General features: G+C 42.4%; 2 protein-coding genes across 3 annotated transcripts; both read left to right on the forward strand.

Moving 5' to 3' along the window:
* Positions 1-814: 814 nt before the first annotated feature.
* On the forward strand, positions 815-17461 carry MEDAG (mesenteric estrogen dependent adipogenesis). Its single transcript, XM_032880004.1, has 5 exons — positions 815-1397; positions 11200-11309; positions 14053-14165; positions 14598-14883; positions 16245-17461. The coding sequence occupies exons 1-5, from the start codon at positions 1120-1122 to the stop codon at positions 16367-16369; spliced, it is 912 nt and encodes a 303-aa protein (XP_032735895.1). The 5' UTR covers positions 815-1119; the 3' UTR covers positions 16370-17461.
* Positions 17462-23116: 5655 nt separating this feature from the next.
* On the forward strand, positions 23117-53742 carry TEX26 (testis expressed 26). Of its 2 annotated transcripts, XM_032879940.1 has the most exons (7): positions 23117-23177; positions 28447-28528; positions 32984-33149; positions 38745-38901; positions 46616-46792; positions 48525-48686; positions 53643-53742. In XM_032879940.1, the coding sequence occupies exons 1-7, from the start codon at positions 23117-23119 to the stop codon at positions 53732-53734; spliced, it is 897 nt and encodes a 298-aa protein (XP_032735831.1). In that variant the 3' UTR covers positions 53735-53742. The 2 variants fall into 2 exon arrangements, with proteins under 2 accessions (XP_032735831.1, XP_032735832.1); XM_032879941.1 differs by lacking the exons at positions 23117-23177; positions 28447-28528 and adding an exon at positions 28953-29036.
* Positions 53743-71758: the final 18016 nt, after the last annotated feature.

The raw sequence follows: 71758 nt of genomic DNA on the forward strand, positions 1-71758 counted from the left end.
TCAGCAGAGTTTTTTTTCACTCAGTGCATGGCAATTGCTGAAATGTGGTGTACCCTCTAGTAACCACACTTAAAGGTAGCCAAGCACAGGGGCTGTAACTTATCCATCCTAGTCCGCTTCTAGAAGGTTATTTGGGAAACAGCTGTTTAACTACATTGAATGAAATAGTCCTTTCATACCTCAGGCGACGGAGCACATTCAGTATGTCCACGGAATGAGCACACAGCTGGCGCTCCAGCATCTATAGACTGACTCAACAAACAAACCGACCCCGGGGCCTCTGGGGCGTCCGGAGCTCAGCCTACTGCGGAGGCGGAGGCGGGGGAAGAGGCAGGACTGTCAGGTCCTTTCCGTGGTCCCCAGGACTCTGTGCCCTGAGGCCGGTGGTCCACGTGCAGGAGGAGCAAGCCGAAGCAAGGAGATGAAATCCACGGCGGATTCATGAAGGCTTTATGCAAAAGGTCCATGAAGATCGGTGGAATTTCCACATGGAAAGGGATCCAGGGAGAGGAGCGAAAATGCAGAGTATGGTGTGGAGGGGGAAAAAAGGAAGAAAAGTTAAAAAAACAAGTCGGGAGGCCGTGGTGGGCAACTGACTCCACATCGGGGCCGGCTTGGGAGAAGTCAGTGCTGGTCAGAAGTCAGCACCCGACCCGCCCGCAGACCCCGGCCCCTCTCCCCGCCCCCAGCGGGGAGAGGCGGGAGAGGGAGGCGCGGGGTCTCGCGCGCGGCTGTTTGGTCCCCTCTCCCCCGAGGCCAGGCCCAGCACCCCCGGGCCGTCCGTCCCCACCCCGGCCCCCGCGGTGTCGGCCAGGCCGGGGGCGGGCCTGGCCCCGGGTGTGGAGCAGCGGACCCGAGGGGGATGAGTAACTCTCCGCGGCAAGCAGGCGCGGCCGGCCGGGAGCGTGCCAAGTTCCAGCCCGACGCGAGCTCGGTCCGCAGCGTCCGGGGTCGTGCCCGAGGCCCCGGAGGGGCGGGCGGCCTCACCCAGGGCGGATAAAAGGGCGGCGCGCCGCGGGCCCTGCTTTCTCCACGCCGGGCCTGCGTCGCGCTGTTCGCGGGCGGGCACCTGACGCCGGAGCCGGGCGCGCGAGGCGTGTGGGCACCGCAGGCAGGGCCATGGCTGAGGTGGCGCGCGCGCCGGCCACTAGGCCAAGCCTGACCTCCATCTCGTCGGGGGAGCTGCGCAGCCTATGGACGTGCGACTGCGAGCTGGCCCTGCTGCCGCTGGCCCAGCTGCTGCGCCTGCAGCCCAGCGCCTTCCAGCTGCGCGGCGACCAGCTTGTGGTGCCCGGCCCCGGGGGACCCGCGGCGGCGCGCGGGGGCTTCAACGTCTTCGGCGACGGCCGCGTGCGCCTCGACGGGCAGCTCTACCGCCTCAGCAGCTACATCAAGAGGTGGGTGGCCTCGCCGGGTCCCCGCAGAGGCCTCCACCCTGCTGTCGTCCCCGGGAGCGCAGGGACCCCTCACTCCCTCTGAGTACCCCTTCCCGGACTCCTCTTCCCCTCTTTCGTGACACTTGTAGGTTTGCCTCATTGCTAACGTCACCTGGAGGTGCACAGCTCCCCCAGCCCTGGCCTTTTCTGCCCTTTGCCTTGGCATCTCTCAGCTGCCGCTTGAAGCCGCCCAAGAGGGCATCAGGGCAGGCGCGTGGTGTAGGGCTGGGTGGGGAGCTCGTAACTGGCGAGTGATTCTCCCTTTCTGGCTCCTTAACTGGGTCAGATGAGCGCAGATGGAGACACACCCTTGTAGGGGTATTTGCAGAGGAGACTCATGCCCTGGTTTTGGATTTGTGGGGAGGGGAGAGGCTGCTCAATTCTGTTTTCTCCTGGCTTCATTCAGGGAGGAGACCCCCTGGAAAAGCCGGCAAAAGTTCAAAGTCTCCCATCTTTGGCCTGCCTTAGTTTTCAAAAAGAAAGAAACTATGGCTGAGAAAGGAACAAAGCCCGGTATGAAGTCTAACCCAGGGCCGTGTGGGCTGTGATGTGGGTAGGCGAATTCTGGGAAAATCGGTGCAATGAGTGTAGCTTCCAGGATCCTGGCGCAGAGCTGGGCCCAAACTTAATTTGATGGCGAGTGCCCAGGATGCTTAGCTGTTGTGGCCAAAGTGTCTGAAGCATTTCTTAGCAAACTTGCAGCCAGCAGGCTGCAGTCCATCTGAAACAGGCTTTGATCGTCATGGGATAGAGGAGGGAGCTTCATGCTTGATTCTACGTGGTCTCATGCCTTCCAGAGGTCATCCTGTACTTGCGCTTGTATGTGTGGGGGTGGGGGCTGGGGGCGGTGTCTTCCACTTGCGCTGCAGAACTGAGTTTCGGGAAACAGGCAACGCAGTCTAGATTTTGAATCAGAGATGCGTAAGCTGGCCAGCTATGAAGATATAAAGACTTTGCTACTGGGAACGACAGCAGCACTGTGGCACCTGGTGGGTGGGATGGAACCAAGAAGGGCAAGCAAACAAAGTGAGATATTTAAAATGCCTTCATCAAAGCTGCTGGGGAAAACGTTGCTTTTCCACGCAAAGATAGTGAGGGCTTCGAATGCCTGAAAACAGTTCTGCAGCAAGAATTTCTCCCTTTCTTAGTGAATTGAATATTCTGACCCATAAGCAGGGGATGATGGGAGGAACTGAGTTAGAAATCATACTTGCAAAGATGGAAAAAAAAAAAAGGTAACCATTGTATTTGAGCACAGAGTATGAAGATTAAAATGTCCAAAATTAATTGAAACCATAGGTTAGACTTTTGACAGAGCCAGTTCCCTCAATCTTACCAAGCAGTGTGACAAAATTTAAAACAATGTTGAAGTCTGGTTATTAAACCCTTGCTTTGAACACCTCCTACACAAAAGACTATTAAGCAGCAGTGGTCTCCTGGCAGTTTAGAGTTCAAAATAAATAATGACCAGACCGGAATGCAGAGAGGTTGCAACAACAAGGTTCTCATTGTCCAAGCAGTTGAGGGAGGGCCTGTGGACCCGGGGACAGAGCAAGGAGCGTCTGAGAATAATTTGGGTGATCGAAGGAACTATCTGTGTTTCTCTCAGGGGACATGCTATGGCAGGGGAAGTAGATTTTTAGAGGTGGGTGTGCAGTCCTGAAAGACAAACCTGATCTAGATGGAGAGAGCCTTCTAGAAAGGGAGGGAAGACTGGGTTGTGGGCAGCAGTGAGAGGTTTTGTTTTCATAGAGCAGAAAGTGGGCGCACAGTCAGAATGCAGACATCGAAGTTGCCTCCTCAGATCTGCCAAATTTACCCAGTTGTCTTTGGCTTTGGGGATAGCATACAGCTTCCTCTCTCAGAACATTACTCCAAAGCAGTGATTCATTCCCTCCGTCCCTCCCCCCTTCTCTTCCCTTCTCCCTTCCTTCCTTCCTTCCTTCGTTCCTTCTTTCCTTCTATAAGCTTTGACAGTTTTACTAAAGAAAAACTGCATGGTTTACTTCTTACTCATCTGTTCTGGCACAATTCTAAAGATCACAGAATCACCTGGATCAATGATAGCTAGCGTGCGCCTTTTCTTTTCTGCATGCTATGCTTCATTCAGCACTATTGCCACTCCACGCTGGACGGCAGTTTTGGCCGACAGGACATAGTACTCTCTTCCCGACTTCCTCGAGGTCGGGCAGTGTTGTTCAGGATGATCCGTTTCAATCAGTTTTGCCTCGCCAACCATCACAGTCGGCTTGTACCCCAGCACGTATGTCCCACTTTTCATGTCCAGTCAGGACCTAGAGTTGATGGACTCCAGAAATGTAATTTTTCATCTTTTCTGGGGCTGCCCTATTCCTACCTTAGGTGTGGGATGGCCTCCAACCAAGAAGAGTTGCCAAGATGGCCAGGGAATGAGAAAGGCAAGCAATGATTCTTAATCATTTTAGACTAATAGAGCTCCTGAGAATTTCTGTAGATCATCTCCCCAGAGGTGTGTGTGTGTGTGTGTGTGTGTGTGTGTAAGCTTGGATTTCCTTTCTGAGGCCTTGGAACCCTGCGCTGTGTCTTTCATGAGGTCCTTTCCTCAGGAAAAGGTTTAGGGCTACTGAGCCTGACATTCCTCTGATTGACTCATTCAGACAATAGGAGGATGATAACAAGAGGATGGCTCAACTTACTTGGGTGTGTCTTCTGATACCTGAACCTTTTTGAAATTCGTGCCCACTAAATATACCTGAGGGAAGCTGTGGTGGAGGGGGGAGGCTTAAGGATGGTCACTGGGGCTGTAGAGCTCCTGAGAGCCTTCTTGAAAAATCTATTCTAAATTAGGGGGCATGAATGGTAAAATCTTCCTTGTTATTATTATTATTTTTTTTCTTTCAAGCTCAGAATTTCCATTTGTGTTGCGAACAAAACCTCCTTGGGCTACCAGGTGTAAATAACCACTAACACAAACACTTTTTTTTTCCTCTTCTATAACGTGATGCAGTGTCTTAGTGAGATTTAGTGGCATGTGTTTGGCAAAGAGGAAGGCCATCCTTCTTTTCAGAGGTCCCTGAGCACGAGTGAGGTATGTTGTAATAATGGCGGCTGCCGATGGTCACTTGGGCACCAGGAACAGCACAAAGTATTTCACAACTCTTACCTCACAAAAGCTTGCACAGTTGGCACCATTGGTGTCTCCCTTCTTTTTCCAGGTGAGGAAATTAGAACTCGGGGAGATCAAACAATTTACCTAATCCAGGGGCTGATGGGTCCTAGAACCAGGCCTTCCATGTCGCGTCGGCCCACTGTAAGCCTCTGCACTCAGCCAGCTCCCGAGAAGCTGAAAGGATTCTGGCTTCCAGGAGACAGCAACGGCTTTCTCCAGAGTCTCCTGAACTGGCAAATAAATAACTGGGATTACAGCAGACAGTACATCTCTTTTATATAATCAGGCAAAAAGGGGAAGTAAATCTGGTGGCCTTGAGGAGGCCACTGGAAGCAGAGATGTGAGCTGCTCCTGCCCATAGGTGACCAGCTGTTAGATGGTGATGGGGACACCCGTCTGGAGGTCAGCCACCTGGGGCAGGGGCTGCTGGGGGCAGTGGGGAGATGCATGGGCCCAGGTGGGGAGGAGTCAGGGCTGGAGCCTGGGGAGGTCTTGCCCCTACCTGCTCCAGGAAGTAGCGGGCTGTGTCTGTGGGCCCAGGCTAACGTCTCTGAGTCAACCCTGACTGGAAGCAGGAGGCTTAGATGCAATTGAGACCCCATTTGCTGTGTGCAGCCCTCAGGGGCTCCGTTGTATCCTTGTGTCTGCTCCTTTGCCTTGATCTCCATGTCTGAGTCTCAGATTTGGTGACCTGCCCGGGATAACAGCCCCTCACTAGGACGTATAATGCTAGTGATGAAATCATCGTGTGTTGAGCTATGATTTGTATGAGATGACATCTAGAATCGGTGTGGATGAGCACAGGGGTCAGGACCAGATTGCCTTAGTTTGAATCCTGTTTCTGCAGCTTAGCAGCTGGGGGACTTGGGAGATGTCTTAATCTCTGTGACTCCATCTCCTCACTGTATGATGGTAATAATAGTACCAACGGTCTTATAGTGTTGTTCAGAATTTAAATTCATAAGGTCCTTTAAGCAGTTACTGGCACGTACTGATCGCTGGACACCTGTAATATTATTAAGCAGTCCCAAAGCAAGCACCTCACACACATGATCAAATCTGTTAGCTTCCTAATGGAGAGCCTTTTGTTAGCCAGATTTTACAGGTGAGGAAACTAATCTCAGCAAAGCTAAAAAAAACTTGCTGGAGTCACAGAGATAGAACTTGAACCCAGATCTGATGATTCAAAAGCCACGGGCCTTTACTGCCTTCTTTCCTCATGAGTCTTGCTCTGGACCTCCAGCCACATGCTGGTCCCCTTCTGACTCTCAGCTCACCTGGTCCTTGACAGATGGCCATCTGCAGGCCCAAGTGAGGCCACCCCACAGTCCCCAAGGCTTGACTAACCCGGGACTCTTCCTGGGGACGCCTTCTTCCTGCTTTGGTCCAGCCGGTGGTGGGACCTTTTGCATGACAGAACCATCCCTCTTGTCTGTCTCACTCAGCTCAGGAAATGGTTCTCAACTCCAAAGTCCTCCTGCTTTGCTTTTTCTTATTTAAATAACCAGAACATAAGCCAGTGTCTCTGGGATCCCTGAATGCAGAGAGCTGTGCATTTCTCTGGCATTTGTACGTTTGAGTCATTAACTTGTTTGCGAGCCTCTTAATGGCAGGGACCACATCTTCCATCAGTGCTTCTCAAACTTGAAACAAGCACACAGTTCTCCTGGGGAGCTTATTAAAACACAGTTTGTAGGTTGAATAAGACGGGAGGGAGGGGCCCAGGACTCTGCAGTCTCCCCAGCTCCTCCGTGATGCCACTGCTAATGGCCCAGTGATCATGCTTTCAGCAACAAGGTTTTACCAGTCTGTCATCTTATATTTAAATGGTGCATTTTCTTATGTCTTTCTAATAGACTAGAGGCTCCTTGGAAGCCAGGCTATTTCCTTTTTTGTGTGTGTGTGTGTGTCCCCAGTGCCCAGCACACGTGCTTCATGTTTATTGCTTGAATAAATGGAAGCATGAATACATCATTTCTGCCCCAGGACGGGGGGCATGTACTGCACATCAATAATGAATGAATGAATGAATGAGTAGATGAACGTGTGTGTCTTTGATTCAAATCAAAGAGTGATAAATCAGAAAATTTTGCTTCTGTAATGTAGAGCTGGGGCTTAAGGAGGGGAGGAAGTGAGAGAAAAGGAGCCGTCAGACAGCTCAGGCTGAGGCCCCACATAAAGCTGTCATGTTAACACTGGAAACACAGCAGGTTCATCCTGCTTGCTCCCAAGGGCAGAGTGCTTTTGCTTAGTGTCACAGCAAAGGATTAGGAAAGCTCTAAGCTATTTCTGGGCCTTCTACACAAGGACTGTTCCACATGCGTTCCTCCTTTCCTGGGCTCTACTCTCCATATTTTTTTAAGTGAACACACACCCGGAGACACGCATGCGCATACACATACACCCCCTCAGACAGAAGCCACGGGTTTGAATTCTCATTGGCCTCTGCACACTAAATTGCCAGAGCCAAGGGAAATTTGGAGCAGCTTTGCAGATTGTGCCAGAAATGATGTGGAACCTGGAGGAGCCTCCAGAGAAAGTAGGCATCTCAGAGGGGAATGATCTGATCTCTCAGACACTCTGGATTTGCTAGAAGCAAAAATACAGCGTTCTTTCTTGGTCTCACCTTCCAGACATTGCCTTCGTTAAGCTTTGTGTTGGCCTTCCGAACTGAAAAGGGGAGGAGGAAATTGGAGCAAGGAAGGAAAATTCTTGCTCATGTATTTTTCAGATGCTCCTGTTGTCCTTTCTCCTGGTCACTCAGATGAACACAGTCCTGTGTGTGTGTCACAAGTCTGTAGAACTTCACCCTACGGCCAGCAGAGTTGGCCAGGATTAAAGACACTAACCATGTTTGTTGAGCAGCTACTATGGACTCAAGTACCAATGTCTTTATTACTTGTGCTGCCTTGAATCCTCTCTAGAAGGAGATCCTGTTATAGCACTTCTACAGATGAAGGCACAGGTTCAGGTGGGTGAAGTAATACATTCAAGGTCACAGTGAGTTGTGGTTCTGTAGCTGAGTTCATACAGTCAGTTGGGGCATGAATTAGATCTTCTTATTTCAAATCACTAAACATTGCATCCCATTGGTCTGCCTTTCAATCTCTGGATTGAAGCTGGGCATAAGAAGTTTCAGCCTAGAAGCATTTTGGGGCCAGGGTAAAAGCAATGAAGACATGAGAGTTTCAAGGAGCTGCCTTAAACCCTTTGCTTTTCATCCTCAATAACTTCAGCAAATATAATAAACATCCAGCACCCAAGAAGCAGTATTTGCATCAGTAATTCAGAAATCCACATGATTAAAGATGAAATAACTAGTCCCTAAAGTAGTCTGGTAAGGCTTATCTTAAAACAAAGCCAGTGATCGAATGTCAGATATTTAAATACCTAGGAGACTTCACAACCAGGTCCTCAGTCTTTTTGTATTTTAGTGACTTACGTATCCAAATTTTGTAATAGTGAATTCCAAACGAATGCTTACATTTGTTAATTTCACTGGACTTTGAAGGGGTTTAACAATTGTACCATCACTGGGAGGCTGGGAATGATGAATTAAGAAGGTATTTCTTATTTCTGACCGGGTTTAAATAGAGAGTTCATTAAGTAGGGATCTAGCTACAATCTCTTGTCTGTAAATTCTGTTACAGAGCTCTCACATAAATAGCAGCATTTTCACACATCTGTGGCGTCGTGATAACTGACATGCTCTGTGGTGATGTTTACAGCCCCGTTAAGATCCTAAAATGCCTCTAAATCATCAAAGGGAGATTAAATTATGTTGAGCATAGTTTTATTATTCAGGGCATCTTATTAAATTCAGACTCCAGAAAGGATGACTCATGTATAGGTTATGCATTAAACTCTGTGCGGCTGTCTGGAAGGCCCTCCCCCACACCTCCCCTGGCCTGGTCCCCCTTCTCTGATCATGAGAAACAACAGCTCTTGGAGCCCCAAAGCATTCCACAAAACTTCCACAGTATTCTAGGGAAAACTGATTATTTTCCCAATCAGTGGTCATTCTAAATTGAGATTTTCATCCTTTTCATGTAAGCTGTGGGTTCGTCAGTATAAAATCGATGGTCCCTCCAACTGGATGTTGACTGCTCTTGAGGGCGGAGGCAAGTACTACGCTGCCATTTGCCCCATCAGAATAGTAACTGGGATGGCGGATTTTCCAGACACACTGTATGTCCGTGCCATGTACATGCCCTAGAGAATGACACTCAGACCGCGACTATTGAGAGAGCAGAGGAGTCACCCCGAGGAAAATAAGAAATGTTTAAATGGCTAAAAATTAACTCTGTGGTCTACAATTTAGGAGAATATGCACATCGGCCTTGGATGGCTCAGGGGCTGCCCGACTCTGCCCCAGCACCAGGCATAGATCTTGTGGGGGTTTACTTCAGTTGGACTTGTCCTTTTCTTCTTCTGTGGTTCCAAGGGTTGTCTTCCTCTTCTCCTCCTTGGTGCCTCTCCCTACACCCCTGCAACCACAGACCTCACTGACTCCGCAGCCTCTGCCAGGCCACGCTTGCCTGCCCGTGGCAGGTCCTGGGCAGTTGAAGAGATGATGGCAGAAGGCCTGGGAGGACACAGGGAACCCCTGTCCTCCCACCTGCTATCCCAGCCCCACCTCACAGGCCCTGAGCCCCTCTGGTGTGATGAAGCCCGTGCGATGCTTGTCTGGTGCCCAGCATATTATCGGTGCCTGGCGAATGCTGTTGAATGAATGAATGAATGAGAGCAAATGAACTCCTCAAATGGTAATCCCCCTTTCTTCCTGCTTCTCTTTTGCTTCCTTTCTTTAGTGCCTTTTGGCTGTCAGCCAATTAGGACAAAAGAATGGGAACATTCTCTCCCTGCTGATAAGGAACACTAGGGCCTCTCTCTCTTTCGGGTGCCCCATCTCTCCCATTCTCGCTGGGTACTGTGGTAAGGTGCCTCAGGTGAGGATGAGGGTAGGAGATGAACCACAGAAGGACCATAGAAGATCCCTGGTCTGCATTATCTTCTGCAGTCTGTTACCTTGTCATTTCCGCTGGTCCCCACCGCTTACCCCAGACTCCAGCCCTCCTCACCCTACTCCTGAGTGTTAACACCTGCACACCCCTCCCTCCCCTGGGAACACAGCCGCCCTGCATCCCCTTCTCCACCCCAGGACGAGCCCCCTGGCCACCCCCAGTGCCTCCGGCGTGGGAAACGGAGACTACATTAAAAGCCTGGCGAAATACAAGGCAGGAAGCGTTTCAGAGACTCCGTCAGGGGTCAGGTTTTAAAAGCTCTCGAAATCAGGTCTGACAATCCCAGGAAAAAAGATAATGATAGAGATTTCTAAGAAACCAAGCTGGGAGACAGACAAGCCGAAGCTGTGTTTTTCTGCCTTGGGGGTAGGTATCCTCCCACGTGCTCGCAAACCATGCCCCACCGGGTCTCGTGGGCCAGCCCCTCCGAGCTGGTTGTGGGAAGTGGGATGGGGCGGGAGGCTGAGAGGACTGCCCGGTCGCAGCTCCCTGCAGTGGAGATCCCTCCAAGGCTGTGATTTTCTTGTCAGGCACTGGACAGACAACAAGCCAGAGAGAAACACCAGAGCTGTCTCTCCCCGTGACTAGATGCAAGGAGCTAACAGACGGCAGCACGGCAAAGGCGGCCCGTGCTGTCAGCCGGGGCAGCCATTCACTTCGTGCAGATGCACACAGCTGTGCCTGTCAACGGGGAACCGGGTCTGTGTCGAAGAGGGATTGTGTGTGGCAGGCGTACCCTCCTGCCTGCTGGAGGCCACTCCACCTGCCGCGTCCACGTGCTCTGTGAGCTTGGGTGTGGATGGGAAATTAGCCATCTTCTTGAGGGAAGCCGATGTATGTCTTCTTATCAGCAAGGCAGGTAGAAACACTACTTGGAAAATTCGTAGAATAGGGGGAGGAAGCTGGCATGCTGGATGACAGAGTCAAAACGCGAAGAAGTACTCCCCAGGCTGGAATAATGTATGAAAACCAAGGAGGCTAAATTGAATAGGGTCATGGGCAGAAGTTCAACATTAGTGTGGTCTTTTTTTTTTTTTTTTCCTTCATTGCGCAAAGCTCAGGATTACAGAGATATGAATTAGTTCATAGGAATATTGGTTGATTGCGTAATCTCTGGAGGGGCTGGAATCTTGTCTTGGAATTAAAGAAGGGAAGAGGCAGGAGAAGAAAAGGAAAATGTCAGACCCACCAGGTTGGCAGGATGACTGAAGACCCAGTTTATCTCACTCAAGTGTAATTCTTCTTCAATCTGGAGAGATACAGAGCTCTTATTGCTTCGAATTAACTCTTCTAGCCCAAAAGATAGATGGTACCGGCCATCATCTCGTGAGGACTTCCCCTGAGAGCCAAGCATTGCGGCCAGGCCACCCCAAAGACCACAGCCACCTTCGGGTTGTGTCTTGATCTCTCATCTGACTAGGGAGGGGATTTATTTATATGGCACAAAATATGACTGCCTCCATAGGACACATTTTAGGGGACTTCCCTCATGAGATCTGTGAATGTGACATGCTCCTGTCCAGGACATCCTCTTCTTGACCTAGACAGAGGGGGTATATTACATTTGCAATTATCTCTGCTTTTTTCATAGATATGTGGAACTGACCAACTACTGCGATTATAAAGATTACAGGGAAACTATACTGAGCAAACCAATGATGTTCTTTGTTAATGTACTGACCAAAAAAGACACCTCAAAAGGTAGGTATATAAATATTTTTGGTTGGGTTCTGCCTCTTGGGGCTGTGGGCTGTGTCACGCTAATGATGTAGAAGTTGTGCATGGACTAAGCAGGTGAGTGTCAGCTGTGACAAGGGTTGGAGCGAGAAGCAGTCTGGAGTGTTAGACTGTCTAAAGCAGGGCACTAGACTGCAGAACCTCTAAGTGATCTGAGGGCAGAAGCCATCTGTCTAGGAATTTGTCTTAACTTCCTGTCTAGGCAGGAAGTGCTATCGGTTCCGAGACTGCAGGGTTTGAAAAAATGGCTGGGATGATAGTGATGATCTGTAATATTGTGCATCACATACCAAATGCTTACACATGTGAGGCATGCTCTCGTGTCACTAATTGACACAACCCTGTAGGGCTTTCATCCAAATGGGAACATTTTTGAGCATGAAAGTAGGTAGTCTTAATTATGCTGGGACTGAGGTATAAACAGGCACTGACCAAGGGGAACTAGGATGCTTAGTCATCCTACCTATGAGGTGCTTATACCCATTTTATAGATAAGGAAACTAAGGTAAAGAAATAAATGGCAATTGTAGATGCTTTTATGTTTTATGCTATGGCCTTCAAATTTCAATTTTAGGGGTATCTCTTTATTGTTTCTTCTAAGAAATCAGATTAACTGCCAACAACTCTATTAACTCTAGCTCCAATATGAAAATATCTCTGTTTTCCCTTCTTCCTGCTCAGTGTTATGTGGAGAAAGTCACCGGCATCGTGCTCTGTGATAGAGGCAGAATTTCTTAATTCTCCTTCTAAATAGCATTCTTAAACGGAGTCCAAGGTAATAAGAAATGATCTACAAATTCCAAATAGACTTTCTCAAACATTCATTCTCATTCAGATTCGTGGAGCTGGTTCTCTGTTCATTTCATTCAGAATCATTCAGATTCTCTGCTCACTTGATGATTCAGTCACAATGCTCTCTCAGCAGGAGGGGCTGGGAACAGAACACAAGGTAACAAGCCGCGCTTGTTAGAGCATCTGAGCCCCTGATGTTCTTTGGCTTGATGATGACCGGAAACCCCGAGAGTTCTCTAGGAATGTAATTCACAGACATATCAAGTACACCTCCTGCCTGGATTTCGCAGGAGGAATCTTAAGAAAGATTAAGAGACCTCTCCATTTTAGCATTTTAATGAAAATGCAGGGAATGGTACAGGAGGTATTTGTGGATATGCGAGTGGCCTACAAAAGATACAGAGTTGTCTTACAGCTCTTGTGGAAGGAGGTACAGAAACCCAGTGCTGCGTAATTGTGAGGAAAGCCATGAACTAAAGAGCTTCTACGATACAGAAGCTTAAGATGGTCAAATTTAAATTATGAAAATTACAAGTAAGGTAACATGTCTAACCTTGCTGCTAAACTGCACTTTTATGCAAAGTAGAAAAAAGCCACCAGTGGCTCAACACAATTTACTAATACTTTGCAGAAGTTTGTCCTAACAACTATACAAATAGACAATATCTAAGAACGTCGATGGCATCCTCTCGAGTTGTGCAGTGCACAGCCTGACAACCAGTACAATTGTGAACTGTGGTAGCCCTTAGTATCTAATGAACCTAAAGATCTTAGTTTGGTTTGTGTGAAAGTTAATTCGAGGTATCAAATAGCTTGCTTGCTTTGTTTATCTCTGATCTCAAAGAGGACATATTTAAAGTGCCCCCCCCCCCAAAATGGTAATTTGAGAGAAAGGAAATAGGGGTAGAAAAATAAGATGAATAGTGCAAAAGTTAGCTCAAAATATATTCCTCAGGAGTGTAAGACTCATTATTGGTGGACCACAGGTCTGGTTCTCAAAGCCAAGGCAAAATATTCAGTTCTCAAAGTCACATAATAGCTGGTCCACGGCCTTTAGACAGAGAGTGACCATCTATGTTACATTTCTGTCTAGAAAAAAACGCTTGACTAATAAAGGCCATTAAACTTGATTCTGGGGACTGGAAAAGTTAAGAAACCAATGGTTTGTAATACTTCAAGTTTTCCTCATGAGCAAGCAACCTTCCCTTTTCTTAAATTGTATAGAATCAGAATTAGAAATAAGGAATTAAAAAAAAGAAAGAAAAAAAATCAAAACACAACCATCAACAACAAAACAGCTGTCTGCTAGGGCAGTGATGTGGTATTATTTAAACAATACAAAGGACTTCTGCTGGGGACTGTGTTGGGGTGGGGCATGGAGGGGACTCAAGTCTCAGATTGTCTTGATCCTTTAATCCCTAGACTAGCCCTTTGCATGCCAGGTCTTTGGGGAAGGATGGGGAGAGATGGGTGATGGGAGGAGAAGGCCTGGAGCAGCCTCCTTCTTTGGACTTGGCTGATGTTCTGCTTTGCACATGAGGAAATGTTGGTGAGAGCCAAGTCTGTTTAACTGTCCAGCAAAGCTGTTATGACTTTAGCCCTCCACGCTGGATACAGGCCCTGGGACTCCATTCTCATCTGTGATCATTCAGGAGACAAAGTGCAGTTAGGGGAGCTGATTTTCTAACTGGCTGTTACAGTTTCCCAAAGCTTCCTTCACGTCTACAGAATTCTCAGGAACATTTGTAGAAATCTGGTTAGGTTTTTTCAGTGAGGGTCTGAGGGAGCTTCGAGGGAAGTTACAAATGAATAAAATCTCCCAATAAGATGGAAATCACTGCTGCATCGAATGCTAAGAAGTATGTTTATATCACCCATGCACACTTCTATTTGAATTCTGCTTCCTGATTTCTAGAAAGAACATATGCATTTCTTGTGAACACAAGGCACCCCAAAATAAGAAGACAGATAGAGCAAGGGATGGACATGGTAATCTCCTCAGTGATTGGAGAAAGCTACCGACTTCAGGTAAGCCTTGGTCAGTCTGAACCCAGGGCTGCTAACCACATAGAAAGGGGTCTGTGCAGTTCATATAAGGCCTAGTCCCTAGAGCTTAATTATAACCAGACTCATAGGTTTTCTATTGTTTCATTATCACTACCAGTAAAATGAGCTTGGTTTCTAGCAACTGATCTAGATATAATAAATGTCAATTTGACCACGTAGTTCATGGGCTCCGGATAGCTGGGATGCAAATGCCAAGGTCTGTTTTAAAAAATGAAAGTCAGCCGTTTAAATATATCTGTCATAATGAAAAAGAAAAAGAAAAAAGGGGTGTGGTATCTTGGCTATTTGGGCCGTTGTTAATTCAACGGTATAATTCTATAGTAATATAAAATTCTGTAATATAACATTATAGTTATATCCATGACATTAATTAAATGCTTCTCTCTCTTTCAGTTTGACTTTCAAGAGGTGGTAAAAAAATTTTTCCCTCCAGGAAATGAGGTGGTTAACGGAGAAAATTTGAGCTTTGTATATGAATTCAAAGCTGACGCATTATTTGATTTCTTCTATTGGTTTGGTCTCAGCAATTCCACTGTAAAGGTGAAAGGAAAAGTTCTGAATCTGTCAAGTACAAGTCCAGAAAAGAAGGAGACAATTAAATTATTTCTGGAAAAAATGAGCGAGCCTTTAATCCGAAGGAGCAGTTTCTCTGACCGAAAATTCAGTGTAACTTCCAGAGGTATGTTAACAATTCTCAAGTACCTGAGGAAGGTAGTTAAATAAAAGGGTAGAATAATACCATGGGAGTGGAGAGTCAATTAGCTGAAAAAGAAAGGCCTCTTGATAAAGGGGTAACAGAATATCTCATCATTCAGAAAGTAAGAAGCGAAAAATATTTACTACCAAGAAGAAATACGATGACTTTTCTTTTTAGCCTCCTTAAAGTTTTCTGAAATAGCAGTTAGAGTGTGCAGTATACCCAGAATGTAATTTTAAAATATTCTATTCATTGGAATACATAGTACTGCTCATTTAAATATGAACAATAATTTAAATATTAGGAAAAATGATGCTTTCCTGATGTGCACATTCAAGGCAACACATGGTGTCAGCTGGGGGAGATCTGTACCTGATCAAGATATCTATCTTTAAAATATTTGAAAGGGTTCTCCAGAATTTACAAGACCACAGAAGAACAAATCTTGAGAATGCTTAACCTAACAGACCTTAATCTGTATTTGAAAATCCAGTGCCTCCTCCCTAGGAGCTGGTGAGACTTTTCAGTCTGCTTTCGGCTAAGGCAGATGACATCCATCAAGTCTTGTCTGGATGTGTCTTCTGCTGAGCCCATTCTCCTGTCCCACACTAGTCTGGGCTGGAAAGCAATGTTCTTGAACCATGACTCTTGCGGCTAAATGCAAGAAGAAAAGACACAAAGACAAGCAAAATCATACCTATCACTATGAGGCTGCAGTTTAAAAAATGTTCAGATGTAAAAAACAGAGTCTTTATTAATTACATTTAATGAAAGTTGCTTTCTTCCAATGTTTATAGCAAAAATGCTTTCTTCTAAGTATTTCTTGTTTTGGAAGGAGCCCCACCCCCCCACTCGGGCGCTTGCGCATGCTCTCCCTCACCCTCCTACTCCTTCCTCTTTCTTCTCTTCCCCCTGTTCCCTCTGTATCTCTCTCCCTCTTCCTCCTTCATTGTTCACCGCGGGTGGCCCAGCCCAGATGCATCTGCGGCCCTGGCCTCTACTGGCTCTCTGCCCTGGTGAATCAGCCCAGCTCTGTCCACTTGGTCAAAACGGACCTTGGTCCTAGGTGACTAGGCCCCAGCTGTGGGCCTTTTGTCACAAGTGAGCAAACTCTCTGCATGTCTACTCCGGCCTGCGGAAAAGCACGTGGACCATATCCAGCTGGTAGACAAACAGCCAGAAAAAACTGTTCATCTTTCTGAGTTTTTCCAAGGAAGTCAGGAGTCTCCACTAACCACTGAAATGCTGACGTTATATGCTGTGTGAGTTTTAAGGCACTGTTGTTTTCTTAATGTTGCTGTTTTTCCAGTGATGATAGTCCTGTGCCTTGTTACTCTTCTCAGGTTCAATAGATGAAGTTTTCAACTGCAATCTGTCACCTAGATCATCGCTGACGGAGGCCCTTTTGGCAGAATTGCCATTTCCGAGCGTTTTGGAATCAGAAGAGACACCCGACCAGTTTATCTGATTGGACTGAATGTGTTGTGGTCGCTGCTACCCGCCGGGCCCGTGCAAGGACAGAAGGCTGAGGAGAGGCCAGAGGCAATGGGAGGCGGACGCTTCCACCTGCTTTTCCACCCCTCTGCTCCCACAGAAGGCCTCTGCCTTCCATTTCCTGGGTGATGCCTTGGCAGGCCCGATGCAGCTGACTTCAGAAAAGGAGGGCTTTGGCCCCATGGCCTGAAAGGGTGTCCTCTCCTTTTAACATTTCTCCAAAAGGACAGAGGAGCAGCAGAGTCCTACCACCCTGAATGCTTTGCTTAGTGTCCCGGCTTCCTGGGAGCTCCCCTGGCAGACTTTGAGTGTTAACTCTCCACACTGCGTTAATCAGTCCCTCTGCTTGGGACCTCCTTGTCTGAACCCAAACCCAGCAAGCAGGTGGTTAGCAGTGCTATTATCTTGCAAACGTGGCTGGCCAAAAGCCTAGGACATCTTTCACTGGAAGACAAAGAGGTTTCTCATCCTTAGGAGGAACATTCTAGGTAAGGGGTACCCAAGGATTGGCCAGGTTGAGAGGACAGTAACCTTGCCACCCACTGCCTGAAATTTGAGCTTCCTTGCCGGTCTCTCTCATCAAAGTGGCCTGTGTAGAAAGAGGCCAGGTGATGTGGTATCAAACAGTGTTAGGGGAAGGATAATGTACAGGGTGGCGTCCTCTATTGGAAGTTCATTAAGTCAGTTGGGTCCTTTAAATAAGCTTTCGGCTATCCTAACACTAAAAGCAAAATACAAGAAAGCTGTATGTAGCATTACCATAATACATTGTTACATCAATACAGTTTTCATCTCATAGCTACAATGGAGTTCTTCAAAAAGAAAAAAAAATTCTATTTACATATAAAAACCTGCATGAAAGAATCACTACATATGCTTATAATGAGGAAGATTTATGGGTCCTGAGTATAATTTTTCTATCCTTTTTAAACTTCCTGTATTATCCATCTTGATAGCACTACTGATTGTCCCTTCATTTATATTGATATGTTGGGTACTCTATTTGTGCAATTAAAACTTTTCTTAACATTCAACATGGAATCAATTAAATTTGTGACCAAGTGTGTATGAATGTGTGATTTTTCCATTGTGCTTTGCAGGTGGTATATTTGCCTTGTAACTTACTAAATGACAATAAGAATTGTGGTTTTCACAGCTCCTTGCTCAAGAAGAGCTTTTTGAAGAACAGGTCTCTGAAGCATTTGGAGAAAAGAAAAAGACTTTGATACTGATCTTTAACAAAAGGGAAAAAGTTCCTTAATAACAGAAGAGGCTAAACATTTGTTATTCAACTCAGTGCAAAATGAAGAATGTTCACAATAAAATAAGTTTTATACCAGTGCAAACAAACCTTAAGTGGATATCAAATATTAAATACTTCCCAAAGGAAATAGGGAATCTGTTCACAAAAGTTGAAAACGGAGATTTTTTAAAAGTAGCTTAACTGAGAAAAACCATCAGTAATCACTCCAAGAATGGACTAAAGATCTGGAAGTTTTCTTTTATAATTAAAGCCTTTTCTTTTCATCGAACTAAAACCAATTTTCATTGAATACATTTGCTTATTCAATATTCACTCAGCAAAGTTTTGCGAGCCGCTTCTAAGCCAAGATACCCTGTGCTAATTTGTACGTTAACGCGTGTCACAAAGAAGTGCTATTGGGGATTCTTTAAAATTGGTGAAAAGTATATTGGGACAGATCTTTCTGCGTAAACGAGGCTTCCTATAAATGCAGCCTAACTCGAATATTTCAACAGTTCGAGGTCAATGGAAATCTGTAGGACAGCAATGATCTAAGCAATTCATCTATTCATTCAAACCATTCATTCATTCTACAGTCGGACTGAGCCCCTACTCTAAGCAGTGCACGCAGGTGGGTGCTGGTGTGTAAACATGTCTAAAGCCCGGACCTTGCTTTCAAGGAGCTTCCAGTCTTAGAAGACAGGTGTGCAAGCTGAGAAGAACAATTAAAATGAGTGCTACGAGAGAAGTTCAAAAAAGAGAACCTCTGAAACACTTGGGGATCCAGTTTTGGAGGTAAAATTAATGACGTAAAGCTGTAAAACTTGGTTGTAAAACAAATATGTGAGGACGGACTTATCCAAGGGCTTGACTTGTTGAAGCTCTCAGTCCAAGAGTCACCTTGGAGCTATTAATTTATTCCAACAAGAATGCAAATCCAGACATTATCTACAGAGTAAGGGAGGTTTTTTCTCATTACCTCATGGTTATAGTTTGATTTTTGGCTAAAGGATAACATTGCCCCACTTGATTGCCTACCTTAATTATCAGCTCGAATGTGAATGTCTTTTTACTGTTTCAAATCCCCAATCTATCTTCAAAGAGCCAAGTTATGCCCCTATTTAAGAAATTCAAAAGAAAATGCATCCAGTTCTGAAGGGAATTTCTAAAGAATTTCAAAAATGCTTTAAGCAATGGCAGTGTCATTAGAATAAATTATTACTTTGAAGAAGAGAACATTCATTTGGACGGGTAAATGCTGGTATAACAGATTTGAAAGGAGTGTTCACACTTGATATTCACTACTTGAATACACTTGAAAGGACCAGCAGTGTAAAGCATTAGTAATTACCCTGTGGCTGGCCTGGCCCACTTAACCTCTCAAGAGTTCAGAGAAGAGGAACACACAAGAACCAGGGAGGGCATAGCTGGCCCAGGAGGGAGGAGCCGTTTATATTGGATTGACAAGATTTTGACAAAATCAACGGTCTGGACTTTCTGCTATGCCTTTATTTGGATAAAACGGAAATAAGCTTGGCAAGTAGCATTTAGAAGCAGGGCTTAGAATCTGCCCCATTAGATTGGATCGTCCTAACAAAATAGAGAACATTATAGAATTTTCTTTTCTGGACCTTTCAGTAAAAGGATAGCCATTATTCTTGACTGCTTAACAACAGCCCCTCCGAGTGGCAGATAGGAATTCAATGATTTCAGAAAGATCTGGACCTGTGATGGCTAATTTTATGTGTCAGTCTGGCTGGGCAATGGTGCTCAAACATTATTCTTGATATTTCTAGGAGAGTATTTTTGGATGAGATTAATATTTAAATTGGCAGGCTTTAGGTAAAGCAGAATTGCCCCCTACAATGTTAGTGCCCGTCTCCCATCAACTGAAGGCCTGAACAGAACAAAAGACTGACCTCCCCTGAGCAAGAGAAGATTCTGCACAGGTGGCCTTCAAACTTGAACTGCAATGTCCACTCCACCTGGGGCTCCCTACCTGCTGCCCTCCTTTGCAGCTTTTGGGCTTATCAGACTGCACAACTGTGTGAGCCAATTAGTTAAAATGAAATAAGTCTCTCTCTCTCTCTCTTTTTCTACACACACACACACACACAAACACACCCCATTGGTTTGTTTCTCTAGAATACCCTGAATAATACAGACTCCATCACAGAAATTGAGAAAATGTTTTACAAATTAATGAATCAGCTAAAACAAAGGAGAAAAAGCAATATATATATATATATATATATATATATATATATATATTTTAACATGAAGACACTTGAATAAAAGCATTGCCTATTACTGAGTAATAGAAAGACTTTTGCCGAAATGTGCTAAGCTGGAGAAACTTCACTCAGTATATCCATATCCAAAGTACTTGGGTAAACCTGAAGATCATCTGTGACCTCTCCCAGGCTTTTGGAAGCAGTCCCTGAATCTTTTACACATCCTTTGTTGGCTTGCTCTTTGAATTCTCCTATCAACTAATTTCCCATTCTCCTTCTCATTTGGGAGACATCCTTGCCTGTTGTAGTTCCTGGAGCAGAGCCTCTCCAACTTGAATGTGCCTAGGAAACCTTTGGAAGTCTTGCTAAGCTGCACACTCTAATTCAGTAGGTCTGCATTCTAACAAGTTCCTGGGTGATGCAGAGGTTCGTCCTAGCACCCGGCTAGGTCCATCTCAAACTTTATGAGTCATCTGGGGATCTTGTCAGAAAAACAGAATCTCAGGCCCCGCCTGACTTACTGAGTCAGAATCCGTGCTCCCAAGATGCGCAGGTGTTGTGGGCATGCCTGTTTTGAGGAGGAGCACATCTGTCTTTTCCAGATCTGGGCCCCACCTGCTCTTTCCACAACTGCAGACAAGCTCCCATCTCTCTCCATTTCTTACCTACCGCCTACACACTTGGCTTCTCCTCTCTCGTTTGGGTACTAACTCCCTACCTGACCTCTCCCTCTCCTCCAGCTGGAGACACCTTCTTCACAGCAAAAGCTGGGTGTTTCTATCCATGCTGTCCCTTTCCTTTGCCACCCACCTGTCGCTACTCCTTCACGTCATGTTCCCTCTGTGTGTATATGTATGTGTGTATATACCCGGGAATTGGAAACAACCATTTAACATTTAGCCCATTCAATACAACTAATAATACAAATTATTATACAATACATATTTGTATTATAATATACAAATATACATATAATACATATGTATTATTACAACTATACATATATGTATCATGTAATATACATATATGTAATATACAAATATACTCATAATACATAGAATACAAATATACATATCTGTATTGTAATAATACAATTATAGAAATTATACAAATAATTCTCAAATTATTTGTTGATCAATTCGTAACTCTGTAAAAGGCATATTAGTAACCTGCATGTCTTAATTTCTCAATGGTTACCTTTTTCTGGTAGGTGTTATCTTGCTTCTCTTTCCCCTGGAAAAAGAGGCTGGGATTTATGTAAGCTTCTGACCTGGTCCCTTTGCTCTGTTGCTGTAACCCACTCCAGTGCATAATCCTCCTGAGTGGGGGAAGCCCAACTTCCCAGCATGGCCAGCAAGGCCTTTGGCTCAGTGTTGAGCCCATGATGTCCCCTGCCCCCCAGGCCTTCGCTCTGCCTAGTGGCAGCTCTCCCTCTTCGCTTGGTTGCCTCCTAGGCATCCTTGAGAACTCAGATCAGGCATTTCCTGTTCTAGCACGAACTCCCCAAGCTCCCATAATATCCAGGGCATTTCCCTTAATATCATCCTACAGCTCGTTTTCCATGCACAGGCAGTGTTTGTTGAGGGAAAGAAGGAAGGGAAAAAAAAATCATCTTAATCATTGAAAGGGGTTGCCTCAAGCAACCCAAATTCAGAGGCAGGAAGAGCGCTATAACGGTCGTGATAAAATGGACTTGTACCAAAAATCCATTTTGAAGCAGGAATGAAAGACTATAAAAAGAATGAGGCTCAGAATAGGAATAAGACAAAAGAGCAATACCTTAGGTTTATGTGGCTTTATAATTTACAAATTATTGTTAGAATTATTCATCTTTACCGCCCGGCAAGGCAGGCACTGCTATACTCATTTTACAGATAAATTGGGGCTCAGGGATAAGTATCTGCTGGATGCCAAAGGCCCCAGGTAGAAAGTACAAAGAGATCTCCCAGTTCCTGATTTGGTGTGTGGGCCACAATTTCACAGCTTGCCTAAGAGGAGACAAATGGAAGATATTAATAATTCACTTTTGAAATTCTATAGACTCCCTGCTCTGTTTAAAAAAACATATATTTTTCTTAAATTATGCTATGCCAATTAGCTCAGCCATTTTCAGACAGTAATCTGTTATTGGGTGTTATTTTCCTCATTTAGATGCCACTACTAAATCCTAATTTAGACTCATTCTTTTTAATAACACCCACAGAACTCTATACCTTCTATGTGCTCCACCACCATTCATAGCTATCAAATTTGAGAGTCTAGAATGTGTTATATATGTTCCATTATACGGATAGGACTCCTCTCAGAAAATTCTACTTTAGTTCTTAATTTTTAAGCAACACCTTGCATACGCACTCGGGATGTTTACTTTGATGCCTATTCTGTGTCCTTTGACAAACTCCTTTTTTTAAACATCACCTTCATCTAAGGTCCTACTTTCTCAAATAACCCTTTTGCAGAGAGGGAATAGTTGTAAATTGCTTTCTAAATATGTTGCCAGCAGTCTCTAATGAGTACTTCCTCTCTTTTCTTTGCACCCAGGTGGCTAATAGCTGTGTCCTAGCCTAGAAGCATTCAATTTTACTAAGTGCCTACTATGTGTAAGGTAGTTGCCAAGAATATGAAGATAAAAGTTCCTCCACATTCTGGGAAAAACTGTCACACACACGCGGGGGCCGGGAGAGACGCAATTGAGTCTGTGGACATAGAACAATTACATTGTCCATCACAAAACGCAACGGTTCCTGCCAGAAACCTCTCCTGGTGAGGAGAAAGGTGTCATACACCCATCCCTGCCCATTCTTGTTTCCTTCTTAACGCAAAGATCTGTGACAACTTTGGCCACAGTCACTTAAGTTGAAAGTTAGGAAGACATGAAAATTCGCGATTGCAAATCTGACAATACGACTTTCTCTTCAACCTACTCTGTCTTTTTGCTTCTCTCTCCAGATAGATAAGACAAGGCTCAGGAAAGCTCACTGTGAGCGAGGACTATAGGAATGCACGAAAGTAAGAATCCATATTACTGGGAACACGTCTCTGCTTTCCGCACCCGGCCCCCCAGCCTGCCTGATGAAGCGCTCGCCCTACACCTCCAGCAGCTGTCCGCCCCCCAGCTGAGCTGCAGGAAGTGACCCGCGTCTCCATGGCGACGCGTCACAAAGCAGCCGCGAGTCGCGCGCAGTGCGCAGCACCCAGACCCAGCAGCAGCAGAGGGCACCGCCACGGCCTCTCTTGAGCAAGAATGGCACAGCCCGGGCCCGAGGCCGCGTGCCCCTCTCAGAGGGGCCACAAGATTCAGCCAAGTAAGGCTGCAGACCCTGCGGGCTGGCGGGGCAGGGGGGCGGGCTTTCTCCTGGGAAGGGGGTACGCTAGAGCAAGGGCTGCTTTTTGTCTGCAAGGGTGTTTGCCTCCCTCGTATGGGTGGGACTCAATTCATGGATAGTCTTCGAGTCAGAGAGAATGAAATGTTCATGACCTTGTCCTTCTACAGCCTTCGCCATAATTTCTACAGATTCCCTCCCTAAACCATTCAGGTGTTTTTAACCCACCACCCCCACTCCAAGAAGTGCCTAGGAGGAGATGTCAGAAAGGAGGGAATAGTGCCTTTCCAGGAGAACGAGGGCAAAGACAAAGAAGGTACCGAGGTCACACGCTCTGAAAACAACAGACCCAGGGGTGACCTGACCCCCACGCAGTATCTAGGAATAGCACAGAAGGCAGGACCCCTTAGTGGATCTGCAGAGGCAGCATCCCCCCACGTGGCTACAGCCGAGGCTGGGAACTTGGCATTCAGCTGCCACTTCTACCTAACCTTTGTTGATTTCTCTTTCAATGGAATTTTGCATTTTACAGAGGTAGAGCTTTTCATGCTAATTTTGCATTCAAATGCAGCCGGTTTACAAAGTCAGCTTTTTGTGTCCGTGGAGGGAGAGCCATTCTAGCTGTGATACTAGTGGCCTGATTACTGTGTAGTCAGCTCCATTCCTGGTCTTTCTCATGGCAATAATCACCCACTGCAGCCCTCTAGCTGGGTAATTGTGGTTCCATGGTGGCTACAGAGCAGTTGGGAACGGTTCAGCAGCAAAGTCCCTAGAATTGTAGACCAGCCAGAAAGAATGAAATGCATATTTTCAGTCCATTCATCCCTTTGAAAATTAAGGATAGAAAATGAAAATACTTAATTCATACAAAATATACTGAAAACACTCTGTTTCTATATGAAGACAAGGCGAAAAAGAGAAGCAGGGAGGAGAACCTCCTTCCCAGGCTTTCCCCACTACATTCCTTTGGAATCTCTTCCTCTCTTTCCAGCCACCTGTCTGGGTTTCTTTCACTGCTTCCTCTCCCCCTTCTTGTCTGGGGAATGTGAGAGTCCTTCAAGATTAGTTCTACTTGATTTATGACCTCCGTATAGTGGTCATGTCCTACCAAGGGCTTCAAGCCTACAGAAATGTGCCAATGGATTTCTAATCTCTCTCACTCACTCCTAATTTTTGAACCAAAGTATACAGCTGTCTACCAAACAATTCCATTTGGATGTCACAGAAGGGCCTCGAACTAATATGTACAAAATGATACTCCTCGTCCTCCTAGACTTTGCAGGCCCGTTAGGAGGGTGCCTGCTGCTCAAGGGAGAAGGGAGGGCAGCTTCATTGACACCTTACTTTGATCAGCAAGGCTCATTGATTCTGCCCCAAAGATCCCCTTCCCATGGGCAAGTTTAACTCTTTCTGCCCAATCTTGGGGCTCTACCAGGCACTCTGTGCCACTCCATCTTCCACTGCTAAAAGTGTCATGCTCCAAAAGGTGGGACTGAGGTGTCACTGCCTAGCTTTGGTCCAAAAATAAGGTGAGGTTGGCAATGATTCCCATGGGCTACTTGCTATTGAACTGTATTACTAGATATGGGCTTGTAATTGCTGTTACTGGTTTGAAGGACCGCCATTAATAACCATGAACTGATGGATGGCTTGGAACAAAGGAAATTTATTGTTTCACATTCTGGAGGCCAGAAGTCCCAAATCAAGGTGCTGGCATGGCTGCATTTCCAACAGTAGCTCAGGGGCAGAAGCCTTTCTTGCTTCTTGCAGCTTCTGGGGGCTGTCAGCCTTCTTGTGGGCTCCTCACTGTGTCTGGACCTCAATGGTCACATCGCCTACTCTTCTGTGTGAAATCTCCCTCTGCCTCTTATGAGGGCAGTGAAATGGCCTTTAGGGCCCACCACTAATCCAGCATGATCTCCTCATCTCCAGATGTGTCTGCAAAGGCCCCTTTTCCTTATTTGGTACCATGCCCAGGTTCTGGGGTTTGGATGTGGATGCATCTTTTGGGTCCCTGTTCAGCCTACTCTAAATGCTTGAATCCACCATCCCCTTTAATCCTCCCAACAGCAAGGCAAACTTAGAATTATCAGGGACTGTTCATACCTGCCCACCTATTGGGTTATTGTGGAGGATAAAACAAGTTTCCATATGCAGAAATGCCCTGTAAAGTGTCATATAATATGCACAGGCTAGTTACTATTTTATAATATTTTCAAAACCTCATAATACATTTTCATAATTGTGAATACCTCCAGGGGTGGTAAAGCACCAGGGTAAAGCGGGACAAACCAGACCTCGCAGACCTGTCTTCTCCGGCCTCGCTCACATTGGGCCACTCGCCAGGTCTCAGACTTTCACATCTCATGCCCCTCCCTCTGAAAAATGCTTCACTTCACATCCTTCTGTGGTCCCTGTCCAATGCCTACTTTAAGCCCTGGTTCAGAAGCTACCTATTCTGAAATGAAGTACCTCCAGGACCCAACCTCGATGCCCATTCTCTCATCCAGCCAGAAAGATTGGCACCTTCTGTGGGAACTACCATGGCACACGGCCCAACAGTGAGTCTCTAGCTTGTACTCACTGGAGATACACTGTCTCCTTACTCACCTGGGAGTTCCCCAAGGCCAGGAACAGGATCTCTCTGTCCTAGGGCCTACCAGGGAGCTTGGTCCATGGGAGGGGTTCAGGACTTGACTGTAGAATGAACAGAAAATGAAAGAAGGTAGAAACAGGAAGACAGAATCCTGAGAGAGGTGGACACAGAGTTACATAGGAAAACACCGAGGTACTTAATGAGAATGAAGGCAAAAGCAGGCGGTGGCACATTCTGGAAATCGGTGTTTTAGAATATTATGATTATAGATTTTAAAGTTATTATTTCTGTCAATGAAGAGGATTAATTCTAATAACATTGTATTTTCAGAAGCTGTGTCAATGGAAGTAGGAAGCACAGACACAGAGCTGACATAAAGACTTTTAGTAAGAAAAGTCATTAAACAAAAAACTGTAGGAAGATGTACCAGCAATTGTGCATCTCGTCATTCTAGCCATCCAAGCGGGTTAGAATTAGGGAGAGGGAAGTCCACTTGGTCTCAGGTCCTATAGGCAGCTGGACATGGCCTCTCCTGTGCCTGATGCCTTCTGGAATAGGATCTTAGCAATAGGAGGCTGCCAGCCCCCAGCCTGTCCTCAGGAAGTGGAAAGGCCCCAGATAGGGACACCCGGAGGTGGATCTGGCTTGCCCATGTGATTGATGGGGAGATGTTACCTGGATGTTGTGTTGCCAGGGTTTTTGAGGCCTATTGTGGGTCTAGCAGGAAATTGGTCTGGCCTGGGTTAGTACTGTTTGCTTTAGGAAGGAGAGAGTGAAATGGTGTGTGGTCTCTGAGCAGAGGATCTTTCCTGAGCCTTCCAAGAGTCGCCCTCTGAGGTTCAAATCAGGTTAAGTGAAGGTTTCTTTTAAGAGCAGCTCTGCCTCCCAATTTCTTCCCACTTACTTGTTCATACTTGGAATTCTCTGAACAAAGAACATTCAATTCTACAATTGGAACAAAATGCTTGAAAGCACGAAGTGACTCTCACTAAAGCAGCAGCGTCAGAGAAGAACGTCGTTTCTTGTCGAGTGGGTTCTGGGCGGGGACACCGGGAGTGTGTGTGAGCAGCAGCACAGAGTGGAGCGTGCGGGGGCTAGACTTTTGTTAGACGGGGGAAGCTGGTGGAGGTGAATCCCAGCCAGAGAGAAGGCGGTGGGGAAACTGTCACAGAGCAGCAGGTCCAGCTGCCTGGCTGCCTGCAAGGGCCTGTTAAATTGGGAACAAGAGCTGGTTGGGAGATGAGGAGATGAGACAGAAAGAAACACACAGACAGCAAAATCTAAATGTTTGGTCAGGGCCCCATATGCTAGGCAGTACAGAGAGATTTTAGGATTCTTTGGGAACTGAAGATGTATTCGAGAAGAACACTTTATAGCAATTGTATTTAGGATGCACAAGTGGGAACATCACAGACAATGAGGTGGCCATGGGGGTCTAGCAGAGAGAAGCTAGACCCCAGACAGCAGTGTATTCAGACATGAAGTTTCATGTCTGAATACACTTCTATTTATGTAAAAGAGTAACAGGTGAATTGCCCAGGTAGGAAGAATGAGAGAACAACTAAGTTAAATTTAAAATCTTTACTCCTAAGAAGTGGGGTGGCACTTCGTGGACAATGGGAGGTTGGGGCAGTTATATTCTGTTGTTGTGAGCATGTGCCCCATGGTTAATTCTCTGTCTTTGTCTTTGTGGACCCAGTCCCCTACATTTGCCATAGGCCGTCCTTACCCCCTGCCTCCTGGAAATCCCTCCTTCCTGTGGCCTTCAGGACACCACGTACTCTTGCTGACTGCTCTCCTCTGCCGGCCTCCTCCTCTGATTCTCCTTCTCCCCAACCTCTTGACGCTAGTATGCCAAAGGCCTTTAGACTGGTCTCCTCCAGCTCTCCTCTTCTCTTGATCCCACCCACGCTCACCACTTTAAATCTCACCTGTGCTGTGGAATCCGGTGCCATCATGAGCAAGAATCCATTAGAGCTTCTCCTGATGAGTTGGAGGGCTTTCCCGTATGACACCATTCCGTGACAGAGAGAAGATGATGAATTAGGAGGCCACTTTAGTAAAACAAGATGGTGAAAACTAAAACCCAATGTCGAAGTATTTATAAATCTCTAGGTCATTGTATCAGGAGATGTTAAAGCATGGAAAGAAACCAGCACTGTTGTTCACATGGGGTGGGAGGAGGGCTGAGGAGGAGAGTGACAATGAACAGAGGGAGGAAGGAGAGAGGAGAATGTGCCCAGGATAAAACGGGACATGTGAGCCTTGTGTAAAATCATGTCATGTGTGTATAGGTGGATCTTCTACAATGCGTGGGAAGCTGATCACTAAAGTCATAGTGGGCGCCTTAAAGTGATAGCAGGTCAAAAAACTTCGTTTTATATTTTTAGGTGTTGCCTTAACACTTTAAAATAGCATGTATGAGTTCTAAGGAAAAACAATGGACCTGTTTCTCTTTAGGGAGGAACTCAGATCATTTGATTGAGTTTTCCCCTTTCCTATAAGAGGCCGCAAGTTGGCCTTTGTTCCTTTAGACTTTCAATCACTATCCAAAAATTATTTTCTTTTGCAAAATTATTTTAATTATGAAAACAACATATAATGGAAATATTCTGGTTTGTCACATTTCAAACTGTTTTGTCGTCTTTTTAGCAGGTGATGCCACCTGGGATTCCTATGCCACCACCATGAGGACCGCATACACGCCGAAGACCGGAGCCGTGCCTGCTTTAATTCGGTAGATCCCAATTTGTGTCAGGTTGATGTACACAGCTTAAACTGTTCACCTGCATTCTATTATTCAAAGTCCAAAGCCAAGAGAAAGAGTAATCAGAGAAGGCTTATAAAAATGTCCACACGGAGAGCCTATTGCATGCACAGTGCTTCTCCAAGCACCAGATAGCCTCCCCGCTTAAGACAGTATCCAGACCTCTTACAGGAGAACTAAGAAAAGGAACATATGGGTCCTTCATAAAGTCACTGCAGGTCATGCTTTACAACAGAGCCAGTATATAGGTTAATGGAATTGTGCTACCTAAACATGGAGTATGAATCGAATCTATTACCTAGTACCTAGTAGGCAGGCGGTAACTATTGAGTGAATGGCCGAATGAAGAACGGTTAGCACTTCTATCACCAACACTGCTCTGGGAAGCTGGACGGCCATAACCCACTCACCCTGACCTTCACTTCTCCACTTACTGCTTCCTCAGATGGCTTACAGCTTCTCCATTTCCACCTGAATTGTGAGTGGTGAGAATTTCTGTCCATCAGCTGCCTCTTTAAGCTCATTAGTGGGTGAGTGAGAGTGGGGTCAGGAAAACCCTGTCATCATTCCTTGCATCCACGGTGGGTGGGAAATCAGCATGGAGACACTTCACCTGCCTGTGTGAACTGTTCCCAATAAAAAGGATCTTTTCACTCCAAGAGTTTGAGTTGTCGAGAAGTCAAATGGGGTATGGGCAAGACGTGGCTGAAGAGTAATGCAGAAATGGGTTTTAGCCTCTGCTCCCTGCTCCTCCCCTTATTATCTCTTCTACTTTCGGCAGGTAACAAGCCAACTATGGCTCAGTTTTATGGTTGACGAAGTGGGCGTGATGATCCTGCCTCAGGTGGTGGTTCTGAGGATGGAATAAAGGCACTAGAACGGTGACTAGCATCAAGAAGTTACTCAAAAATTTTCGTTCATTTTTTTTTCCCCAGCATAATATCTGATAGACTTCCAAACACTACAGGCCCGCAAGACTCTTGATATCTGACTTCCTGGCTATCCCACTGAGTTACATTATGTCCTCTAACTGGGAGATTTATCATCTCATGGTAATGATCATGCCAGCTTCCCAGTCAGTAACAGTTGTCTCAAGAAGAAACATTTGGGATAAAAGCCAAAAACAAATGGGTACTAATGGAGTCTAGGTCAGTGGTCTTCAAATTTGCGTATTTTTTAAGTTCACAGAAAACTTTTTATTATAAATTCAAATGATTGTGAAAGATGAATTGCATAGCCCATCCTAAACATTGACATTTTAAACTAAAACTATGAAGTCATTAAAAAATATATAGCCAATGGGTAACCTAAACACCTTAACTTACCGATACTTACTATGATCTTTTTAAAAAATACACAAACTCTTCTTCAATAGACCATTTCATTCCTTTTGCTTCTTGAGCTCTTATTCCACTCCACTTCCTGCATAGACTCTTACCCTGCTGTAATATATTTTGTGTTTGAAAGCAATTTATTGATCACTGCATTATACTTTGCTGAAACTATTTTAGTATATTAATTAAAATTAATTTTTAAACATGTTATGTGACCCTAAGTACTGAGTTACCGTAATTATTTTTAGTACACAGTTGCTCAAAGCAATAAATATATTACAAATGTTAATAATTACTAAACACAAAAAGTAAGCTCTTTGGAATTGTAACTTAACGAGATAAATGTGACTATTCTGTTTGCAATTAATTTATGTATCCAGTTTAAAGTGTTATTATTTTTGGAATGGAACTGCGTTCAGCATCCTTTTTTTTCTACTTCTCATGTTTATTTTTCAATTTATAGATGCTAGTGTTGAGCAAACTGGTTCATATAAATAAATAGATGTGAATGAAAGGAGTTAAGTGTGGTGTTGTCATTCAAGACTTTGAACTCTTTCTAAGTTATATGCCAGAAATTATATGGTGGTTTTTATGACTGAGCAGCTGACAACTTGGTTGGGTTAGTCTTTTGGTTTTATTGAAAGGAAATAATTAGATGATATGCCATCCAGTTATTGAGTTATTCCCTAACTCATTTTCGGAGAAGTATTCTGAAAAGCTACATCTTAATACATGACTATTAAATTACATCAGTTGTTCTTTCACTTGGGAGAAACTTGTTTAATATATTTTTTCCAATTTTGTTGAGGAACAATTGACATGCATCACTGTATAAGTTAAGACATACGGTGCGATGGTTTGATTTACATACATTGTGAAATGATTGCCACAATAGATTCAGCTAATACCCATCTTCTCTTATAGATACAAATGAAACATTTACTCTGCATTTAATGAGAGAGAAAGTTCTACCTGTTGAAAATTAATTGATCTGGCAAGCCAGCATGTACTGCCATATGTCATTACATATTTTACAATATAGATAAAATGAGGAATGGCTGTATTGGATTAAATATTTCATAATATGTTTGGGTTTAAAAAAAGACAAGTACCCAATTGAATGGCGGATACAAAAATCTGAAGGAAAAAAATAACAAAACTTTTGTGTATCGGTTTTATCTAGTGAATCTTTCAAATTTGCTAATCTCAGAAAAGATCCCAGTTATGTTTCAAAGTATCAGCATTGCCATCCTGTACTACTTCACCTGTTCAGAGATACTCTTCTTTCTAGCTAATGACATGTCCTAGGGATTGTTTTTTTAAACTGAAAAAAATCTTTAAATATGTAGGGAAAAGAGTCATTTGAAGCACTCTATATTCTCTGCTCTCTTCTCAGAGGGCTCTCCTTAAAGAGGGCTGAGCATTCTGTAATGGTTAGGAAATGAAAAACTAGACATTACTCTTAGCCACAGAACTCTACAGTGTACCTAAATTCAGGACATCCCCACATGGACCACATGTCCTGTTTAGAGAAATGCACTCCCTCTCTCGTCCCCTTTCCGCATGCCCTCCTCACCCTCTCAGACCTCCAAAGGCAAGCCCAAAGTAAGGGTATGGGATTTTAATGAAACTGAAGTCATCAAAGGCACATGAAGATTTTCCAAAGGCAACACAGCACAGATAGCTTTAAGGGAGTTGATTTTCAGATCTCCATCTCTCAGTGTATTCTTTCTTAACATGCCTCTGCCTGAAAACAAACCTCAGTACCTACACAGGGGCTTTCTGTCTCCCATCTTTCTCTTCCTTGTGTCATGGTTAGATGTTACAACTTCACTTTCATTCAGGACCACAGTCCTACCTGAGCCTACACATCTGAACGATAAGTAAAATATTCCATCATCCAGATGTATCCCACTTTCCAGATGTTTGGTTTCTTAAAGACAGTATCTAGGCTGTCTTTAAAGAAACCCAGGCTTCTTTAAGTCCAACCCAGGCTTCTTTAAAGAAAAAGCCAATATGAAATATTTTAGACGTACACAAAAGAATATACAATAAATTCCTAGCCATTATCCACCTACAATAATCAACACATTGACACTTTTTATGTATACCTTCCACCCAGCCTTCCCACTGGATAATGTTGAAGCAAATTCCAGGCATTATATCATTTTAATTCAAAATATTATTTTTATGTATCTCTAAAAGATAAGGATGCCTTAAAAATATGAAACAATACCATTGTCTCAGCTCAAAAAGAAACAATTCCTTAGTATCAAATGGCCAATCAGCAAATTTCCCCCAATGTCTCATAATTAAAAAAAAAAAGTCAGTTAGAAATTAAATCCAAATAAGTTCTACACATTGCATTTGGTGATGGTTTTTTAACCTCCTTTAATCCACAGGTTCCCTTTTCTTTTCTGAGAATTTCTTTGTTAAAGAAATAGATCATTGTTCTGGATTTTTCTGATTTCACCCCCATTCTGTTGTTTAAAATATTCTTCTTTTCATGCACTTCCTATAATCTACTATTTCAAAGACTTCATCTGATTCAGCTGGGTGTTTTGACAAAAATACCAGATAGGTGTTGTGTATGTCCATCCAGGGCACATGATAGCTGGTGGACCCTCTTCTTGAACTGTGAGTAGGAACTGGTGACCATTGGCTGGATGCATAATTTCATTATGGCCTTGCAAACTAGTGATATCCCAGTTCTTCCGTATCTTCCTTTTATTAACTGGAATACTTTCATAGAGGGAAACATTTCTTCACCAAGCATTTGATTACACTGAAGTACTGTTTATGGGGGAGGGTATCTGCTCTTTAAAAAAATTAATTGAAAAAATTACTGAATTTCAGATGGCTGTTCTTTTAAATTCCATTTTAGGCTTCCCATACGTTTGTGAAGAACTGTCCTAAGGTACAGGATTGTTTCTTTTCAAGGGAATCTGGAAATTAAATTATTTCTGGCACCAAGTGTTGAACCAGACAATATTTTAAAAAAAAAGTTATAAGCAAAAGTATTTGATATGTATACCGCTGTGAGATTTGGTATTTAATCCCCTATTCTGATTTCCACTATCTTTTCTCATAGCCAAAAAAGTATCAGAAGACTAGGATATACATATTCTCTTAGTGACCCTATTCCCAATCAGACACAGTACAATGATGAGTATGTTTGGAAATCACATTCTAAAGAAGATTTGGTCAAAATTGGGACTTCAAGAGGAATGAGAAGACACAAATGTCACCCCAGTCAAGTAAGCTAATATCTACATATCTATTTAATTTAATGCTGTATCAGTAATCCATAAGAATGAGAGTCTAAATATATCCCAAATTCTTCATCTGTAGTTATGGTACTACTTATACTATTTTTTACCTACCTTCTCACATTTATTTCTAACCACTTCTCCCTTATCCTCCAAATTTCTAAAAAGATTTAAAAAAAATTGAAATTCACAGGGCATAACTTTAGCCATTTTAACATGAAGAATTCATTGACAATTAGTACATTCGTAATGTTCTGTAACTACCACATTTATCTCATTCCAAAACATTTCCATCATCCAAAAGGAAACCCCACACCCATTAAGAAATTACTTCCTGCTTCCCTCTTCCCTAGCCTCTGGCAATTACGAACCTACTTTCTGTCTCTGTGGATGACATATTCTGGATATTTTTTACGGAGAATCATACAATGTTGACCCTTCGTGTTTGGCTTCTGCACTTAGTATAATGTTTTCGATGTTCATCTACCCTGTATCATCTATCAGTGCTTCATTCTTTTTTATGGTTCCCTTTTATGGTTGAATAATTCTCTATTGTATGTGTATACCACAGTTTGTTCACTCATTTTTCCATTGATGGACATCTGGGTTGTTTCCACCTTGTGGTTATTGTCAATAATGCTGGCACTAAGTATTTGTGTTTGGCATTATGCATTCTCAAACTCCCAGATCTTTTGTCATCTTGTTTATCTAGAATCCCTTCTCCTGTCCACCAAAGAAACGTATACATTCTTTAAGATGCAGCTTAAAGAGAGCTGTCTCTAATTCCCTTCTCCTCTAGATGGAAATAGACTCTCTTCTGGGCACTATATACCCTTCTTCTACCGTAGAAAGTAATGCTCAACTATAGTAAAGGATTTAATTTACTTGGCTTTCTCTTGGAAAGGCACCTGGATGCATTCAATAGACATTAGGTGGTAGAATGAGAAGGATTTGGTGACTGAAAAGATCTAAAAGACAAGGAAGAGAAAAGAATGAAGGATAACGTTTCTGTTTTTGGCTTGGATGGCTAGGTGTAAGCTGTTACTGTTTGCTGAGCTGGAACGTGGGAAGGACCAGGTTTGGTGGGAAAGGGCATGGGAGAAATGTGAGTTCAGCTGAAGACATGTTGATTGAAAATTTGTCCAACGAGCAGTTGCATGTACAGGTCTGGAGTCTGTGTGGGAGAGGAGAGGGGTAGATGTAGACTTGGGAATCGTTAGTACATACATACCCTGTTTAACTTGGCTCTTCATGGCACCCATTTATTTTAATGAATTTACCCCTTAAATATTTGCCTTGAGATCTTAAAATTAAAGAAAAGCAGTTAGTTACAATATTATACTGTGTAGTATACACACACACACACACACACACACATATACATACACACACAAACTTTTATTTTCCCTTTAGGGGTGTTGACGGCTCCCAGCCAAGGAGAGCTAGTGTGACTGGGTGTCCTGTGCATTCTCAGCCAATGGGCAGTAGTGAGGCAGATGGCCCTGTACACTTTCAAACAATGAGGGTTCCACACCAGGCTGCAGCCGCTCCAGCACGTGAATGCTCTTCCCCTCGACCTGGATTGAGGGCGTGCTGCATTGTTTACTCTGCTGAGCTCTCTTGCTCTGCCATTTATTGTTTTTGTTGAATGGTTTTGACTGTGGCTCAGGGCCTGAACTAGGATGAGACTAGCAGATGCTCTCGCTCTGCTAACAAACAGGATTTGCTTCTAAAGAACAGTTGTCCTGGGAGTTAAAATGTAGACTGTGGTTGGGAGCTCCTTCCAGGAAAGGGTGGTGAGAGGGGCGCCTGAAGCCTCTGCCTTCAGCTCAGGTCATGATCCCAGCGTGCTGGGATCGAGCCCCACATTGGGTTCTCTACTCAGCAGGGAGCCTGCTTCCCCTTCCCTCTCTGCCTGCCTCTCTGCCTACTTGTGATCTCTGTCTGTCGAATAAAAAAAAAAAGAAAAAAGAAAAAGGTGGTGAGAAACAAGGGCCGGCTGATATATTGGTGGCAATAGGGATTCATCCAAGTGTGGGCAGTTGGGTGGAAAACAGGCTGGGGGTGGATGAGTGTTGCCTCAGAGGACTAGCACTACCAGGATGAGGATATAGATGTGTGTGCCTGATGAAGCCTTTGGGAATCCCTAGGTTTGAGGTACAGGGTGAAGAAAGAAGCTGTAAATTGAGACAAAGGAGCAGCCCCAGAGGAAAGCCTGAGAGATGTGGTATCTGAAATGCCTGGGAAAGGGATACAAGAGTGATCCATCATCATGTAACTTATCTCTGCTATCTGCGGAGTGTCCCACCAGAAGTCACTGGTGACTGCAAGTCCCATTCAGGATATTGGAAAAAAGCAACTTAGCTGGGCTTACCAGTGACTGGGAGGGTAAAGTCTTCAGGCAGTGGATAGTTATGTGTACTACCTTTTTATTTACTTATGTAAGCAACCAATATTTACTGAGTGCCTAGTATGGGCCAGACACTCTTCTGAGCCTGGGGATGTAGCAGTGAACAAAACAGGAAAACACCCCTATCTTTGTGGAGCTTACACTTTAGTTGGGGAGACGATATCTGATGATAAATATAACACACAGGCAGACTGTAATGTGCCATAAAAGATTAGAAAGTGATAGTTTTATGGGAAAAAAATGAAGAGAGTAAAGGGGATCCAGAGTGGAGTGGGTGGGGGAAGGGTTTGCAATTTGGGATGGGATAATTTGGGGATGTGTTGTTTAGATGGTGACATTCACACCAAGACTTGAAGGAGGTGAGAGAGAAAGCCATGCTGATATCTGGGAGAGAACCTCTCTCTCTTTCAAAGGCAAAGCCTTAAGACAGGAGCATGTCTGGTGTTTAAGGAATTGGGAGGAAATCCTTGTGGCTGGAGTGTGATGGATAAAGGAGAAGGAGGAGGAGGTGAGGACAGAAAACAAAGAGGAGGAGGGTTGGGAGGGGATGAGGGATAGAGGTGTGCTGAGTTGGGGGAAGTAAATCATGTAGAGCCCTATAGGCCATTGTGCATGGACTGTGACTATGACTCTGAAACATGTGAGGAGCCCCTGCAGGATTTTGAGAAGGGGGGGTCACGTGATTACGCTTTAACAGGAGTGCCCTGGCCGAGAGTAGACTATCAGAGAGTAGATGTGGAAGCCGAGATACTGGCTAGGAGGCAATTGCAATAATCCAGGAGATAAATGCTGATGGCTCAGTCAGACTAGGGTGTTAGGAGTGGTTGGGAGCAATGATTAAATTCTAAATATATTTCATAGGCAAACAAGGTTTTCTGATGTAAAGAATGTGGAATGGGAAGCAAAGAGATGGACCAAGAATGACTCTAGGGATTTAGGTCTAAAGAGAGGCAAGGTTGGAGGGATCATTAACTGAAATGTAGAATATTCAAGACTGAGGGGCATGCTCAGGGGTTCAGGCATGGGAATGTGGAGTTAGAGGTATCTAAGCTTCCAAAAGCACATCTATAGGAGGACGTTGATATAGGGATCTGAGTTGAAGGAGAGGTCTAAGGTGTAGATAAGTAAGAGTCTCTGTATGTGAAATAAAATGAGACTGGATGAGATCATTAAGCTAGAAAAGAGAAGAGGTTCAAGGACCAAACCTTGGAGCGCTTCACTTTTCAGAGGCCAGTGAAAGAAGTAGCGAAAGGGACTGAAGAAGAGGCAGCCAGTTGTGAAGGAGAAAACCCAACAGAGTGTGTTGTACTAGAAGCCAAGTGAACAAAATGAAGGACTGACCATTGTGTGAAATGATGCTGGCAGGTCAAAGAAGATGAGGATAGAGTTGGCCATTGATTTTAGCAGAATGGAGTTCTTTGGTTGCCTTGACAACAGCAGTTGTGGTGGAAGAATGCTTGGTTAGTGTGAGATGGAAAGCTTCTTGGGGAACTGGCTGAGTCTAGATTTGGGGTGGGAAATGTGCAAGATGAGTCTGGAACATCTTGTCATGCCACATAGCAAAAAAAAAAAAAAAAAACATAAAAAACTACTAGAGTTATATTAAAATTAAAGAAGTACCTACAGGCCAAAAATGATTTGAGCTTCTATAAAGATAATATATGCAATAGATTGAAACACATCAAATATGCTTAGATCTGTGAGTTCTGTAAACACACACACACACACACACACACACACACAAAAACTGGTGACACTTTCAGAGGATGATAAAAACCAATTCATTATCTTAAAAACTGACAAAGGGGAAAAGATCAAGCTTTTCTTTCTGCCTTATCTATATGAACTATGCCACTGGTAAGCTAAATGTAGATGAGGGAAAATGTCTCTTTATAAGCATATTCTAGCTAATAAATGAAAAAGAAATGATGGAATATCACCCCTTTGTATCCATTAATCTAGGCATTAAGCATCAATAGCTGCTAACATCACACAAAGAGAAACAGCTGTAGTTTATAGTCCTTCTTGCCACATACAGTCTTGCCAAAGGGATTTATCCCACGTGTAAGTCAGTCTGGATCTAGCTGTCAATTACAGGAAATACAGGGAACAGAGGAACTTGTTAACCTGCATAATGTGTATGCATTCCACACAATCCGGAGTGTGGGAACCTCTTCACGTCAAATGGCATTTTTTCTTCAATAGATTATAAGGGAAAGAAGGGAACGGAGAGGGACCCTGAAGATTAAGACACTTCAAAGACACATTTTGGGGACAGGGAATATATGTAACTATTTGGGAGAAATTTCAGTAAAAGGCAGACTGAGTAACACCTTAATAACTAGAAGGGAAGGTAGGGTGAAGAGAGAGTTTTCCTTTCTAAGAGAAATAAAAGCAAGCTTGGATATTGGCAACCATGACCCCAAAGAGAGGGAGAAATGGAAGTTGCAAGAGAGGAGTGAGAATTTTGGGGGTCATGGGCCATCTTGGGCTAAACGCAGTGGACTGTGGTGTACCAGACACAGTGGGCCCTGCTAAAAGCACCTGCTGCTCCATTCCCATCACAGCATAAGTGAGTGCAGATGTGGTAGCTGGGTGGTGTGATGGGCTGCGTGTGGAGGTTCTCATCAGAGGACTTCAGTTTTCTCAGGGAAGTAGGAAGCAAGGTTATGAGAGAGTGGGAATATGGAAAGAGGTGCTGGAGGTTTCAAGTTTCATAATCATAAAACTTCTTTGCAGACAAAGACAAAGAGAGAGCCTGCCCTCTGCCCTCCTACATGCTCATTCTGAGGCCTCTCCATGGGAGGCTGGGTGTGTCTCGAAACTTGGGGCTCTGAGGGGAGGCAGCAGCTATCTGCTTGGGCACTTAGAGCCAAAGCTAGCATGGGTCTTCTCCTCTGGTCTTGGCTGGAGATTTTTGGTTGCAAGTACAACTCTTTGGACTTTGCAGTCACTTTTTCTTGTCTCAATATGAAAAAGTCAAAGAAATTACAAAGTACCTGTGTTACAGCTGTGTAAATTGTTGGTTCCTGTTGACAGGCTCCTGCAAACAATGCAGTGTGGTAGCGGGGTATAAAGGACCCAGAGGAATATGTACACACAGATATTCAGAGTCTTCATTCAATTAGGGGAACCCATATGGATTTTCTTAAAAACTGTGTTTGTATTCATAGGACGTCTTTCCCTGGACACTACCTCAAGGTCAACCAGCAGCATCAATAAAGAGCTATCTCCCTTGGAAAATAGCTGCTACAGAGGAAGAGGTTAGGAAGGCAATATCAAATCAGTTTGTTACCAATACTAGAAGAGATTTTGTGGACAAAGCAAAAGGTAAACGTGTTCATTTTTCTCCTTTTCCTGGTTACGTGATGTGCACTGGAGTTGCTGTGGTGAACACCCCAGATGCGGTGTCTTCTCTCAAGGAACTCACAATATAGACACAGAAAAAGGCAATTTGGTAAACAAAGACAGTCAAGTATGAAAAGGTGCACCATGTGGAAAATGCTGTGGGCACACACAATAGGACATGTAGCCTAAAGGGACAGCCTTCCTGGGCCTGAAAAACAAGGATGGAAGAACCTGGAGAAGATGAAGTGGTCAAGTGAAACATGCTGTTTCCAGTTATTGTTATTTTTTAAAAATTGAAACGTACTTCTATTAAACTAATGCATGTATACAGTGAAATCAAATTGTAGCATAAGGGCTTATTACAAAATAACAGCCGTTCTTTGACCCCATTGATAATCAGTTCAATCCTTTTAACTGTTTCTTATGTAATCCTCTATATTTTAAAATTTTATGCATATACTGCTATTTTCTTTTTAAGATTTTATTTATTTATTTGACAGAGACATAGCAAGAGAGGAAACACAAGCAGGGGGAGTGGAAGAGGGAGAGGCAGGCTTCCAGCTGAGCGGGGAACCTGAAGCAGGGCTTGATCCCAGGACTCTGGGATCATGACCCAAGCCAAAGGCAGATGCTAACACCTGAGCCACCCAGGCACCCCTATACTGCTATTTTTGATTCATCAATTTTAGACATTATTATTATTGACTTCCTGTTATGGTGGTTAAGGATTTGGCTCTCCTGTAACTCTTTCTCACACCCCTTCCATCCATTCTCTCAAAAATTATATTACAAATTCTTGCTTAATTCATTGCTAATATTTATATTATGATGATATGAAGATATGATTATGTAATCATTCACCACTGAGCCAGGTGGTACTTTATGATTGTTTCCTTTCCTTTACATTTTCTTTTTTTTTAATTTTGTTTTTTTTACCAGAGTTAATAATTGACTTTTTTTTTTTATATGCTTAGTCTTCTATGTTCCTGTCACTACTTTTTTCCAAATACTTTGTCACATACTTACCAGGATTTTTTCCAAACACAGTTTCAAACATTCTACCACTTCCAGTTGTTTTCCTACAGGTCATCTTTCTGACACCCTTCATCATTTTCCTCTAACCTAGACTGGTTGTTTTGTGGGTTTGCTCACCAAATGTGCCCTGGGACTTCCTTTTTCATCATTCTGGGAATTGCTTTGGCCTCTGCCTGCATTGGATCTTGTTTCCTCTTCTTCATTCTTATCCCTCTTCCCTGGTTTTGGTGAACCACATCTTCTAGTAGTTTCCTAAGAAAGAGTGCATGGGAGGAACTTTTTTGAGTGTGTGCTTCCCAATTTGGAAATATCCTTTTCTCTTCCTTATATTTGTCTGATAGTTTGGCTGGATATAAAATTCTAGGATGTTAATCACTTTCCCTAAGAATCCATTCCTCCAAATGTTTTCTAGCATCCAGGATTTCTTTTGTAGAAGACTGATGCCGTTTTGATTCCTGACCCTGTTGTATTTTTTTTTTTTCTAAAAGCGCATAAGATCCTTTCTTTATTCCTGACATTTAAATTTCACAACTGTATGCACTAGTAATAATCTTTTGCCAATGATTATGTTGGGCATTCAGGGGGTCTAGAAGCTATAGTCATATCCTTCAATTCTGGGCATTGTTTCCTGCATAGTTCCTTCCTACTTTTTTCCCATCTCTTTTTCCTGTTCTCTTCTGGGACTCTTATTTGTTGGATTGATCCTCCAATTTTCTTACCTTTTCTCTCCTAGTATCTTTCTCTTTGCATTTTTCTTCTGCTAACTTGAAAAATTCTTTACCTTTTAATGTAATTCTTCTGTTGAATTTTTAGTGTCCAATCTCTTATTCTCCTTCTTGCTAATTTTTTTGTTCGATGAATAAAATTAATAAGGATATTTACTGCAATATATAGACCCCTGCCCTCAACATGATTATTTTTTTAAACAGCATTCTATTTTTGTTTTATATATGTAGTAATTCTTACAAATTTTAGGATATTTATGATATACTTAATTTTCAACATTTTCATCTATTCCTTGCTTTGTCTCTATTTTATCTGAATGTTTTAATGGTCTAATGAAAATCTGATCTTTTCAAATTTACAAGAGAGCAGAGGCAGATTTACTATGATGCTTATAAAACTTGTCTCAATTCTGTGGACACTTCTGTTTCTTGATGTGAGTATATGGAAAATATTAATCTCTAAGGTTCACCAAACCTACAAGGGAGATACTCAAATCTGATTGGAAGCTATATACAGAGATGGTGTTTGTTAGCTGGTGCTTGTTTTAGGTGGTTAGGTGATAAGCTTTTTGTTGGGAAACCTGCAAATGCCTGAATTTTAGGTCAGTTTCTCCAGGAAGACAAACACTTGGCTGTTGGCATTCTGAGAGTAGGATTAGGGAAGTAACTGGGATCTTTTTGCTTGCTGTGCAGATTCTCACCGGACCCTTCTTTTTCCTTTTCAGCATCCCACTATACCCACCTCCCACTGTGCCTGATGTTGTGGCATCCCAAGCTTCTTTGGTTCAGTTTTGCACCTAATAAACTTCTGGTTAGGAAAGGACAGTCAAATGACTCATGAAGTTAAGAAGATGATGCAGGAACTCTATTCACTCCGTAGGTAAACCTTCACCAGGACTCTTGTTTTCAGCCTGAGCTGCAGTATCTGCCTTCCCCTGCACCTGTTACAGAAACCTGTTGGGGCTCTGTAGTGTGGCTGAGCTCACTGTTTCGTTATACTCTTCGGCAGTCACTTAGTTTTAGCTTTCTCTTATTTGCTAATTAATTCAACACATCTGTATTTGACTTACATCTTCTAAAAATGTGTTGATCTCTAATCTATCATTCTGGTGAACTTTGGGGAAGGAGGAGTAAAATATAATATAGATGATCTTTTATGAATCTAAATTGGATCATATTATCCTGTTGCTTTATTTCACTGGCTTTGCATTGCACTTTGAATAAAATCCAACTTTCATTTCCTTCTTTCTGTTCATTCTGTCATACGAGGCTGGCCTGGACTTTGCTTCCCTCTTCACTGTTCTTTCTCACTCCATTTTCCTCATTCACCAGACTCCAGTCTCATGGAGTCTCATTCAGTCTCATCTTAAACTATAAGATGCCATTTCCGCCCCCCCCCCCACCTTCAGCCAGTGTGCAGACTGCCCCCTTTGCCTGCATTGTTCTTCTTCTAGCTCCTTCTGTGATTTTACTGTGTCATTCTATAGATGCCAGCTTAAATGTCACCTTGCCTGTGAGATATTTCCTTACTATTTTATCTGAGGAGGTGTGCCACCCCTTCATTTGTTACCTTCTAGCTCCTTATACTTTGCAGTCATTTGTTTATGATTCTTATTTTTTTGTTGTTTTTGTTTTGCTCTTTCCTCCACTATTCAACGGGTGCCCCAAAGGCCTTTATTCACTCAGAATCTAGTGCAATATATACAGTCCAGTCCTGGTGTATAGGAGATGCTTTGCAAATATTTGCTGAATGATGGAAAAAAAATATATTGGAAGTGCACTTTTTGAAGTTAGATGAGTATAGAATCAAAAGACCTCCATACTTCAGATAAACATTAAGGGTGATGGGAAGACATTTGAAATGTCAGCATTCTTAAAAGATGTCTTTGAGCTTCTAATCAAAGTCCTTTCAGAGTGTGCAAATTATCATTTCCCCATGTGTAGATAAATACCCAAGACCTGCCAAGAGTCTCTACTAAATCTCTCAGCTCCATCTGCTTCTCTTCCTCCCCAAAGCTACTGCTATCCGTGTCTCCTCCTTGGATGACCTCTAATCCAGCTCCCTTTCCAGTTTCGTTGCCTCCAATTCATAGCCCATCCTATAGCCATAGTGAGTTTCCAGATGTGCAAATTGATATCACCTTCCAGTTGAGAACCCTTCATTGACTCCACATTGTCCTCAGGATAAGAGCTAAATGCTTTAATGTGAGTCTGTACAATCTGGTCCCTGCCTGCCATGCCAGCATTCTCAACCTCGACAACCCCCACTCTCCCTGCGAGACTGACTGCCCTCCTTTCTCCAGACTCACCATGCCCCCAGCAGCCTTATGCTTTTTGCACACACTGCTTCCTTCCTGTGGAACACCTGTCCCTCTCTTCTTTTAGCCTATGTCCGTAAGTTAAGTCTAAATATAGGCTTCGTTTCTCTCCTGGGAATATTCTCTGATCCTCCAAGTTTGGATTGGTGGCCCTCCTATATGTTTTTATAGATCTTATCTCTTTTGCAGGGTTTATCACCGAATATTGTAATTTTCTTTTCTTTTCTTTCTTTCTTTTTTTTTTTTTTTGGTATCTGTTTCTCTAATGCTTTAAGTGTCTGGAACATAGGGACCATATCTTATCTTTGTATCCTCATTATGGAATTAAGCAAATGAATGGGAAGCACTAAAGGGTGCTTGTTTTCAGATTCAGGCTTGGAGAACTTGGCTTTGATGAATTGGAACAGCAGGCAGAGATAGTAGAACTAGTTCTCACTTGGCTATATAGATTATGTGCCAGTGGTCCCACTGGTTTTGAGTAGTCTTTGCTGTAGATGTTCTTTTGAATTGGGCCTTTCTGCAAATGCCATAATAATCTCCAATGGGCCAGTTTCCCTCTTTGGGCTATAGCTACATTAGTGTAATATCACTGTTACCAAGAGAAAAAGAAACAACGGGAGCTGAGCTCCTGAGGAACAGGGATGGCTCCCTGGGAGGGGTCTGGGCCTTGGAGGTGCAGTTAGCATTGGGTCTGGTTAGCTGTGAGTCATGGTTATCCTGTCCGTCCAAACTTCAATACCACTATGGGGACTTCAGGGGTTGGTGGGATCCTTTGTATCAAGAACTTCTTTTCTTAATAATGCTGAAGGAACTCATTAACATGAAATTTTAAAAAGGCAATAAAAGCATTAATTGAGAAGAACTAAAGATTACTGTAAGCTTATATCACATAGTCACTAGAGTGTGGTTCAGGTTGTTTCTGTTCTTTTTTCTTTCATTCCCTCATTAATAAACATTTAGTGAGGTCTGTTACTTTATTAAGTGCTAAGGTATCAATGAAGAGTAAGACTTAACTTTATCTTCAAAGGAACTCAGGGAATCTAGATCTGAGTTTTGTCTTTTCTGGGTCCTCATCTCCAGGGGCTCCACTATGCTGGTTCATCGTGGTGTATGTTGTAAGGACCTATTTAGCCAGAGCAGCTCCATCCTGACCCTGCCCCCCCCACCCCCCCCCCCCCCCCGGGAACTTACTTAAAAACAAGTCCCGGAAACCAGTCCCAGGTAACAAAGCCCAAATACAAGGGTGGGTCAGGCTAAGTGGAGGTATCCAATCGATGGGGGTGCATACTGTCTCCCTAGCTACCAAAGAGTATGGGCCCCACCCTTTGGGTGCCTTTTGGGCGCCAATTCTGACCAAGGTGATAGGCTAGTTCAAATATCTACTATTGGGTAAATTGTAATTCAATTGGTCACTTATGTGTGACCTAGCAGGACTGTGCAGCTTTCTCTGTGTTACAATCTCATTGGCCACCTGTGCGTGGCCAGGCCCAACCACATGGCCATTGCCCTTAAAAGTTAGTCTATAAGGTAGAGAGAGGTCGCCTCTTTGCAGGAGACGGCACTGGCCAGTCAGTTTGATTCTCCATGCTTGGCGCAAAATAAAGCTTTGCTTGACCTTCGCTTTGTATCAGTCTCGTTCCTTTGACCATGGACCTAACAATGTAGACCAGCCCCTCAAGACCCTTTGCAAACTGACCCTCACCTCTCCTCCTTCGCCTCAGCTACTTCTCCCTGCCCTGCATACCTTATCCTCTTACCAGCCAGACCATACTTCACAAACACACTGCGTACCTTCTGCTTCTCCTTCTGCTTCAGTGTTGACATGTCATCAAAGCTCATCTTTGCCGTGTTTGCCTTTTAATTCATGTCTTCCTTCCCTCCCCTAGCAGAACTCTTTGTATTCTCTCTGGCCTTCTGTAGCACCTACTGAAGGCTCCGAGGGAGTGATTCTTAAGCATATGGGGAGCTTGTTCACAGTGTAAGTGTCTGGGTCCCCACTTCTAGAGCTTCTCAATGTCTGGGATGAGGTTCAGGAAGTGTGTTTTGGAAAAACCTTCTTGGGTAAGTCGGATATATGATCTCTGTGTGAGAACCATGGTTCCAAGTGTTAGGTTTAAGACATCACATTCCATATCTGTTTTTCCTGTATATATCTTTCTAATCACACTAGTTTGAGGTTGTCTCAAGGTAGAACATTGACTAAATTTTTAATTTTGGCACAGAATACATACAGGAACTGAAAACATTTTGCTATTAAGTGGTAGCTCTAGGGAAGAGGGATAAGCGTATGTATCAAGCATTTCAATGGGAATGTGTTTTTCTCTTATAAAACTCTTAGTAATTTACAAAAACCAAGTTACAGATTGTGCTTGCCAAGAACAATGCCAGATGATTTTTCAAAATATCTTGAGATGTCCCAATATTAAGTCCTAGAGTTGCCTCTTCTATATAACCTTGTCTTCTCCTTGGGGAGTGTATGAGGTCATTATGAGGCCCATTGAGTATCACGTCCTCTTTTCCTGGCTCATCTAAATGAAGAGACAGCATGCAGTGAAACTTTCTCTCCCTGTTCTGGTCTAGACAGAGATAATTTTTAAAAAAATCAATAGTAAAACGCTCTTGGATGCCAGTAGATAACATCATATATTGTTTGATGTACATTTGAATTTATTTTGAAAAGACCTATCGAAAAATGAGTTCAGAACAAGATTCAAGTTTAGTTTCGATAGTAATTGGCGCTATTTGGATATTGTGTTTGATACCCATATTTTTAACACTTTTGTCCTGAATAAAGTTGGTGTTATAAGATGTGCTTCTGAACCAACACTATAGCAAGAATTAGGGATGAACTCACTCTAAGGGACTTGTCTTGCAACTCCTCTAATAATCCGGCAGTGCTTGTGGAACCTGGCATTTAGTCAGTGCTTTCTAGATATTTAATGAATAGTTGTTAGTGGAGTTGTTTCAAAGAACTAATAGTACAATTGCCCATCGATGACAGCAACATTACCTAGTCCTCCAGCAATAAGGGGTAAGCTTCAAGTGGTGGTTTTCCAGATAATGCGAATGATATGCATTGCCTCATCTAGAGTGCTGTGAGATCTAACCAATAAAAGTAAAGGATGACCTGTTACATTTGAATGATTATATATAGTAGATAAACAATGAGCGCATGAACACACTTATGCCAAGAAATTTTTCATTATTTATCTGAAATTCAATTTAACTGGCATCCTATGTCTTATATGTCAACCCTAGCCTTACCTAAACTCTCTCACTCTGCTCCCCACACCTGTCCCAGGACTAGGCAGGCCTACTGGAATGAGGAATGCCTTCTGTGTCCCCCTAGCAGAACAAAAGAGCACTCCTAACTGACCTACAGTATCTTCATTAGAAGCTGCTTCTGATCATTGGATCATACACTTCCTGTGCCTGATAAAGCAGAAAATTATTTCTTGGTTGAAAGATCCATAAAAACTACATTGATTGTACCTCTAAATACAAGAAGAGCAGGTTTAGTGTGACCAGTTGGAAGGTACTGCCAGAAGCAAAATGGGAAAATAGGACTCTTATTTTAAATAGCTTACAAGGACTTCTACACTTGTAACCCCGCCCCAGCTCAGAAGATTAAGGAAAGTTCTCCGATGTCTCTGGAATGGAAAAATTTACTTCCCCGACCCGCAGACACTGAATTTCGACGGAATTACCAAGTTCCAGCTAAAATTCCCGAGTTGCAGGATTTTAGTTTCAAATATGGATGCTACTCAAGCCTACCAGTTTCTTCTCAGGGTCTAGGTAAGTAAGTACACCTGTAGCTTTGAAAGCAACTTCAGAGATTCTGTTCTTGTTCCAAGATTCTTTGGCACGCAGGGCCCTGGCAGGTAATCCTGGTAATAGTTAGGAAGAATGCCAGTTATCTCTGCATCCCTGCAAAGAATCAAAACTCTGTCTAGCTTCAAACCCAAAGAATGAGTAAGTCTTGGAAAAGAACTGATTGTGTATGCTATGAAATGAATATATGCTCTGCCTTGTGGTGGGGAGGCGGCGGGCGGGGGAAAAGCCGTTGTTGGAATTGGAAAACAAAAGGAAGGCTCCAGTTGTTATAAAATTACCAAAGAAGAGACTGGGTAGGATTCAAATTAGATTTGTCAGTTATCCACTGGAGGTTTAACCACATGGTACATCTATCAAATATCTTCAGATTTGACAACCATTCTAATGATCCTGATTCCTACTGTTTTCAACAGAGGTTTTTAAAAGTCCCATGGCCAAGCCATCTCAAAGCTACTGGTTAAATGTATAATTTGGTGTCAGTCTGAGATAGTGATCTATTCCTGGCATGGAGTTGGAACCAAGTAGTGCTGTAGACAAAAATCACAGGGATAGAAGCTTAGCATCTTGAGGTTAGAAGACAGCCTAGAAATCACCTCATCTAGATCCTCACACCATATGGGAATCCCCTTTATCCCGTCCTTGCCAAGGGGTGATGTCATCACTTTCGGGGGGAGTGCCCCACCCCCCAAGACAACGCTTTCTTTTTTGGATACTGTTGGAAAGTTCTCAACAGCTGGAACCTCCCTTGCTTAAACTTTGGCTTTGGCTTTGGTTCTACTTCCTCCTACCAGCTGGCGGTCCTTGTAAAAGGGACATATAGGATCAAAAGCAGTATTTAAGGTGTCCTTAAGATTTACAAAGGTTGGGCATGTTGTAGAAATTAGGGTCTTCCATCACGTTTTCATTGCTTTTTTTTTTTTTTAAAGATTTTATTTATTTATTTGACAGGCAGATCACAAGTAGGCAGAGAGGCAGAGGGGAAAGCAGGCTTCCCGCTAAGCAGAGAGCTGGATGTGGGGGATGAGACCAGGTCCCTGAGATCATGACCTGAGCCAAAGGCAGAGGCTTAACCCACTGAGCCACCCACCAATTTTTTGCCCCAATAATTCCATGACTATCAGAACCCACATTAAATGAACAATACTCAGATTCAAACAAATGATTTTGATTTTGCTTGCACATGATACATCAGTCTGAATTATTAGTCTAAATGTGCAATGAGTGCTGGCTGGACATATTTTCACTGCTCATCTGCACACACCTGGGTCACTGAGGGACTCCTCTTAAGGTGTCACCCAGTCTGCTCAGGAGATGGCACGAAAGGGAAATTAGCTTCTATGAAGGCATTTGTTTACTAAGGAGCTGGTGAATGTTACCATCTCACCAGGCTGACCTGCAGAAGAGTTGAGCTCAGGGAGAACTTTTCTGAGAATGGTAGTCACAATTGCATCTCTGGCCATCAGCCCCAGTCACCCCCACTGCTAGCATCCACCGTCCTAAGTCCCAGCAGCTCTGCATAGCCTGAATCATGGGAGGAGTGTCTTCTACTGTGGCTCGCTTTCCAGTACCTCAAGGATGCTGACTAAACTCCAAGTGGGGCTCGGGGCTGTTGGGGGTGTGTTTGACAAATAAGGGCGGGAATTCTTTGCTCAGTGACAGCCTCCGTGTCTTTCCTTCCCCTGTGTCCCCCTAGTTCCTGCTGTGCTGCATAGCCACCTGAGGAATCAAGAACGCACAAAGAAGCAGACTATATACCAAAGCGATTACGGAAAATCCCATCTGGATTTCTTAACGATTTTAGACTCATTTACTCCCTCTCAAATCACAGAGTACCTTCAGGGTGTTTCTTACAAAGGTAGGAGGTCTTAAAAAGATGGGAGGAGGTCTCAAGTTACTATTGAATAAATTTACAGATAGTAATACGTTGCTTTTCATGCCAAATAGAAATCGTTCCAATGTTTAGCCACTGGAGCTAAATGTCCACAAGAAGATAAACACTGCCTCAAAGAAATCCCATAGTTCTGTGTAAACCTCAACCCACTGAAAATAAATTTGTCTTAAAAGAGGCCCCAGGGACTGTAGCCCCCCTTATTAAAAAAGAAACATCTAGCCTTTCGCTCCTCTCTGATCTCACTCATTTCGTTCCTTCAGCTTCATGGTTGCATTTCTCCAGGATGATCTCTGGTTTTATTACAGTGAAGTGATTTCTTCTGCGGGTATTTGTGCTGTCTCACAGTTTTGTTTTATCTTACATAATCTTTATTGCCTGTTTGATGGTACTTTTGGTGATAGGCTTTTTAGGGTACATGAGAATCCCTGTAGAACATGTAGAACATCCTCCAAAAGGGCAAAGGCCATTCTCAGGGCAGTGTTAGTTGTATTACGAAGACTTATCCCAGCTCTGGGCCTGGGGACTGGAATAATCTGCTTGGGAGCATCTCAAGGATGGCTGGTCAGCCTGTGCATGTGTTAAATGTCAACTCAGAGAATAGGAGTGGAGGAGAGGAGACGAAACTAGTCTACCAGCTGCCCTCAGGATCCACTGCTGGTGATCACTCTTGCTGTTATTCCCCATTTTTGAGCATATGCCCCTGTGCAGACATATTTATTTCTATAAAGAATATTCATACCCCACTAAACTAGTGTATTATGTAAGTTATAAAACATATTAAATGCTGAAGAAGGAAGTAAAAAGCATTATAATATAATGTTATAGAACATAAATATGTAGAATATAAATACAGGTTCTAATATTTCTTCCCACATGCCACGGACCACCTTCAACCTGCCACTTGGTATTTCAGGCTATGTGGCAGCCACTGCCTTGTTTTGTGCCCTGTGGTCAGGCTTGACTTGGAATGTCCACCAGGTCTTCATTAACTCCAACTGCTCCCTGCCTCCTAGCTGTCTTGGATCCCCAATCTCTGTCCTTTGCCTGTCCCCAGCTACAATAAAAAGAGTTTGGTCTTCTGAAATCCTCTCTGAAACCCTTTAATGCTAGGATCTTGTGCCCCACACAAAACTGAAACCTTACTGTAGGCAAGTCTGGTGAGGGGGTGTGCATGGGTGTGTATGTGTGTGTAAGGAGGGGAAGAGGATACCTTGCATGATTGCAGACTGAGGGTTGATGGCCCAAAGGCCATTAAAAGAACTCAAATTTTGGGTTTCAAGAAGTACTAGAAGCAGGTGTTTTGCCTCACTCTAACGCACAAGCAGAAGCCTGTGTTTGCCATCAGGAGCCTGGTTCCTCTCAGCAGATGCTTCTGGGCCAGTTTGACCCCTCAGAAGGAAACAAGAGGCTCCTTGAGGTCAGCTGCTCAGATCTTGCAGGGAGGCAGAACAGAAGCTCCCCATCAAGCCCCAGCCTGCTTTCCACTGTTTTTCCCAGCTTGGGTTCCTATGTATAAAACCGTAGTCCGCATTCTGTAATGGACCCCTTTCACCTCTGGAGCCACATCTGTTTGACCCCAAACAGATGAGTCCACCCAAAGCAGATGGAGGCTTCCAACTGCCCAGGGACTTGAAATGCAGGTGGAATTGAGGCTTCTCTGCCTGCGTGGAAAAACCAGGTGGCTGCTGGCACCTCTGTCCTTGGTTGTGTGTGTGTGATTTGTAATCCAGCCTTGGTGGTGCCCCCCGAGGGTGAACCAAGGACGCCGCAGGTACTTTGACAGCCTCTGTTCTACTTGGATCTACCTTCTCCAAGATTCCTAGCATAAGCTGATTCAGTTGGACTCTTCCAGTTGGGTTTTCTCCCCAAACAAGTGAGATATGATCTATTACCTAACAAGGTAGCTTTAGGGCCAATCTAGGCCTTGGTTGCTTTTCAGGTATCCTGCTGTCCTGGGGCCCTCAGGATGGCACTGGGGGCAGGTACCTGGATGCTCAGGCCTCAGAGCCTTGCCATTTTCCGCAGACTAGGGCCTTTATAGGATCTACGGGTTTTAGTTTCTCTTTCCTAGTTTTGCTTTCGAATGACCTACTCCTCAGCCAGCTATGCTAGAGGCTGACAAGCAAGTAGGAGGTTCCCTTTGAATTATTATGACCCCAAACTCTTGTCATTTTCTAGTCATTTAATTGTCATTAGTGTCTGGGATGACGCTAATGCTTTTCGGACGGTGAGTGTCTCAGCAGAGCTCCTACATGGTAGGGCTGAGCCAGTATGCAAGAGAATAAAAAACTTGGCAGCTATACTAGGCTGAATGAATTATTACCACCTTGCTTAAAGTACTTTGCTGGATTCTCCCTCTTAGAGAGTATTGGGGCCCAGAACAGGTACATTTTGAAAGAGAGGGGAAGGGAAAGGATGCCCATCATGGCCCAAGACAGGGGGCAAGGGAGATGGTGGGATAGAGAAGATTCCAGGAAGACAAGATGAAGCTGGGGAAGTAAGAAAGGAGGAGCAGCTGAAGGCAAACCTGTTGTTTCCAGTAATCCTGTGTATCGCTATCTGGTATTACGTTCTCTATGACAACTTGAGAGATTTGAACTAACTGTCTTTAGTGGCCATTCTGTTTTCAGAATCGTCTTAATCTCCGAGTGATTCAGACCACCCAAAGGCTTACCCTTTGCGCCTCCGTTATTTATTAGTAAAGACTGTCATCTCCCTACTTATTCCCCACCCCTTCCTTTAAAAGACAAAATTATCTGAAATCTTGTTTTCAGAGTCTTCCAGCTATCACTCCCTCCCCATCTCTTCCAGTCAAAACTCCCATGCATATGGCTATCCAAATGGGAATTTCTTCCTAGGGTGTGATTCAGTATTGTTCGGAATATATCCACTGACTGGAGGAATTTCATTGACTGAATAAATCACTTGATACAAAGATAAATAAAAAACAAATCCTCCCTTTCAAAGAACTCACCATCAGGGGTGGGAGACAGACACACAGGTGTAATGTGATAAGCTCTGTAATCGAAGTAGTCTATGGGTGTATTAGAAGTCTGCAAGGGGTACACCCCCGCCCCTGTGGGCTGAAAGAGCATTAGGGAAGGCTGCTCTGAAGAGGCCTCTTTTAAGGGTCAAGGGCGGATCAGCATGACAAGGAGAAGCAGGGCCATTCAGAGGGAGCAGAGGGAACAGCATAAATAAAAACATGGAGACATGAATCTGCATCTGTACATAATAAATACAGGTAACATTTGAATTGCAACTGATAGCCTTTTTGAACAGTTGTTTAAGTTGATTTTAAATTTGATACCATCTCATCTTTTTTATTCATTCATGCTGAACTTGATTCATCTTATATGCTTATCTTTGACATAAGAAGGATTTGTGTTTATTCATTTGCTTGCTTATTTAAAATTAACTCTTTGGTATAAGATTTAACATAGAGACCTTTTAGGCTTAAAATGACAAGGACCGAAACCAGCAAATGTTGAGAGTACAGAGAGATCTGTTGCTGGTAGGCATGACAAATAGTAGCGTCCGTGTAATATTCGTAACAGATCTGGCAGTTTCCCATAGAGTTAAACCTATATCTACCCCAAGACCCAGAAATTCTATTTTTGAGTATTTACCCAAGAGAAAAGAAAACATGTGTCCCCTGAAGGACTTCTACAAAAATGTCCGCAGCCACTGTTTTCTTAATAGTTCCAAACTGGATACGACACACATTTCCACCAACAGCAGGCTGTGAAAAACTGTTATATGCACAAAATGAAAAACTGCTAGGTAATTAAAAAAAAAAAAAAAAGAATCAGTTATCATTGTAGTCAACAACATGAGCTCCGAAAACATGATGCTGGGTGAAAGAAGCCAGACACAGATCTTACGTTTTGTGTGACTGCTTTTATTCAAAGGGCTCCAACAACAGGCAGCACTGCTCTGTGATAAACGAAATCGGAACAGTTTGTCTTGGGGTGGCATGACAGTTCTTTTTGGAGCAGTGGCAGTGCTCTTATTATATGGGTACGAGTTACATGCACGCGGGTATCAACTCATCAAACTGCTCATGAAGGACCAGCGTGTTTCACTTTGTGAAAAGTATCCCTCAATTTAAGACAATGCTGAGGTCAAAAAAGATATGGAGCAACGTGGGGATGTCAGGTCACAAAAACAAAGAACCAGGAAGAATTGGAGAGTAAGCCAGGACCACACACACACACACACACACACACACACACATATATGGAAATACGGAATGAGAATTAGGGAACTATAGCCGTTCAGAATAGGACAAGATTCCTTTAACTTTCGAGATGAGGATGTGGAGGCCGGGGAATTGAAGGGCCCTCTCATGGTCAGTTGTCAGTCAAAGATAGCAAGGCACACTAACAGTTGGTGGGTAGAAAAACAGCCCCAGCTTCGAGGAAACTCTGGGAACCATAGCCTGTATTTTTTTTTTTTTTTGTCATGACTATTTATTACTATGTTCTTGGTCATAAAGGGTAAGGCAGACCAGGCCCTGCCTAGGTGTTTCATACACAGCATTCCTAATCTAGTCCAACAACTATACAAGGTGAGTCCTATTTATGTATTCAAAGATGAGGAAATGAAGGAATGGAGAGGTCACATGATTTGCTAATGCTCCCCAGGACAGAAAAGAAACCCACATCCGCTTCACTCAAAACACCATACTTTTTCCAGGAAGACTTGCTAATCCTTAAAATATTAAGTTTACTCTTTTTTAATCAATAATTATACACTTGTGACTTTTTAGGTGTTAGACATATACCCTTTGATTATTTTGGTCTTATCCAATTTGTCTATAGATTACTTTTATACAATACTTGCCTCTTTGCTAGAATTCTCTATTTAGCACTTAATAGTTAAATGGAAAACTTCATTTTATTTTTCTTTAATTTTCAGACAGACAAATTCTCGATCGCTTTCTCCGCTCTCACTGTGACTTTGGCATGGGACAGAAAAATAAAGGAAACAGTTCAAATGAAAAAAATTGAAAATCAATTAAAAAAACTGGATCATTTTCTCAATAATGGAAAAAAATAAGATCTAATTTGTTCCAAATAATACATTCATGGATTTACGTAATTTTGTTTTGTTTTACTTTGTTCTTAAACAGTAAAATCATTTAAGGCTATAAATCCTCCCCCCACCAATGTATCCAATAGGTTTTGCTATAATTTTTTTCCTTTTCTTTTCTGGGTATTTACTTTATGGTTTCAATTTTGATTATATCTCTGACCTAGAAATAATGTAGAAGAAGCTTTTTAGTTTTCCAAAAATTAGAGGATTTTTTAAAAACTTTTTATTGTTGACTTTCTATATAAAAGTTTTTATTTTTATTATTTTTTTAATATTTTATTTATTTATTTGAGAGAGAGAGACAGTGAGAGAGAGAGTATGAGTGAGGAGAAGGTCAGAGGGAGAAGCAGACTCCCTATGGAGCTGGGAGCCCGATGTGGGACTCGATCCCGGGAATCCAGGATCATGACCCGAGCTGAAGGCAGTCTCTTAACCAACTGAGCCACCCAGGCGCCCGACTTTCTATATAAAAGTTTTTAAAAAAAATCTTTGTTTTGGGAAATTTAGCAAAGTTTTCCTTTTATGCTAAGTGTGTAATTTGTGTATTACATGAATATAAGAAGAGAAAAAAAGTATGGTTTATTGTATTTCTCAAATCCCTTATATCTTTGCTTTAATTGTATATTTGAACAGTCAAATTCTGAAAGAATAATATTAAAAACATCCCACAGTAAAAATGTTTCCATTAATTTTCTTGTATTTCTGGGGTTTCATGTATATTTATATACTATATATTATGTATACATTTATGTTTGTATATATAAATATATATATATATATATATATAGCTGCTATCTTGTTTATGAATGTTTTTGACTCATAGAGAGCTTTTTCAGTGATTAACTTTTTTCTCTCATTACATACTATTCCTCTTTGACTTCATTAATAATTTTGGCCATGAGTTACATTTTAATTGATATTAAGGTTGCCATTCACGCTTTGTTTTTCTTTACTTTTTCTTGGTATACATTTGCCTTCCCTTAATTTCCAGTCGTTCTTTGTAAATTTCTTTCAGTTTGCTGTTAGAAATACCTTATGTAGGGGTTTTATATTATAACTAATATAAGAATTTAGTCGATAGTATACAATAATTATGATGCTTAACATACTTGGTTTTATGATTTCCATATTGTCTTTTATTCTTTGTTGTTCTTTTTAGTCTTACTTTTCCTAATTTTCTTCATTTTTTTTCTTACACTGTTAATTTATTTTTAGAGAGAGAGAGAGAGAAAGAGAGCGTGAGTGGGGGGAGGGACAGTGGGGCTACTGCAGAGCCCCACTTGGGGCTCAATCCCACAAACCTGAGATCATGACTTGAGCCAAAATCAAGAGCTGGATGCTTAACGGACTGAGCCACCCAGGTGCCCCTTACACTGTTAATTTTTTTTTTAAGATTTTATTTATTTATTTGACAGACAGAGATCACAAGCAGGCAGAGAGGCAGGCAGAGGGGGCGGGGGGGGAAGCAGGCTCTCCGCTGAGCAGAAAGCCCGATGCGGGGCTCCATCCCAGGACCCAGGGATCATGACCCGAGCGGAAGGCAAGATGCCTCAAACCACTGAGCCACCCAGGCGCCCCTACACTGTTAATTTTTAAATCATACTATTTTTCACTATACTAGCAACTTTTTAAAATCACACATGGGCATTGCTAAATTTGGATTTCTCTATTAATATATAAAAATTACACTTTCCTATGCTTCCAGTGTCTTTTCCTTATAATTCCGCCCTTCTCCAGCTTGAGAGATCATCTTTAATTTCCCATCCCATATCATACTTCCTACTTCCACAGATAGTTTGGAATTACTGCATCAAGCTTTTCTTAGGGATTTCCTTACAATTTCCTATCCTATTTAAAGAAGACTTAAAGCATATAAATTTTCAGTCATATCATCAGTATCATCCATTTATGTTTAACTATCACTTATTCATGCATTATCTTGTTTTCCCAAATGACTAGATCCACGCTTTGACTTACTTTTATTCAGTTAGAATAGTTTCTATGTTTTTCCTCACATGGGTTACAAGAGTGGCGACACGTTGAATCCTTACTTGTCCCAAAATGTCATTCTTTTGATTAAATGATATCTTGCCTGGGTGTAGAATTCTTGGAACTTCAATTTTCTCAAGAGGCCACAGTCATTCCATTGTCTTTTGGTTGAGAGTATAATTTGTAAGTCAGATACTGGTCTGGTTCAATTACTGCCATAAGTGATCTGGGCTTTTGGTTTTGTTTTTCTGGAAGTTTATAAGACTTTCTCTTTACCTTTGGAATATTTCAGTAACTTTTTGAGGCTATGTTCAGTTTCATTTGGAATTTTTCTGTAACTTCAGGTAATTTTATTTCATTTTTTTTTATTATGGCCTTTCTTCTCTATGATACTTCTTTCTTTCTGAATATAATAATATTTTGGAGGAGAGGCTTCCTGGATCTGTCTTTTGAGTCTTTTTGATTTTTTTGTTTATAGTTTCCCTTTTTTGGTATTTTATTTATTTATTCATTTATTTTTATTCTGTTCAGTTAACATATTGTACATCATAAGTTTTTGTTGTAGTATTCAACGATTCATTATTTGCACCTAGTGCTCACTGCATAGTTTCCATTTTGAAAAATGTTTTTGACATGTGTTGTATATTTCCTCCTTTTGCCCACTCAGAACATCAGTTTGGTTCTTAGCAATAAATGTTGTGTTTATCCTCTTTTAAAATCCAGGCATCAAATTTTATTTTACCATTAATTTTGTAAAGGTTAGGTCAGTCCTTTGGGGCCTCTGAGCCAAGAAAAATGAGCCTTAGAGGAAGGATGGTCTTTGTGTATTTACTGGATAAGCGGTGGGGGGTGGGGGTGGTGCTGGGCTAACACAGAAGGGGTTCACTTGCTGCTGAAGTGCTCACAAAAGTCCCATGCTCCCTCGAGGCTGCTCCAAGAACAGGATTGACTGCACAGACTGGGTAAAGTTTATTCTAATTGCAAACTCCTCCAGGTTTTATATGGTTATCTAAGAATAGCTTGTATATGATTAGTATATGTTTATCTATGGGTAGCTTGTCTAAGAACCACAAGCCACAAGGGGACATGTATGGCCATTCTGGAAGGCATAGACCCACATCTGCCCATCTGGACCTATCAGAGAAGCCTGAAGTCTGAGACCCTTGTCATGGGCTCCAGCAGACTGCCTTCTCCCATGGCTCTGTGCCTGCTGCTCTCTCATGGCACAGGGTTCAAGGAAAACAAGATTTGTGTCTACTTCAAATCTCTGAACCACATACAGCTTCACATATAGCCCAGCCTCTCTCAGTAGTGTACAGTTCGGTTGTTGTGAGGCATTGGAGTGTAGCCTTGTCTGCTTTCCTGGAAGTCCTGTGGGGCATCTCTCCTCTGCTCCCTTCCCTGAATGACAACTGCCCGCAAGATTTACATGGAGGGGCAGCTTGACCACTAAGGTTTTTAGGGGTCTCTTATTTGGACCTGTTCTACTTTCCATTTTCATTTTGTATTGAAGTAGTAACATCCCCATGGTGTCTCATTTCTTTCAGATGGGTGATTTTCTACCTATGAGCTGGTGTTTGCAACACTTTAGCAGTTGTGGGCCAACACCTGAACATCAAGCTGCTGTTGATGTCTTTCTTGGAGTGCTAGGGATTTAGTTGTGGCCGGCCCATAACTTCACATGGATTCTTTCTTGGTTTAGTGTGTGCGGTGTGGGACTTCCTGACTACCTTCATGACACTCACTCCCCAGCATGGTCTACGCACCCCTGGGCTCTTGAGTCACATATCAAACATGAGTAGCCACTTCAGTAAATGTTTATTGAACATCTACTCTATGGCAGTGTTTTTAGGTAATGGGAATTCATTAGTAGTGAAAAGAAAGATACGGAGCATACATTCTAGAGTGAGGGACAGATCATAGGTAAAAACGGACATAATTACAGAATGTAAGTGCTACACAAAATATGAATGGTGCTGTGATAGAGAATAATGAGAGGCTTCTACGGGGAAGGAGCATATAAGCTGGGCCTTTAAGAGGAGAAAGATCGGGGCGCCTGGGCGCCTCGTTTAAGTGTCCAACACTTGATTTCCACTCAGGTCATGATCTCAGGATTGTGAGATCAAGCCCCATGTCAGGCTCCGTGCTCAGCGAGGAGTGTGCTTGGGATTTTCTCTCCTCCTCTCTCTGCTCCTCCCCCTGATCGCTCTTTCTTTAAAATAATAAATCTTTAAAAAGAGAGAAAGAGCAAACTAGGTGAAGAAATGAGGCAACAGCTTTTCAGGCTTGGGAAACAGCAAGGCAAGGCCATTCAGGTAGGAAAAATCTTGAAGTGTTCTAGAAACTGGCAGAATGCCGAGTGACTGAGGTATGGGGAATTGGCTGGGCACAGGGTGCAGAGGGACAGTCATAGAAAAGGAGGCCAAGGAGGCAAGGCTCAGATCACGCAAGGCCTGAGTGCTGCTGACTGTTGGCTGTATGGTCTCTGTTCTTGTTTCTGTGCTCCAGATTACTTAATACATTCCTGTTGACTCAAGTTGTAGATCACTCATGAACATGGCTTGGTTGGATGCTAATCTTCCTCTTCAAACTTGGCTGGTAAAACTTTGTCTAGGACTGGATTTCTTAGCCACTGCACACCATGTAGATGCATCTTAGGCTTTCCACCTATCTCTAGGAGAAAGCTCCACACTCTGGGACTCCCAAAAGGGTCGCTTACCTCCCTCCTAAAAGACTTTTTTTTAATGTTATAAAGTCTACTCTTTGTGAAGTTCTAAGGGTTTTGACAAAAGCATAGAGTCATTGTACAGAATAGTTTCACCACCCTAAAATATCACCTGGGTTTCACCTATTCCATCCTCCCTCACTCTTCCCAAACCTCTTATTGCTTCTTTTAGAAATGGTTTTGGTATTCTAAGGGCAGGAGGGCCAAGAAAAGCCACACCAAATCTATTGCCTCGTGGCAGACAGCTTGCAGATGAGTATTACCATCCACCTGGCTGGACATGAAAAGGTATGCTACATAGAGTTGTAGAACAGGTAAGTGGCTGCCATTGTAGAGCCACACATTCTGCCTATAAATACAGTAGTGAGACGGGTAATTTAACTGGTTTCTTCTTGAGGCACTGTGGGAACTGTGGTATTGATTGTCTCCAATTCATCTCCTTCTGTATGTATCCACACCCTTAGTTATGCAACTTTGTAGTCTCTCCTACCAAGTTTGGAACATAGTTCTCAGCCTTTTCCAGGGAGCTTGGCCATGTGACTTGCTTCAGCCAATGGGATGGTAGCAGACATAATCCTGTCCTGGTTCCAGGAGGAGGGTGAGAGACTTGTGGAAGGGATCTACTGCTATGGTCTGAATGTTTGTGTGTCCCCAGATTCATACATTGAGATCCTAATCCTTGAAGTGATTATGAGCCGGTGGGGCCTTTGGAAGGCAAAGCCCTCATGATTGGGATTAGTGTTCTTATAAAACAGGACCCACAGAGTTCTTGGCCCTTTCTGCCTGTGAGGGCCGCAAGACAGCCATCTGAGCCAGAAAGCTGTCACCAGACACCTAATATGCTGGCCCCATGATGTTGGAATTCTAGCTTCCAGAACAGTGAGAAATAAATGATTCTTGTTTATGTACTACCGAATTTATGGTATTTTGTTATAACAGCCCAAATGGACTCATACAGCTACCCCAGCTGACCTACCCTAGTGATCCACAAACAAACTGTGAGTGGGAAATAAATGGGTTTTGTTGCATGCCACTGAGATTAGTGCAGCATAGCTAAGTGATGCAGGCACAGTATCTAGAAGAGACATCTCGGGAAACCTCAAGATGAAATAAAAGGCTTGGTAGAATCGGTTCACTCTCTTAAAAATATTAAGGCTAATCCCCACTAAAAATGGGTAGTGTTTAAAAAGTGGAGAGTGTGGTTGTGGTTCTTTTGTATTTTAAAGCCTGCCAAATGGTGAAGGCATTTTAAATACTGAAAACTTCAAATGTTCTCATGAGGCCAGTAGCCACTGCTTATTTTAATGTGCCAAAGGATGTGAATGATTGGTTTAATACTGTTCCTTCTCAGAGCAGATTGTCGAGACCAGATCAGTCAATGCATCCAGCATGAGTTAATTTTGTAATACTAGTACCTCTATTATTATATTTCAAAGAGAGTGGTGTTTCAACACAGATAAATGATTCTGAAATTGTTTCTCTTGTGGAATCCCCTGATGGCTTTTTTGATTCCCTTTCTACTCTCTTGCAAAACTCACCCCCGCACACACACACCCAATTAAAAAAAAAAAATTACATATAACAGATTTCTATGCTTTCCAGAAACATCTGTTCTTTGTATTTAACCTCCTGAGGAAACTGTGATATAAATGTTTAAATTTGTTCTATTTTGTTTAAAAAGTGCTTTCACAAATGGAAGAGTAGAAAAATAACATCACTTGAAATTAAAGACTGCACTAATTTATTTAAAAATGAAAGAAAAGAAAAATCACAATGGGGCATTTGAAGTTGAATTTTCATTATGTCCTAATAATCTCTCTGCATAGGAAGTGTATGAGCCAGAGTAATGCTTCTCAACCTTGGCTGCACGACAGAATGACCTGGATAGATTTTTAAAATCCCGATGCCCTGGCCACTTCCTGGACCAGTCACATCAGAAATTCTGGGCGTGGAACTCAGCAGCACTTGGTTCTAAATTTCTCCAGGTGATTCTAATGTTTATCAAAGATGAAAAGCCACTGACCTAAAGAAGTGACCTAGCTGGCACCTGTTAAGGTCAAGTTGTTAGTTCAGTCAAGGTCTGAGCAGGAAAGAGAATCCACCCCATTTGTTTCATATGAGAAAGCTTAAATGGAGTACTGTTTAAATGGACCAGCAATAGAAGGAAGCTATTACCATCTCTAGGCTTGATGGAAAATGTGACCGGAGCCCCGTGAGACCCTGATGCGTGAAGAAGCCCCTGTCCCAGGGGAGCTGTAGTTAGGGAGGGATAGAGACACACTGCCAGAGACATGGAACAGGGAGAGATGGGGGAAGAAATACTCTGCTCTCATTTTCTCCTGCCCTTGAACAGAACCTGACCCCTTGTCAATGGCTCCCATTGACCAAGCCCAACGGACTCCCTCCAGAAAGATGTTGAGGGAGAAACAGTGCAAAGGGTCAGCTTCCAGTGGTACAGAGTAGCTAGAGAAGGACATTAAAGGGGTTTTGGGGGCCTAATCAAATTTAAGTAACACAACCAGCCAAACTTTCTGAACCAAAACCAAAAGCAGAGTGTGCGGCCAAGTACTGAATATGATTTCTAAATGTAATTTTATAAAATGCCTTACAAAATAAAGTATAATTATTCATTTAAAGAATCATCTTAAAAAATAATCACACTTCATGAAAATTGGGATTGTTCCAGAAGATCTAAGGTATATGATTATGAACAGTTTAAACTTTATCATTCATTCAACATTTATTTCAGAATATTTTTTAAGAGCTTTTGTGCCAGACACTGTGCCATGCTAGATACAGAATCAAAGACGTTAGAAACCATGTGTACATACTTCTGGGTAGAGTATTCTGTAAATGTCAATTATATCATTCCTACAGTTCAAATCTTCTGTATCTTTACGGATTTGCTTTTGGAGAGAGGAGTGTTCAAGTCTCTGACTATAATTGGGATTTATCTATTTCAGTTCCATCAGCCTGTCCATTCCCTTCCTGTATTCTGAACCTGCATTGTTAGGGGCAAACACAGTTCTATGTCTTCCTGAAGAACTGACCCTTTTTCATCATATATGGGTCCTCTTTAATCCTGATAATATTCCATATTCTGAAGTCTACTTTGTCTCATAGTAATGTAGCTATTTCAGATTACTTTTGGTTAGTTTCTGTGTGATATGATTTTTTCCATCCTTTTACTTTTGTCTTTTTGTTTAAAGTGGGTCACTGTGTGTGTATATACCACATCCTCCTTATCCATTCATCAGTTGATGGGCACTTGGGCTGTTTCCATAATTTGGCCATTGTAGATAATGCTGCTATCTACATCAGGGTGTATGTGTCCCTTTGAATTAGTATTTTGTGTGTGGGGGAAGAAGGAAATAGGTAATAGGGGTGACCGAGGGCACTTGTGTTGAGCACCAAATGTTGTATGAAGTACCCAATCCATGTATTGTATGCTGAATATTAACTAATTGGAATTTAAAATAAAAATTAAAAAACTAAAGTGGTTTTCTTGTACATAGCAATGGTTGGATTTGCTTTTTTATCCAATCTGATAATCTCTCTTTTTCAACTGGTGTGCTCCTGGCATGCACATTTGATGTGATTATGATCATGATCAGTTTAAGACTTACCATTTTGATATCTGTTTTCCATTTTATTTCATATGTTCTTTCCCCACTCTTTTTCTCTCTTCTCTTGGATTAATTCAGCATATTTTTATTATTCCATCTTTGTCTCCACTATTATTATTTATGCTGCTTTTCCAAATAATTTTTAGTGTTTCCTTTAGTTTCTCCAATATGCATCTTTAATTAATATAGATCCAGCATCAAATATTTTACTACTTCCTATGTAGTTTAAAGACCTTATAATTGTATATGCCTAACTCCCCCATTCTTTCTTTTGTGCTATTGTTATTATACATTTTATTTTAACCTATGCTATAAATATATAATACATTGCCATTATTTTTCAGGCAGCTTTCTTTTAGAAAAATTAAATTTTGTATTTATTAATTGTATTTCTGGCTCTCTTCATGTCTTTGTGCCGATCTGAGTTTCTGTCTGATGCTATATTCCCTTAGCATTTCCAAAGCTTTTCCTTCTGGGGTAGACTTTAGTGTGAGAGTTAATGTTAATCTTGTCATGAGCTGGGCTGGCTTTGAGGTTTGTTGTTGGTAGGGTTAACCTCGGTACTACAAAACCTTTGAATTCTTCTCAGATTTTGTTTGAGAATGTTCACTTCTCTTTCATTTATTGAAGATATTTTTGCTAGGTTCAGAATTTTTGTTTGACAGATTTTTTTTTTTTTTTGCTTTTAACATTTAAAGGTGTTACTCCATTGCCTTATTGTTTGCACAATTTCTAACGAGTGTTGTAATTCTTATTCTTAGTCCTCTGCAATATGTCTTTTTTCCTGTGGTTGCCTTCAAAATTTTTTTTTCTTTCTTCCCTTCCTTCCTACCTTCCTTCCTTCCTTCCACCCTTCCAGGAATTTGAGTATAATATTGAGGTTTTTGTTTGTTATTTTGTTTAATTTTTGTATTTATCCTGCCCAATGTTCTTTGCTTTGGCTTGGTGTCTGTCATTAATTTTGGGAAATTCTTAGCTATTATTTCTTCAATATTTCTTCTGCCCTAGACATTTCTTATCGGACATTGTCAGACAGCTCATGAATATTCTGTATTGTTCACTTATTTCTGCCCTATTTTCTCTTAAGTGTTTCAGTTTGGCTAATTTCTATTGGCCTGTCATCAAATTCACTGATTCTTTTCTTGATCGTGTCAAGTCTACTGATGAGTCCATCAAAGGGAGCTCTTCATCTCTATTTCTACATTTTTCATTTCTAGCATTTCCATTTGATTCTTTCTTATGGTTTCCATCTCTTTGCTGACATTACATATTGTCTGCAATTCCATTAGACTTTACTATAATAATCAGAGTTTAAAATTTCCCATCATATAGTCCCAACATTTTTGCCATCACTGAGTCTTCTTCTGTTGACTGCTTTGTGTCTTGGCAGTGTACCATTTTTTTTTAAATTGTGCTTCCATGTGCTTCATAACTTTTTGCTGAAAACTGAACATCTTGTTTGTGATGGTAGAAACTGGAGTAAACAGCTTTCATGACAGGAAACTGGTGTTCTTTTTCTTCCAGTAGACCTTTTGTGTGGAAGTTAGGGTTAATACAGACAGAATGGGACTAAATTTGAGGTTTGTTGTTGCTATGGTTACCTTCAGTGCACCACAGGCTTCAGTTTCCTCTAACAATACCTGTAGTATAACAACACTTTGTAGGGCAGCAGCTGGCTTTTCAGAGGATGTTTTCAATTCCTGCTCCCTCCTCAACTTGGGGTCCTTTGTATATAATGCACCTCTTGAGAATCCATTTGCAATTCTCCCAGCAGTATTCTACTGTTACTCATTACTCACAGCTTGTTAGTTTCATGGTGGGAGGGTGTTCTTTGTTGTTCTGGTTAAGCCTTATTCTTAGTCAGATACTATGTTCCTGGGTCTTGGGATGTGGCCTTTTTGGGTCTCCTACCTCCTTTCCAGCCATAGTTCCGAGCCCAGTCCTTGTTTCTGTCCCTCCTCCATGAGTAGAGGATGTTTTCATTTCCTTTCCCTCAGCTGCAATGCGTTTTCACCTGTACCCTAAAGGCAGTGTTATTTTCTTTCCCCCTACAGGTTAAAGTTTTTATTCCATAGGGTAGAAGAGAGTCTGGGTAGGGTTTCATGTTCCTCCTGTTGTAGCTGTTCTCCCTAAGGCTTGCACCATGTTTTCTCTGGAGAATCACCAGTCCCTTCCATGAACTTCTGTTGGCATCCACAGAGAAGTCTGCAAGCAGGTGGGAACTTCCCTTATATGTGCTGCCTCACTGGGCTCCACACACTCTTGCCAGCCCATATTCAGTCTCCATCAAATTACTAACTCTTCTTGCTGAATTCTTTCTGGTGTCCAGCTCTTCTGTCCCCGGTCAACAAATACTAGTTCCCATTTCATCCTGCAGGTGCCTGTATTTCCTTAAATTTAGGACTAGTTGGTTGCTCTCTGTGATAAGCACAAAACAAGTTGCAAACTTGCAGCTTATCTAGTTTTCTGTTCTTCTAAGTGTGGAAATTCTACTCTTTCTAGGTTCCCAGATCTCTGAGTAGAAATGGAAAGTCAGAAATGTAATTTTTTTTGTCTTTTAACAGTTTTCAACTTCCAGTTATAAGATAAATAAGTCCTGGGGATGCAATGTACAGAATGAAATAATTTGCAATTCTGTATCATATATTTGAAAGTTGCTAAGACAAGAGATCTTAAATGTTCTCCTGGCAAGAAAGAAATATGTAACTATATGAGGTGGTGGGAGTTAACCAAACTTATTGTGGTGATCATTTATAATATCAACATTTATCAAATCATTACATTGTATACCTTAAACTTATACAATGTTAGGTATCAATTATATCTCAATAAAACTAAAAAAAAAATAAAAGGATGAATGTTTTGGCATGTTAATTATATCAATAAAAAATCATACAGTGCTTTAAAAAATCTTCTTGACTAGCTTTTTATAATTAATTGGTGGATATAACTAATCAGTAGGCAGTTATTAACTAATTTTATTAGTTTTTTTGTTTTATTTTATTAGTTTAATTTTCTAATTTTTATAGTAACTATATAAACTCCCATAAAATAATTTGGGTAACATGTAATTAGAAATGTACAGGACCAACATGAAGAAAATTCATAAAATTCTCTAAGGAACATGAATTAAGTCTGGAGTAAATAAAGAGGCAGGATAGTTTCATACAGAGGATTCAATACTGTAAAAATACCACTTTTTCCTAAATTGACTTATAAATTTAATACCAATAGAATTTTCATGAGTATGGATAGCTGTGTATGTAACTTGACAAAAAAATTCTAAAGCTCATTTGGAAAGAATAAATGTCAAGAATAACCATGAAAATTTTAATCCAGAAGACAATTGGAGAAAATAATTAGGGGAAAATGTCCCTTACAAATATTAAAATGTGTCATAAAGTTACCATACTACACCCTGTCACAGGTGCAGGGGAAAATGAACAGATTAATGAAACAAAAATAGGCCAAGAAAAGACTAAAGTATATATGAGAATTTGGTATATAATAAAGGTGTCAGTATAAAACCATGGGAAGGAAATGGCTTATTAAATAAACGTCACTGAAAACCAACCACTGGGTGGGGGGGGCATATTAGATCATTCCCTTAATAAATTGCAGATGGATAAAATAAGTAAATGTAAAATGTCTAAAAAATGAAACCATCCAGACACTAGAAGAATTTTTTTTTCCCCCCTAGCTGGGGTAAAAAAACAAAACAAAACAAAACAAAACAAAAAAAACAGATTCTTTAAAATAAAGAGACTACTAAATTTGTCCACCCCAAAATTAAAAACCTTTAGTATGGCCAAAACAGCACCTACTTACCCCCCCCCCCCCCCCGCCCCAAAGAACCTCTGCCATAAAAGTGAGAGACAATGGAAAATGTTTTAGTATCACGTATAACAAAGTAGCAATAGTAGATTCAAATAGGTTTTATAAATGAATCAGAAATCCACAAACACCTTAATGGAAAGATGGGCAAAGTTTTGCCATGCTGGCAAAGATGAACCAGACAGTGTTGGCAAGGTGGGAAAGGATGCTGTCACGTGTGGCTGGGGAGTGCATCCATTTGTTGCTGCTATTATAACAAGGTACACAAACTGGATGGCCTGAGACAACAGAAATTATTGTCTCACAGTTTGGTAGCCTAGAAGTCAGAAACTAAGGTGTTGGCAGTGCCCTGCTCCCTCCAAAGCCCCCAGAAGAGAATCTGTCCAGTCTTCCTCCGGCTTCTGCTAACCCTAGACGTTTCTTGGCTTGTAGAAGCATTCAACCTCTGCCTCCATGGCACACGGCATTCTTTCCATGTCTTTGCAAGACCATCTTATCTCTCTGTGTCTCTGTCCAAATTTCCCTCTTCTCATAAGGGCATTCCTCAAATTGGACAAGGCCCCACCCTACAGAATATGACCTAGGTTTGGCAATATGTTTCAGAGTTCCCCCTCATGAATTGACCATAATGGGATCTTTGCACAAATGGGAAGAGTTACATGCCCGGTTTGGTTTTTAAATCAAAGCACTCCCTAAAACTGGAGAAAAATGTCAATGACTTTTATTTCCATTAATAGGGGAGTGATAAGTAAATTCAGAATGGAACACCATGTGCACATTCAGGTCTCTATTTATTGATAAAGAGACACAGTCTAGAAGTCTTGCTAAGTGAAAAAAAGTAGATTACAAAATGATGTGATGCCCATTCTATAAAATGGTACAACTTCACATTAGTGTAACATAAAACAAAAATACGCTGTTGTATTGCATGTAAAGGGCACGCTGCCCTTTATCTGGAGGAACGGATGTCAGATACATCACATGCGGTGCTCCAAGTCAGAGTGTCTCCAGAGGCTGGGGGCTCAGTCAGTTCAGCTTCTGCCTTCAGCTCAGGTCATGATCCCAGTGTTCTGGGGTGAAGCCCCACGTTGGGGGTTCCCTGCTCAGTGAGGCGTCTGCTCCTCCCTCTGCCCCTGTCCCTACCTGTGCTCTCTCTCAAATAAATAAATAAATAAAAATCTTTTCAAAAAGCCAGAACATCTCCACACTTCTTATAAAATGCCGAGAGAGACCAGAGGTGATGGAGTTGTATGTGTAGTGAAGTTCAGAGGAAGAAGAGCCAAGCTAGCATATCCAGCAGCAGAAACGGCTCTGCCATGTACTGACCATGTGTCTGCAGATGAGCCACACCCCACGTGGAAACGAAGATCACAACCGTTTAGGAGTTTATCCCCAAAGAATAGCAGATGACGTTTTAGGAGCTACTGGCAAAGTGAGAAGTGCTATTCGTTCATGCTTCTCCTGCACTAGGCATATGTCTAGGCTCTGGGGATTCAGCTGGAAAAAAGATAAATTTATGTCTGTGGAGCTTATATTCTGAAAATAGAAAATTGATAACAGAGGTATCTGGGGGGCTCAGTTGGTTAAATATCTGCCTTTGGCTCAGGTCGTGATCCTATGGTCTTGGGTTCGAGCCTCATGTTGGACTCCCAGCTTGCTAGGGAGCCTGCTTCTCGAACCTTTCCCTCTGACCCTGCTCATGCTCTCTCTCTCAAATAAATAAATAAAATCTTTTAAAAAATTGATAACTAATAAACAAATGCAAAATGTAATGACAGTTACAGGAGTACAAAGAAAAACATAAACAACTTATACAGATATGTATTTCACATATAATACATCATATGAGTATATGATACACTGTGGAATTCAGGAATATGAAGGAAAATACAGCAGACTATTGACAGAAAGGCATGAGGGGTTACTGTTTTAGGTGGCTTGGTCAGGAAGACATTTATAAGGGGGCATTGAGCTCATTTCTGACAGAAATCAGAGAGAAGGGAAAATCTTGTAGATAGCTGAAGGAAGGGCCTTCCACATAGAGGGAACAATGGCAGAAGCCCGTGTGTTCTAAGAGAAGATCACTCTGATACTAGAAAAGCCAGAGGAGATAAGGTCAGGCAAGTAGAAGGGTGGACAGATCACAGGACCCACTGCAGCTATGGATTTTGTGTGTATGAGATGAGAGTCATGGCAGGGTTTTGAGTAGAAGATTGACATTACCCAACTTCTGCTTTTAAAAGATGGCTCTCCACATAGAATGTATAGTAGAGAGGCAGAAATTAAGGCAGGGAGACCATCATGAGGCTAGTGCCAATGTCCAGCCAAGAGTCATGAGTTAACTCAGTCTAGAAGGTGTTGGTGGGGAAATTGAGGGATGGTTGGATTCTGGAGATATTTCAAAAGTAGAATCTATAGAATTTGTTGGTGGACTGAGAGGGAAAGAGAAGGAGATACTCCAAGAGTTTTTCCATAAGTAATTGGAAAAATGGAGCTGCTATCTGAGTTAGGGAAGGTGGAAGACTGGGGTTGGGTAATCAAGGTTCAGTTTTGGACAGGGTAGCAGTCAAATATAGTTATTATTGCACCCAAGCAGGGCAAACTGATAAGAGAGTAAGTTTAATACTAGAGTTACTTTCCTCTTTGTTTCGCTCCCTGGTGAAATTTCCTCTCCACCCTACCCCCAACTTCATGTTAGTATCAATTACCTTCTCTGGTGATGGGATTAACATCCTGGGGAGGAGCAGAGAGAGGAGAAACCTAGCCTGATACTCTAGTCACAAACCCTGGCAGTGAGGGGCACGCCACCACCGTAGGCAGAGCTCATCAGCATTGGCTGCTCCCAGCAAAAAAGCAGCAAGATTTTCTTTAGCAGGCATCTCTCTAATCATTAGTAATTGCTCTAGGGGACCGAGTGGATACCACTCTAATCAATAAATGAGTACCTGGCAGGTTTTGCTGTCTGATAGCATGAACTGGAGAAGAAGAGCAGGCTCTGCTTTGGGAAGGTTAGAAACATCTCATGTCAACAGGTAAGAAAAGTTACCTTCATTCCTTGCTTTTTTTTTTTAATATCTCATAGAATTTTCTAGAATTCTGCTTGAGTATAGCGAGCTGTTTGCCATAACAGTGGATATTATAAGGTAATTGTTTATGTTGTCAAGGAAGCAGATTTTGCTCCTCAGGAGGAAAGTAAAGGGAAGTTTGTCTCATTCATTGCGGAGCCTGACCACACCCCCTGGCCTGGCACGAACATCAGTGTGCAGCAGTGTGCTTAACTGGCTGTTGCTATGGAATTTTTGTCTCTGTAATCAGAGCCTCTGCCTTGATCATTTAATTGCACTTAAAAAAAAAAACACATGAACTTGAGTAAATCCTGAGAACATCACGAGAGGGTTTTTGATTAATGCAAAATTAAAGCTCTTTCAGAAGCAATAATTGAATGAAAAGAACACTATTCAAAGAGCTTTAAGGACATCCCAAACCATTTGAAGATACAGACTCTACAGTCATTATATTAAAATCTGGTTAATTAAAGTACTAAGTGTCATCAAACACTTCAACTTCGGGGTACTTTATTTATATTTGTTTCCATCTCATTTTTTTGTTGCCCTAACCATTAGGTATCTATTTTTCTTTTTTTTCTTACATTGCCCAGTCATGTTGGCAGGAGAAGAAGCCTTAGCATATTTCCAACTCAGTCTTTCAATCCATCCTTCTTACTGGCCAAATGTTGATGAAGTATCATAATTAAATGTTATTTGTTTCTTTGGAGGTGCTAAGATAAAATGTGCTTTATGCTTGGCAGAAGAATATGTTTTTTGACTGTGGAAAGAAACAAACTGTAAACATAGTATTAGATTAATATTGATATTGACAAAGAATACACCTAAAAGTTTGTTAATTGCTAGCTCCCCAAAGAAGTCAAAAGAAACTATTACATTACGGGCAAAGCATCACCTTCAAGCCCTTGGCATGATCATCCTACCAGTAGGCGTGGGTCACTTTGCTCTCTGTCTTGTGAAACTGCAGGTACCATCTGGGGGTCTTGGGCTAGTGGTCATAGAAGACTCACAACACCTACACATCTAGAAAACTGATTACCTTACAATATCACTTTGTTGGCAGGGAGTGCTCCGAGTTTGGTTAATTCAACAACGCAAAGTGTTACTTAACACAAATGAGCCTTCCTATCCTCCTCGTTTAGGCTTTTGGTCTCACTTTCATCTGGGCTGCTTGTGGTTTCGGCATCTCCAACCCGGGTCCACATCTGAGGCAAGAGAAGAACTAGATGTCATTTTCTTCCCTTTTTAAAAGCATGAAACCTTTCCCCGTTTCTACCTAGTGGACTTCCAGTCACATTTGATTGGCCAAGTTGTGCCATGTGCTCTTGACTAAACCCAAACCTGCAAGGACAGTGGGTTACTTTTGTTGCCTTAAACCCCAGGATTCACCCCCTGAGACTAGGGAGGAGTCCTGCTTTTCATGAAGGGCATGCCCCCAACACCTCCACAGACAAAGGCAGAGTTCTGTCATCAAAGGCAGTGTGGGGGAGAGATGTTGCTGGATAGAAATGCATGGGGGTGGGGTGGGGAGGTTCTTGTTTTCTTCCTATTTTTTTAGCTGCTCAGTTGTGATCCTCTTACTTTCCTTCCTCTGCTAGTCCTTGAAATACTGGAATTCCTCAGGACTCAGACTGGGCCCTCTTCCCTTCACCGTGTGCACTCTCTGCTTAGAAAATCTCATCTAGGGGCGCCTGGGTGGCTCAGTGGGTTAAGCCGCTGCCTTCTGCTCAGGTCATGATCTCAGGGTCCTGGGATCGAGTCCCACATCGGGATCTCTGCTCAGCAGGGGGCCTGCTTCCCTCTCTCTCTCTCTCTGCCTGCCTCTCTGTCTACTTGTGATCTCTCTCTGTCAAATAAATAAATAAAATCTTTAAAAAAAAAAAAAAAAAAAAGGAAATCTCATCTAGTCCTGTGGTTTTAAATGCCATTTACATGCTGGCAACCCTCCAAATTGGTATCTTCAGCCCATAACTCTCCTCTGAGCTCCACATTTGGCATCCAACTATCCACTTGACAGCTCACTTTTGTGTCTCAGAAGCATCTCAAACATGTATATCCAAAACGGAACTTTTAATTTTCCCCCAAACCAGCCCTTCTGCAGAGGCTTTCCCATCCTAATAAAGAGCACCTCCATCTGCCCAGTGTTTCAGAACAGATGCATGGGAGTCAGTCTTGACACTTACCTTCCCTGACCACCCATCACAATCACTTTTCTTTTGTTCAGCAGCATCTAGCATGCCATCCCAAGGGTCCAGCCCATAGTAGGTGCTCAATAAATACTTGTTGAAAATTGATTGAATGTGCTTGTGTGGTACATACCTTGATTGGAGAATGGAAGTGTGGAGGTTAGAAAGAGCATGAGGGTAATAATGGGTGGCATTCTGATAAAGATGTTCATTCTGCGATAAATTGAAAGAAACATTCACGATGCTTTCTGAGAGTTCTATGCCATTCTTCCTCTCCATTTCAAACATAATCCCACTGATCTTTTGACAGAATTTCCAAGGGCACTAAAGGAGGGATGGACATGAAATTTTACAATTTACTTGGATTTCTCTCAGAAGCATTGACCTCCATAATGTTCCTGGTAGCAATGCCACATTTGGTGGTTCAGTGTATGATGAGAGCCCAGTGTAGACTGAAGTTGTAATGCATGACCTGCATTTTCCTTCAATAAAACTTGTGATCAGTGACTAATGA

This window comes from Lontra canadensis, unplaced genomic scaffold, assembly GCF_010015895.1.
Source record: "Lontra canadensis isolate GAN:19392208 unplaced genomic scaffold, GSC_riverotter_1.0 scaffold67, whole genome shotgun sequence".
In the NCBI taxonomy this organism is placed as follows: domain Eukaryota; kingdom Metazoa; phylum Chordata; class Mammalia; order Carnivora; family Mustelidae; genus Lontra; species Lontra canadensis.

Coding starts and splice junctions, on each gene's coding strand:
- MEDAG (XM_032880004.1), top strand. CDS start 1,120: ATGGCTGAGGTGGCGCGCGCGCCGGCCACTAGGCCAAGCCTGACCTCC. Junction 1,398..11,199: donor CTCAGCAGCTACATCAAGAG/GTGGGTGGCCTC, acceptor CTTTTTTCATAG/ATATGTGGAACTGACCAACT. Junction 14,166..14,597: donor GAGAAAGCTACCGACTTCAG/GTAAGCCTTGGT, acceptor TCTCTCTTTCAG/TTTGACTTTCAAGAGGTGGT.
- TEX26 (XM_032879940.1), top strand. CDS start 23,117: ATGGCACAGCCCGGGCCCGAGGCCGCGTGCCCCTCTCAGAGGGGCCAC. Junction 38,902..46,615: donor TTTTGTGGACAAAGCAAAAG/GTAAACGTGTTC, acceptor ACCCCGCCCCAG/CTCAGAAGATTAAGGAAAGT. Junction 48,687..53,642: donor TCAGGGTGTTTCTTACAAAG/GTAGGAGGTCTT, acceptor TTTAATTTTCAG/ACAGACAAATTCTCGATCGC.